We start from the raw sequence: 72089 nt of genomic DNA, 5'->3' as shown, positions 1-72089 counted from the left end.
AGAGAAAGAGCATAAAGATTTGTGGGGCACTGGGAAGCTTGGTTGCCTGCATGTCTCCCAGTCCCCCCTGCCTGGCCCAGGCCTGCCTCCCTGCATGCCAACCTCCCTGCCTGATGTGCCTCTGTACTGGTTCCCTGAAAGAACATTAAAGCCTGAAAAATCCACTGAGGGCGCGGACTCTCCTTTATCTGTCTGCCCAAATCAATAGTGAATCTGCCCTGTGCTTGTTGGCACAACAATGATGGTTATGTTTGAAGATACCTGACTCTGTATGATGTGGTCATCACACTGGAATAATAAGCCATGACTGTGTTACCTTTTATGTCTAAAGATGAAATATTTACAATAATGAATAGTCTTAAACTAAGAAGCTTCAGTGTTAGGCAAACATTGAATCTAAAAAGTAAATGTGATGAAGGGGAAAATAAATCTTTGCAGCTCCCTGTTGGAGGATCTTAGGCCTGGTACAGTTAATAATACAATGCAATTATAATCAACAAGTTTTGCTCACTTAACAAATCTTTCCTTAGCAGACTAACAAAGATACAAGGTCAGGCAGCCGGCCAAGTTAGTCTATCTTTTCAAGGCCACCGGGAGATGTCTGTGCTCCTGCCTTTTCCCATCCCCTTGTTTAGGAACTTTGCAGCAAATTATGTTATCAATGTAAGGATAGTAACATATAAAAGAAATTTTTTGTCTGTAAACAGGTGCTCAGACCTTACGGGGCTACCCAGGTCTGGGCATGAGTAGTAAAGCTTTTCCTGACCTCACCAATCCTGAAGTACTGCTTATTCTTCCTCTGGGTAAAAAGTAGAATTTATTTCTACAACAGTTTTAGTTTTGTACTGGCTCAATACTAATTCAGGATATGCTCATCTTGTGTGTGGGTACATTTTTCAAATGTGTTAATGACCCTTTTGTCCACTTTCCAATTGATATTTTAAAAGGGTTTTTTTCAAATGTTAAATAAGACAACAAACTAGAGAAATATAAATTAAATAAAGAGGCAGGTTTAACTCTACTCATGTTATAGTCACAGCAAGAGGAAGTTCAAGAGTGAAAAACATGTTGGAGCAAAGTACAGACAACAGATCACCTGTATTTGAATTTCAACAACACAGCTGATCACGTGTCATCTTAGGAAAATCACTTGTCTGCTCATTGCTAAGTCTTAGCACTCCCACCTAAAAATGGAAGCAATAATAGAGCCAGTTAATGCTGTGATAAAGATTAAATGAAGGTGTCCAAGAAAAAATACAGTCTCCAACAAACACTGAAAACTAAGTTTTAATTATTGCTATGTCCAGTGTCATTTTTCAAGTCTCAAACTCTCCAAATGGTTGGTACTACACATGCAACCAGGTTTCAAACATAAGGTCTCCAATTGCCTTGGACTCTGCCACTTTTGGCTTCTTGTACTCCACTGCTTCTTCAATCCTTTAAGTGTCTATAAGACTTCTGATCTTTTTTTGATGCCCTATTTCCTTTTGATCCTCCTATTTAGAATTTTAACTCTGTCTTGACCTTCACAGCAGAATTTCAGCTTCACTAAGTTTTACTGTTGGCAAATCCCTAAATATAACTTACATTGCCCTTCACCTCTTTCCACATGGAGAAACCCATCCCATCTGGCCCTGCTCTGACCTCTCCCCACCCCCCAGCCACTTGACAAATCTCGGTCGGTGACATCATACTTGGTAAACGCTTTTAAAAGGCAGTATGAAAATATATATGAAGAGCTTAAATGTTCATCCCCTCTGGCTCAGTAATCTCACTTTTGAAATTGTTCCTAAGAAAATAATACAATGTACAGGGATAAAACCTGGCATACAACATTTTCAGTACAGCCTTATTTATGATAGTGATAAATTAGAAGCTAAATGTGCTACAATAAAGGAGTGTTTAATGAACTTGTGGCACATCTACTCTGTGGAATATTATGCAGTTATTATAAAGAATAATTGAAAAGACATGGCAACTCAGAATAATACTTATAAGTCAAGTGAAAGACCCAAGATAAAACTATATATTCTGTATGATTGCAATTATGTAAATATGTGGATGCACATAGAAAGAAATAAAGGAATATTCAGAAAGGATAGTAACTCCACTAATGGTACTAGGGGTGGATTTCTATTTTTTAACTTTCTATGATATTATTGCATTGCTTTTACAATAAAAAGAAGCCCCTCATAAATGTAAATAAATAGTTACAAGGCCAAACTCAGCTTCCAGAATATCTTGTACTTTAATTCAAATGATTTATATTCTAGGTTTAATTCCTCTAACTCCAGAGGCAAATATTTCTTTTTCCAGCTGAAATAAATGAAGTAATTCCCATTTACTGAAGAAAATTTGACCTTTATGTTAAAGTAATGTTATATAAAGATAATGCTTTTGCTCCTCTGTAAGCATGTGCTTTTGAATTGTTTTCATCCACTTGGGGATAGATTTGAGCTGAATTATCCTCTTTCTTTTCATTGTACTCCTCATTCAGCTGATGATGAAACTCTTGTAAGACTGGAGATTTGGGGGGCACTCAGGAACTAGGCCACGTAAAGTAAATTGACCTGTCCACTAAGAGACTTTGGTCAAACATTTAATCCAAATAAGTTGAATGCGATATAATAATAAAATGCCTATAGACGCTTCTGTGCCAGCTGGGTGAAGCAAATTCATTGACAGTAGAAAGAAGAATTATCTAAAATACCATCAGATATCAAATAACATTGTGTGTATGTGTGTGTTTTAATATAGAGCACCTAGAAAAATAATAATTGTCCATGCTAATGTATAACAACTTAATGTTTTTTAGAAATTTCTCCCATTATCATAAATAGAACATTTCTATGAAAACTTTCTTAAGCCAAAATGGCATAAAGCAAAGAAGCAATTATCATTATTTACGTGAAAAAAAGTTGAAGTTTCTTAGACATAAAAAAAATAACCTATCAAATCATACCAAATGACACATAAACCTAAAATAACACTTAGCTGTCCTAAAAGCTGGAATAAGGTACACACTTCTATAATGTAGTAGCGAAGGGAAGAGTTTTGTGGCATTACTCCTGCTTCTCCAAATGCGCACTACTTCCAGCACAGCCGCTGCAAAACAAATGCTGAGGCTATTTTTGCTTTCTGGCTTTTGTCATAAAACGGAAAATCACCTTCAGATTCCTTTCATTAGCTGTCACAATTACTGTTCTGATGTAGGTCTTTCAAGAAAGCATCAGGAGAACTTTAAAAGGCCAGAGATACTAAAACTTACAATCATAGTGTGTGAATATAAAAAGGGGAGAATATATAATAGCAATCTCCTAAATTAGTTCTCCTCCCCTGGGACCACCCTATCCTTTTCCCAGCTTTTTCAAATCTGCTGAATGTTATCTGGACACAGTCTCTCCTTCCTGATTTCCTGTAGGATTCTACAGGGCCTGCCATCAGCACTGTGCTAAGATTGCTCTGATTAAGGTGAAAACAAGCTCTTAGCTGCCATACATTTGTAGTGTCTCTTCTTCCAGTCTATCATCCATATTTTAGCTTCACAATAATCCTGCCATTCTTCAAATAATTCAGAGACCCTTCATTAGAGAATTTCAATTAATAAACATGGATGGAATGATGGAGACAGAAAATCACCACTTAAACACTATAGTAATAATTACTTCAGGTAAGATCTCTGGGTAAGTGCCAAAATTAGTGAGCAAAAAATTAAGGAATAAAAGAGCATTTGTGTAATGTCAAAGAAAGCCCTCCCAAATATTTAATAATCACAGAGGAAAAGATCATTTCACCATGAATAAACCTGCAATACATACACTTTACCCAAGTGAATGAGGTTAACATCACCAGTAAAAATCATATCGGTATCAAGTGCCATCTGAAATGATGCACTGAGAAGGCCAAATCACGTCTGTAGTATTTTTGCAAAATAACTGTATCCTCAATCTAATTATGAACAAACTTCAGACAAACTCAAATTGAGGGAAATTCTGCAAGATACCTGACCAGTACTTTTCAAACATATACAGATCTGGAAAGCAAAAAAAGTCTGAAAAACTGGTAGGTTAAATAATGCAAAGGAGACATACCAACTAAATTTAATGTGGTATCTTAGATTGAGTCTTGGAACAAAAAAAAATAATGGAAAACTGGCAAAAATCTAAATGGTCTATCATATACATATTTATGTATAGTATTATGACTTTTAAATTTAAGATGTTGACATTAGAGGAAGCTGGACAAACAGAATATATGATGTGGTACAGTTTTACAACTCTTATATGAGTCTAAAAAATATTTTAATTAAAAATAAATGTTTTCTCAGTACCTAGAAAATAAAATTCTTTTTTGCATGACATAGAGTATCTCTCACTATCTCACCTACTTTTATACCTCTATCTCCCACTACTGCTGATAACATATCCAATGTTTCAGCTATGCTAAAATCTTACCTTTTACCATTCTTTATAAACATATACCCACACAAATTCTTGTATACACTAACACACTCAAAATGCATGAGACTGACAGTTTCCCGATTTTTTTATTAATGGACATAGGACTAAAATCCCATGTCCCTGATTCCTAAACTGCCAGTTTACTGAATCAGTAGAATTCCAATCCACTCATTGGGATGCCCAAATCATGACATATGACATGTCATAACTTAGTCAAGGTAGTCAATTTAATTGTACCATCAGCTTAATTGAAACTTTTGATGGAGAGTAATACCCTATAATGGTGTATGTCACACATGAAATTGAAGACTATGAACTTGTTCATCTCAATTCTTAGAAAGCCAAAAATGGGCACACTTAATACACATTTGCAAAGTGCATAGTTCTGCTTTTATCAGTTCCATTACAATCCTACCTAAATTTTAAAGTGAAAATGAATGTCACAGTGAAAAAATTACTGTGCATATGAAACAGCCTGGTCTAACTTTCTAATATATTCACAAACAGGGATTTGATTCTTTTATTAGTAGTTAGGAAAGGTTGCATTAATATTCAGTAGTTAAAATATGCCATTCTAAATTTTTCATAATTTCCCATAGGAAAATAATTTTTTTAAGGATTTCTGATAGGTGCATGACTTTAATAACATGGTGTCTGTGAGGATGGCAAATAAAGCGACTCCTAGATCTAGGCTTTGGCAAACAGTTGAAGGGGCTTTCTTTTATAGACATTAGCCTTGTCCATTAGAGGAAGATAGAGTTGGTTCAGTCCTGTATATAAATATGTTGACAATTCCTTGAGTCCTGTTGAGTTTTGGGGCCACCAAACCCTTCCCTGAAACTTTAAAAGTTAATATCTTTGTAGAGAGAGCAGGGAGTACAAACAGATAGGCCTGGAGGAAACCGAGGGACCTGAAATAAGTACAGTGAAAAGCACTGTATGAAATTCTCTATTTCTTTTTTTTTTAAAGATTTATCTATTTATGCATACAGTAACTGTGGTTCAAGCCAGAGGTTTGGGGCTTGAGAGGATCCACCAGAGAGAGTGCGGAGCAGAACAGGCGGATCCATCGAAACACACTGCCGAGGGGGGCAAAGGGTGAGAGAGGAGAGGTCTGCTGTGCCATGTGGGCTGCTCCTTGGCCAGGGATCCAACTCATGCTGAAGGCTGGTGACAGCTTGATAGCACTGTCTTTAACCCCTGCCCCACCAGGGAGGTCCTAAAATTCTCTATTTCTCAATTTCTCTCTTTCCTTTCTCTCCTGGTTGTGAAGGGAGAGGACAACCAACTATTACTTATTTATTTATTTTTAAAAGAACAGAACTTGAAGTAGCACAAGAGGAAACTTCACACTGGAGTGAGAAAAAGAGCTATTGGGAGCTTCCCTGGTGGCACAAGGGATTAAGAACAGCACTATGAAGCTATCCAGCCTCAGCAGCATGAGTTAGATCCCGGCCAGGCAGGGAGCTACCCACATGGTGCAGCAGACCTCTCCAGTCTCCCCCCCGCTGCTCCCCTCAGCAGTGTATTTCGGTAGATCCGCCTGTTCTGCTCCCCACTGTTTCTGGTGAATCCTCTCACACACACCCCACACACACACACACCTCTGACCTATATCCCCGTTCTTGCATGCATAAATAAATAAACCTTTAAAAAAAAAAAAGAGCTGCTAGAAGTCACAAGAATAGACAAGCAATCACAGCAGGCCAGAGAGATGGCAGTCCCATTCAATGCTTTCTTTATAAGGTTCTGGAGAGCACAGTGAAACAGTGGGCAATTCATGGGCAGAAACAAAGGCAAAATTGCCTACACAAAGAATCCCAGCAACTACACACAAGGCCAGTGATGGACTCCCTCTAGAAATTGTTCACAATCAGGTAAACAACCCTCTTCTTTGAGAATACCTTGAGGATTCCAACCTTTTGAAGTAGGAGCTACTTTTCTGTCATCCAAAGCTCTGAGGTAGATTTGTACATGTAAATGTGAGGAGTCCAGGCAGGCTTACATTCCTGGTGAAAAAAACCTCATAGACAGTGGGGAAGGGATGAGGAGAAAATATGCCACCCCCTCCTAATGCCCCTCTCTGTGGAAGAAGGCAGCAGAGTACTTGTAAAAGTAACTGTCCTGACAGAGGTAAAATGACTTAATAATAAATACTGGGGATACATGAAGATAGATAAAAGAAATAGATAAATGTATAGACAAAAAATGATTAATCTACACTCAGGGAAAAGCTTCTAGGGGGGCATTATTAACACTGTCTATCTCTGGCCACTAGGGTTATGGGTCGGTTTATTTATCTTATTTTTGACTCTAGAGTATTTACTTCCTCCAAGTACCCAGGATAACCAGGGTCACTGGTGGTTCAAGGGTTTAAGACGCAACCTATGAAGCTATCCGCAGCCTCTGCAGCACGAGTTTGATCCCCAGCCGGGGAGCTGACCCACATGGCTCAGCAAACCTCTCCTGACTCACCCACTGCTCCCCTCAGCAGTGTATTTCAGTAGATCTGCCTGTTTTGCTCCCCACTCTGTCTCTGGTGACTCCTTTCACCCCCCACACCTCTGGCCTGAATGCATAAATAAATAAATCTTATAAAAAAAAAAAAACAGTTGAGCACTGGATTGCGAAGCTGCTCACAGCCTTTGCAGCGCGGGTTCGATCCCCGGCTGCTCCCCGGCCACCAGAGGAGGGTCCCACATGGCGCGCAGACCTCTCCTGCCGCCCGCTGCTCCCCTCAGCTGTGTACTTCGTCCTTCTGCCTGCTCTGCTCCCTGCTCTGGCTCTGGTGAATTCTCTCACCCTCCCGCACTTCTGACTGTACCCAGTGCTTATAAATAAATAATAATAATAATAAAAAAAACCAGGGTCACTTATGGCATTCCTCAGCTTTCAGTAGCATCCTTTCTAGGATAAAAATTAAACCAAACAACAAAATATTCCTCCCAGGCCTAGGGTTTTGTAATAGAGAACGAAAGAAGGGACAGAAAAGCTAACAGAGATCCAGACACTTTGCTAAGTGGTTTTGTTACAAAGAATAAACTTTTAATATGTATTTCTATAGGAATACCTATTTCATTTGATAAATTCCCCCCAAGTGTTTCCACATTACCTTCCTTTATTATTTTAATCACTTTTTAATGAGGCTATGAAAATTACAAGTGAATTTCTTTACCATAAGAACTGAATTATACCTGACATTTGTGGAATCTAAATAAGGAAGAAAATATTAACCCTAATATTTATTTTAGAGATGTTTGTTAACTGCAGCTGAAATTGAAAATGTCACTTGTCCAAATTGCCTTTACTTACCACAACCTGTAAAAAAATATGTATTAAATTCCATGATCTATTGCAGAAATGGTAAGATAAAGCATTGCATTGCAGTAAAATTATACAGAAATCCGATTTCTCACCAGTAGCATGTATCATTAAGTATTCTAAACAAAAAGTTCAACTCTCTCTCAGAGGCACTGGCTCATGAGTCCTCGCAACTTGGCAATGGGGAGTAAACACTCCCTCTTCACTATTAATTCAAATTTTGTGGCAAATATGCAAACTGTTTGGCTTCCATCTGCTACAGGGAGCTTGATAGTTCTGAAATATATGACTTATTTACTTGAAATTCACCTGAAAGGAAGTTGCATATTTCAAGTGGATGCTGATAAACCTACAACTTTAAACGCATTCTTTCCTTTCTTGGAAGGGTCACTCCAAAGAAGGTTAAGGTCTCTGTTGCTCCAACTGTACTGTCAAGGGCCTCATCATTAGAGGCTTTGCCAGTCTAAAGCTTTGACCCTGCAAGTTTCCAAATATGTATTACTAAAGCAAGAACCAAGAAAAAATAGTAAATGGTGAATGAATGAATGAATAATGAACATAAAGGCTAATACATAAAAAGAATTTGGATTAAAATATTATTCTGGTCTCTTTAGCAGACAAGACTCAGGAACCCCAACATGCTAAATATTCAGTAGTGTTCTCAGAGACTCTGCTAGCAAATCCATGGTGATAAGTCACCGTGAGTCCCTGTTAAAATACTTATTATAAAGGATGAAACACAGCAGGTTCTTTTATTAAATAGATACAGTAATATAAGTTTATATAGCTGCAAAAGATAAGTCCCCAAACTCTTTGTACATACTATGTAAAGTGTCTAGAATGCAGAGCAGGAGGCAAAGCCATGTCATGCACAGGTTTTTTCCCCAGATCTAATTTAAAAAACTTCAGTGCAAGCTCACTCCAAGGAGAAATTGTATTAAGCACAGACTCATTTATTTTCTGCTGATGAACACAGCCATGTGAACAGCTGGTAAAGTCCTCTCTCTCTCTCTCTCTCTCTCCCCCCAAAAGGGTACCGGAAATGTAGTTGTTGTGAGTTTCAGCTCCAAATTTCAAAATCACCTATTTGCTAATGGAATTATAGCTTTGTTACAGTTGCACTAAGTTAAATATACAGGTGACTCGGTTCTATCTTTTTTTAATTGTCTTACTTAGCAGTAATGGCAAGGAAGTGTGCTCCACCTACCAAGAAAAATGTTTCATCAGCTGAGGGATCAGAGGGAGGGAGGGAGTGAGGAGCACAAGGGACTGAGGTGATGGTGCACTGGTGCATTGGTGAAGGAAATTCTATGGGGACTATACCTGAGGGGGTGAGGGGAAAGCAAATATTGTTCAAAAGTGAACAATGATGTAAAAAAATAAAAAAAAAATTTTAAAGTTTCATCCATCCATTTGGGAAATGATAGCAAGAGGAGATGATACGAGTATTTCTGGGAAATTGTCAAAAATCCTTAACAAAAACAATTTTCACAATGAGTATGTTAAGTGTGCACCTTTAAATGTGGTTGACTAAAGGTTAGCAACTAAGTCTTCAGCTGCCATCTGCTGAAGATCAAGAGAGAAGCTCCTCTGCAGTCCCCTGACAAGACCCTGCGATGTGACCACTTTCAGGGAAAGTCCTATTGAGTCTCCATTTAATTCAATCTCCAAACCGTAAAGAGAATCACATAGGGTATAGCATCTTCTAGAACTCTCCACTCTAGCTCTGAAATTAGTTTTAATCATTTTTGAACATTCTGAAGACAGCAAAAGGAGAGCATTTAACCAAGCACTGGCCTCTTCAAAGCAGAGGACTTCATGTGACAACAGAGGTTCGCCTTCTCCTACAGGCAGTGTCACATATACTGGCGGCACATCTGTCCAAATTCATTGTGATCTCTCTGATAGTGATATTGTTTTGGAGTTGATGGGTTTAGAAAGCGGGGTCTTTGGGTTCGCTCTGGGAAAGGCTTCACCAGAGCTCCCCTTTCAGCAGCACGTGGCGAGTTTCCCAAGTTAGTTTCTCCACGAGGCAGAGATGTTAGTTATATTTAAAGAACAGGTTTATTAGGGAAAAGGGACGGAAGAATAAAGGACACTTGCATAGATACAAGCGGTGAAAAAGAGCTGCCCCAAAAGGACAGGTTTCTTAAGAGAGAGACCTGCATGGTCACAGGCAGGCAGCCTTGAGGAGAGCGGCCTCTGCTGAGGGAAGTCAGGGAAAAGAAGCCCTGGCATGATACAGGTCACGGGCAGGCAGAAAGGCTGCTGTCCTGAAGAGGGACAGAGAGTTGGTGAAAAGAACTTTACATAGGGCCTCCCTGGTGGTGCAAGGAGTTAAGACGCAACCTATGAAGCTCTCCAAATCCACTGCAGCACGAGTTCGTTGACCCCCGCCAGCCAGGGAACAACCCATATGGCACAGCAGACCTCTCCTGACTCACCCACTGCTCCCCTTAGCAGTGTATTTCAGTCAATCTGCCTGTTCTGCTCCCCACTCTGTCTCTGGTGAATCCTCTCACCCCCCGCATCTCTGGCCTGTACCCCAGTTCTTATATGCATAAATAAATCAATCTGAAAAACAAAAAAAAAAGAACCTGCATACTCACAGGTGGGCAGAAGGACTGCTGCCCCATGCCAGTGCAGAGACTGCACTGATACAGTGTTCCTCTCCAAGGGAGGTCTCACTCCTTTGTGGAGTGGCCTGTTTGCTGCTGATTTTGGATAACTATGCAGAATCTGAAAAGGACCAGAGATTCCATGATGGACCCAATCTCTATATCTTTACCCTCAGGTCTGTGCTCCCTACATTTCTTACAGCAGTCTGATACCTGCTTGGGTCTTATGCCATGTGATAAGGCACTGGTGCCTAAGGATCTTGATTTCTGTAGCTGGGTTAATAGTCATGTTAATCCACTCTACCCCTACCTCTTTGTGTAAATCAGGTTTTAGTCTTATGATGCCTCCTTTAGGTTTTCTATTCTTTCTTCCATCAATAGGGCTCCCCTCTCTTCAAGCTAAGATAATCAACTCTTAGATATATATATGATGTATATTAATGTGTGTGCATGTACATAACTGTGTATGTGTCTCAAGTATCCAGGAAATCATTTTGAATAGAAGCAGAAAATAAATATTAACTCTCATTTACCCCATCTTATTTTGTTCACTGCAAGATTTATTTTAAAAGTTTTATTTATTTATTTATTTATACAAGAACTGGGGTACAGGCCAGAGGTGCGGGAGGGTGAAAGGATTCACCAGAGACAGTGTTCACAGCAAGATTTCTTTAGGCCTTGGACTCTTGGGCCAGAGCACAAGATTCTTACCTTTAAATCCTTTCTGTAAATTATTTTTCAAACATAAAATATTGCCTCAAGCAAATAATATCAAGTGCTCACATTCATAATACAAAAGAAATATTGAAAGGCGAAATGTCAGCATTTTACTTAGAGGTATAATAGAAAGGCAGCAAGGGGATGAGGCATGAAATAATGTAAAATATGAAATTCTAGGAGTACTTCCATTAATATTAATAATTAGCATTCTTCATTTAACCAGGTATGATTAGTGCATGATTTAGTTAATGTATAGCTTTATAGTTGCAGAATCACTATAAAAATGTAGATTTTTTAAATTTAATATTTTCATTAAAATCTGAATTATCCAAAGATGCTGAAAATGAGTCCATATTGAAGGACCTTGTTTTAATGAGTTGAGAAGGGCATTTCCAAAACATTGCTTAGGGAAGCTCTCAAAGAATTTAAAAATGCTAAAAATATAAAACTTAAAGAAAGAAAGAAAAGCAAATGAACTTTCTATTCTGTCTAAACCAGGTTAATTTTTAGCCCAATTTGTAACTTTAACACGCACACCTAGCGCCACCTAGAGAAACATGAAGATTTGTGCCAGGCCAAGTAGGCAGTTTCTGCAACAATTAAAGTGGATCAAATATCACAAAGGAATGAGTCAGCATTTTAGTGGAAAACTGTGGACTTGGTTCAGTAAATAAAGCGCAGTGCTCTAATGAACCTCAGTGCGAACTACTAAAGACTTCCTAAAAATGGCAAAAGTGGCTTGTTACCTAGTCTCCTTCTAAGTTTTATCCTAGCCTATTATAAGAGATAAAAAATAGTGAAACTAGCACGACAATCCTAGCTGATAGGGAGAGAGTCAGAAGCCCTTACTTTTATGATGCCAGCTTGCTTGTCCTTTTCCTCTCTAATTTGTTAATGTACAATTAACAAGTATTTAAAAGTATTTGAGGGACATTTGATTTCTGCCAGGCACTTTAAAATAAAATACCTGTCTTCCAGAAGCATCCAACCTAATTAGAAAAATAAAATCTTATATATAAAATGATGTCATTTTTGGAGTTGATGGGTTTGGAGTGTGGGGTCCTTGGGTTCACTCTGGAAAAGGTTTCACCAGAGCTCCCTTTTCAGTGGCACAGGGCGAGTTTCCCAGGCAAGTTTCTCCATGAGACAGAGATGCTAGGTATAAAGAGCAGGTTAATTAGGAAAGGGGACGGAAGAACAAAGGACAATTGCAAAGACACAAGCGGGCAGGAAGAGCTGCCCGGAAAGAGACAGGTTTCCTAAGAGAAGCCTGCATGGTTGCAGGCAGGTGGCCTTGAGGAGAGCTGCCTCTGCTGAGGGAGGTCAGTGAAAAGCCTCAGCATGGTACAAGTCACACGCAGGCAGGAAGCTGCTGCCCTGCAGAGGGACAGAGAGTTGGAGAAAAGAAGCACCTGCATAGTCACAGGTGGGCAGAAGGACTGCTGCCTGTGCCAGTGCAGAGACTGCACTGATATAGACTTTGTCTCTTTGGGAGGGGCTCACTCCTTCCTGGTTTTTTTGCTGACTTTGAGTAGACTATGTAGAATTTGAAAGGGACCAGGGATTCTACAATGGGCTCAATCCCTATGTCTTTACATTTGGGTCTGTGCTCCTGAAATTCCTACAGGCATTGGTGCCTAAGGTTCTTGGTTTCTATAGCTGGGTCAATGGCTATGCTAATCCCTTCTACCCCCACCTCCTTGTGTGAGTCACATTTTAGTCTTGTGATGCCTCCTTTAGATTTTCTATTCTTTTTTTTTTTTAAAGATTTATTTATTTATGCATACAAGAGCTGGGGTATAGGACAGAGGTGTGGGGTGTGAGAGGATTCACCAGAGACAGAGTGGGGAACAGAACAGCAGATTGACTGAAATACAGTGCTGAGGGAAGCAGCAGGAGAGTCAGGAGAGATCGGCTGCGCTATGTGGGTTGCTCCCTGGCTGGCCAGGGTATCGAACTGGCGCTGCAGTGGCTGCAGACAGCCTTGTAGATTGTGTTTTAACCCCTTGCGCCACCAGGGAGGCCCTAGATTTTCTGTTCTTATCCTCCATCATAAAATATATAAATTACAGGAAACAACATAGGAAACATGAAGTACAGCCAAATTTTATGGCACAGGTGAGATCTATAGCTGTACAGTAGGGCCAAGATCCTTGGAAAGATCAGAGAAAGCTGCACAGAGAAGTATATATGAGCTCGACTTTGAAAAAAGTTTGATTTGGGAATAAAAAGATGGGACAGGGTCATTATAAAACATATCATATCATAAAATGTATCGTGTGAGACTATCTAGGGGAAAATCAGGAAGGGGATCACCCAGCTCCATTGTGCCAGTCAAGCTACCCTTTGGCTGAATTAATTTACTTCTTTTGTATGGCCCGATTTATTACAGATAAACAAAAGTTTGAATATCCTCTTCAAAAAAAAAAAAATGAAAGAAAAAAGATGGGACAGAAGGGAAAAGTGGAAAAGCACAATTTGGGCTGAAGAATAGCACATAGTTCAGAAAGAAAGCAGACAGTTTAGAAAAGAACCATTAGGCAAGATCATAAACAATCTTCAACAGCAAAGTAATAAAAAAAAGTCCTTTCCTGGTAAAATAGCACTTGTGTAGCATTTGCAACAGGCCAGGTACAATCCACAAGTTTTCTATAGATTAACTGATGTCATCCTTAGAACACTCAGAGTTTGGTACAGTAGCTAATATCTCAATTTTACATAAAAGAAATTAAAGTACAGAGATGTTACAAAATTGAGCCTAGCTCACAATGCCAGTAAACTTGAACTAGGACCATTCATAATTATACTAGCCTCATCATAGTAAGGTATTTGGGGCTTAATTCTTTCCAAAATGCTAAAAAGTGGAACAGCTATTCTTGTTTTGTGAAGGAAACAATAAAAATAAAAGTTTCAATGAAAACATTATGCAAAAGGAGAGGACAATACAGTTTTTACTTCCCAAACACAAACACTTAAAAGTGTATAAATATTTTATTTTGTTTTACTTCAGTGTATTTTAAAACCTCATGGAAATAAAGAATAAAAGGGGGCTTAGGCTGGAAAGAAGCACAGCTTGCCCCCACCATCCCTGATGCATCCCTACCCTAGAGGCAACCTCTTTTTTGCATTAACAAACAGAAGAAGTATCTATTAAATTCAGATATATTTTGCCTGCTTCTAATGCTTGACAATTACAATATTGCCTTTAAGACTTTTTTTTGTTACCTTAATCATTTTAAATAATATAATAGTCCTCTCGTATTTAATCAATTTTAGCTGGCTCATTCTTCCCTTTGCAAAATGAGACTATCACTGCCCCATCCTTCTTTTCAACTTGCCCCCCTTGACCTTCTGCAACTGCATTTTCACTTTTATAGTACCAAGGTTGTTAATATTTACATCTATGCTGCAACCTTAATCCAATCTTCTATTATTTGTATTTAGGTTGACTTTACGAGCTAAAAGCCAATAAACAGCATTTACATTAATATGACTCTAAATATTTTTAACTACAAGGTCAAATGGGATTATATTTCCTCTTTTAAAAGCCTTATGTCACAACCACTGGGACATGGAAAAGGGAAAAATGTTAGCATCAAAGTGAAATGGGTTCTTCAACACACTAACAACTGTGTTTGTACTCACTGCACATTTTATTTTCCTTCAAAATTGAATCTTTGTGATCTTACATGGATTTTATTGGGGGGAGGGAGATTTTTAATTTTTTAAGCTTTCTGTACTCTTGTTTTAAGCTGGAATATTTGTTTTCTTGGCCTGCATTTTAGCTCTTATCCTAGATTATCACTGTTCATTTGGATTAGGTTCACTGTACCCTCTTGCCCACTTGGAAAGGATCCAGCCTCTTTTTGAATCCTTCCTTTGCTTTTCTAGAGTACATCATCATGGAATTTCCTAAGAAAGGTTATGCTAGAGATAAACTTTCTGATCCCATCAATCCTGAAAATGTCTTTATCTTGCTGTATCACTCAGTTTCCCAACAAGAAAAGTGAAACCACTGTAAGCATGTAAACAGAGGAAATTTAATGGACAAAATCAGTGACATAAATAATGGAAGAACTGAGAAAACAAGCAAGGGAGGGAGGCAAACCAGACAGTAAATGGACATTCACAACCATCCTTAGGTTGGAAAGACAAGCAACAGGTGATGTCAGCAGATCCCTGACCTTGATCAGGTAAGCCAGAAGAATCTGTTACAGGGCAGGGAGAGGGGCACCCCAGACCCCACAAACCTGCCTGCTCTAAATAGTTTCTGCCATCTGCCGCATCAACACAAAACATATGAGACTTTAATGGGAAGGAACTTTAATACAATTAGGAAACAATACAGGAAAGGCAAAGAATATAGTTTCTAAATCAAGCACCCAAAGTTACCCATCCCCTTGGATTGGCCCAGAACAAAGCCCCAAAGCCTGTCACAAGTCTAAAGCATCTTCCAGTGAGGACCCACAGAAAAGGATCAGAAACAAGCAGACAAGTATGGAAGAAAGAGAGCAAAATCAAAAGCAAGACAAAAACCGCCATTGTCACTTCCCCACAGATCTCTCACCCACATCTATTTCAACCAGTCCATGACCAAAAAGCAAGTGCAGTTTCTTCATGTATCTCTCAGCTCTACGCGCCTCCTCCAGGTCTCCTTCCGCCTCTCCATCCTGCTTCCTTCCTTCTTCAGTCTCCTCTCCAGCTTCTTTTTCTCCCTGCTCAGCTCCACCCTCCTTTTGGGTGGAACAGGAACCTGGAACCTCCCCCTTTTCTGGGGACCACCCTGTTAACAAAACTAGAGTCATAGAGAAGACACAGCAAAAATCAGCTTCCACTGGGTGTATAGGGACTGGTTTCTAAGATCCTCCTGTACTTTCACTGCTTAAACCCAATCAGAAATCAGTAAATCAGGAGCCTGGGAAACACAGCTTCCAGGGCTAGTCTCCAGCAATTCAGGGAAAATGAAAGACAAGGAATCCATCTCAGCACAAAATCTTGCCCTTATTCATACTTGATTTATATTCTTCCCTGGTATCAAATTCAAGGTCCTCAGCTCTCTTCCTTCAGAGCTTTGAAGGCATTGCTCCACTGGATTGGACATCTAGTAGCCAATATTTTTGGTAAGAAATGTGATGCATCTCTTATTTTTCTTGCATATTAGGTGTTTGTCTTTTCTCCCACCTATCAAACCACCAGAGAAAGTGGAAGCCCTAGATACCTGTTCCAAGTAAGACTTCATTCCCATTAACATTCCTTCTCCTCATCACTCCTCAGCCTATCCAAACTGTCTTAATATCTTGTCCCCAAAACAGGAAAAACAAGCCCCTGAGGCCACAATATACACAATAAAATAAACGTAAAATGACCAACAATTAATGTCAGCCCATAGTAGAACTCAATAAGCTGTGCCTACTTTTTATTAAGATTGATTTATTTATGCGTACAAGAGCTGGGGTGTAGGCCAGAGGTGTGGAGGGTGGGGGTGAGAGGATTCATTAGCCACAAAGTGGGGAATAGAACAAGTGGATTGACTGAAGTACCTGCTGAGAGGAGCAGCAGGTGAGACAGAAGAGGTCTGCTGTGCCAGCTCCCTGGCCAGGGGCTGCTGATAGCTTCATAGTGCTGAGACTTCACCCCTAGTGCCACCATGGAGGCCCAGCTGTAGCTATTATTAAACTATTTTTAAATTATAAACCTACTATATGCATTATTGCTTAAACAGTATGCTTTTAATAGCTAACAAACTAATTCTCCATTATTCATTTTTTTATGTTCATGTGGGCCCACACTTTTGGGTTTCTGATAATATTTCCCTCCACTGAAATGGCTGGCTGACAGTGTTTTATTAGAAGCATACCCATCATTCTTGTCACTTACCACCAGTAAATCTAAATAATCCAAGTCTTAAAATATGAATTTTTTTTACTTGAAAGGATTTTCATTATTTTTTTGAAAACTATCGTTGTGTATTGATGCTTGAAACTGACATATAAAATGATATAAAATAAGTGCTTTCTACCCATAAGCATTTATGTACCAAAAAGACAAGCAAGGCAAAATGTAAAACACAGAAGATAAAAATGAAAATAGTGTTGGGTCTACTATTTGACAAAATAGTTTGAAATGTGGCAGGTGAACTTCATCAGGAATTTAAACAAATTCACCCAAATACAACACACACACACACACACACACACACACACATTTATTAATAAATATGTAATGTGCATTTATAGAATAATGAGCTCAGAACCATCTCTTTTAAACCAGTAAGTAAGGGTCCTCCATGGTGGTACAAAGGGTTAAGATGCAGCACTATGAAACAATCCGCAGCACGAGTTCCATCTCCAGCCAGGGAGGTAACCCACAGGGCCCAGCAGACATCTCCTGTCTCTCCTGTCTCGCCTGCTGCTCCCCTTAGAAGTATATTTCAGTACATCTGCCTGTTCTGTTCCCCACGCTCTCTCAGGTGAATCCACTCACCCCATCCCCACATCTCTGGCTTGCACCCTTGTATGCATAAATAAATAAATATTAAAAAAATAAAAAATAAACCAGTAAATTAGACATTGGAAATGCTAAAATTAAATAGTAATTCAACATGCAAACAGAGGTGGGGGGAAGAGAGTGAGACATTAACAAAAGCAGATTACAAACAAAGTAAAAAGGTACCCAAGACCACATAGGATTTTTTTTTTTAATGAAGACGTAAGAGATTTATTTTTTTTAAGATTTATTTATTTATTTATACAAGCACTGGGGTATAGTCAGAAGCGCGGGAGGGTGAGAGAATTCACCAGAGCCAGAGCAGGGAACAGAACAGGCAGACTGACGAAGTACACTGCTGAGGGGAGCAGCGGGCACGGCAAGAGAGGTCTGTCGCGCCATGTAGGACCCTCGCCGGTGGCCAGGGATCAAACCAGTGCTGCAGAGGCTGCGGGCATCTTTGCAGCCCAGCGCTCAACTGCTGCACCACCAGGCAGGCCCCTCATAGGATATTTAATGTATGAAGGTTCACTTCAAGAAAGATCATTGATGCTCAAAATAAACAAAACAAAGAGAATGGTATTAAAAATCATAAAATGAGACTCTCAGTATTTAACTCAATGCCAATAATAAGATAGTTATTAATTATTGTACATCTACATAGTACTTTGTGCATACTATATCTGTTAATCCTCATAGGAACATGAGACACATATTATAATCTTCCTCTTCTAGAAGATTTGTTAGTCTACTCCAGCTGCAAAACAAAATACCACACTGGGTAGCTTAATGACAGATATTTATTCCCCACAGTTCTGGAGTAGAGATTTAAGATCAAGGAACCTTGGTTAATCCTGATGGGACCGGCCCATTAGGCTTGGTGCCTGGTGAGATTTTTCTTCCTGGCTGATTGACAGCTGCCTTTTTACTCTGTTCTCAGATGAGAGTGTGAGAGTGAGAGGGTGTGACAGTGTGTCACAGGGTGAATATGACATTATGGAATGTATGAGAGGGTAAAGAATGTGGAGAGTGGGAAAGCGTGAATGTGAGGATGCGTTAGTGTGAGGATGTGTGAGAGTACATGAGAGAATGAATGTGAAAGAGTGTGAGAATGAGTGTGGAGTGTGTGACTGTGAGAGCAGGTGAGAGAGAAAGTGCATGAGTGTGAAAGTGAGAGAATGTGAGTATGGGAGACAGCATGTGAGTCTGAGAAAGTGAGTGTGAGTGTGTATGAGACTGAGTGTGTACAAGTGGGATAGTGTGAGTGTGTGAGAGAAAGTGAATGTGAAAGAGTGTGGGAGTGTGAAAGTGTGAGAGTGTCTGGGGTTTCTTCCTTTTCATATAAGGGCTTTAGTCTTACCAGATTCCATTCTCATGATCTCATTTAATTATAATCCTTCCTTGGAGGTAGCATCTCCAAATACAATTGAACTGGATGCTGGAACTTCAACATAGGAATTTGGGAGAATACAAATCAGTCTATTTTAATTGAGAAACTTGAGATTAACACTCTCTACCTCTCCAACCTGCCATGGGTACTAGAAGGCAGATCTCTAGGATCATTGTCCCAGTTCCCTGCTCCCTCTGCTTAGAGTTGGGGGTCAGACAACTGGGAGGCATCAGCAGGTGAACAGAAGATGAGACGTTGGCGTACTTACCCCCCTGGTTCTCATCCTGCAATGCCATGATCACGACTACTCTTGAGTGATCCTCCTCCTACACCTGCAATTTTTGCCAGGATCCACAAACCTTCTTCCCCTGTCCCTCCAGGCTCAGATAACAGCATCCCCATGCTGCTAATTCCAGGGTGCTTTTCCATCCCCAAACGTGTGTATCCGAGCACACACACATTTGTAAGTGATGCCTTCATTAGACTCTCGCCAATTGTCTCTTTTTAAAGTACCATCTGTTTCCTTCTGGATGTTAATACAATAATAAGTGGTACCCAGGAGACAGACTCTCAAAATAGGATTCTGAAAGTGCTCACATATGAAAGCACAGATAACTTCTTTTTCAGACATGTGGTGGCATCACAATTACTGCAATCATTACTGGCAGTGGCAGGGGACAGTGCATGGGCCCCAAGAAAAGAATTGGGAGACAGTCATAGTATTAAGCTTCTAAGACAAAAATTTTGCACTTATTCATTAAGGCAACAGAGGTCATTACAAATATCCTGGGGGCCAAATGGTTATTTCTAACTCTCCTATATGGAGGACAATGAAATTTTTATTTTGTTTTTTAAATGATTTATTTATGCATACAAGAACTGGGGTACAAGCCAGAGGTGCAGGGAGTGAGAGAATTCACCAGAGGCAGAGTGGGGAAAAAGAACAGGAGGATTGACTGAAATACACTGCTGAGGGAAGCAGTGGGTGAGACAGGAGAGGTTTGCTGCACCATGTGAGTCACCTCCCTGGCTGGGGATCAAACTAGTGCTGCAATGGCTGCAGATAGCTTCATAGTGCTGCGCCTTAACCCCTTGTGCCACCAGGGAGTCCCCAAGGACACTGAAACTTCATCCAAACTCAAGTAATGGGTATAAAATCAAAATGCCACTAGACAAGAATCTCTTATCATCTGTGACCACAGAACAGATGTAGTTGAGGATCAAGTGCAGAACCTGATTGAAGGGTTATGAAGATGCAGCATCAATTACTGGAAAATTTTGCCAAGTCTCTTATCCTAAGGGAGGGGCATAAGAGACAGTGGTGTGCTGTTTGGGCAGATACACACTAATGAGACTGAGAAAATTAAACCTCTAATTGCCCCTTGCTCTTTTTTGACTGGAATCAGTCTCTGCTCCATTAAAAAAAAAAAAAAAAGAACTTTTTTCAATAAATACTCCTTGAGTATTTGACTTACATGAGATGCAAAATCTCATCACCATGCCATCCATCCCTCATTGGTTCCAGGCCTGAAAGGAAAGTTACATTGCAGCATAGCTCAGAGAGAAGTACAAAGCCAAATCCTAGTGAGACATCTTATGTCATAGCAAAGCAGTCACAGGATCTAAGGGTGTCCCAGTAGGGCCCTTATGAACTCCCTGTTTTCCACATTCTCTCGCCTGTACCACCTCTCCTGATGGAAAATCTGGTGGGGCCATTTATTTTAACTGAATTACTAAAAACAACAACAAAATATATTCTTTGCTCTGATTTTTCTCCTCTATCTAGCAGCTTAATGATACAAAGTCAGTCAATAACCCTTAATAAAAATTGTGGTGACTCTAGTGTCAGCCTAAGTAAAGAGGTAAATTGAGGCAAGTTCAACTTAATAGAATTTGAATTTATTCAGAAGTAAAGAGAAATTATAATTTAGAAACTAGGCAAGATTATTGAGGGTTTGGGGTAACCTGTTTTTATGGGTAAGGAATACAGGGAAGGGCGTGTCTAGCCAGAGTTTAAGTAGTACATTCATTGACTTGAGGATCAAGAGAGCTTTCTCGTCAGATGTTCATTGGTCAGGAGATGTCTCAGTCTTCTGTAAATCAAGCATTTATAGAAGTTATTCTCTCCATTGAGTTTCTCTTAAATTCCTTTCTGAGGGCTCATGCATAGAAGTCTCCATTTCATTTCTCCTGGCTCCATTTTAGATTGAAGTCCTTTCACAATAGCATTGGGATTTGCGGTTCATGTGGTTTTTTTTTGTTTGTTTGTTTGTTTTTGTATTATTTGACCTATGCTCCAAGCATGCAGAGGCAGAGGTTACAATTTAAGATTTCATATGGAGTTTTAGTAATCTTCTTTCCCCACTTCTGTATCTCTACCTATGTCCTATCTTTAAATTAATGGTATAATTTTCCACTCAATTTCACTCAATTTAGAAAAAAGGGATTATCTTGAGTGCCTGCCTTTATTTTATCGGCTATTTTAAATAAGTCAAGTCCTGTAAATTTCTCCTCACTGATATATCTATCAAAAATCTCTCACTGTCCCTCTACTGTATTGTAATTCCAGGTTTTACCACCCTGTGCTTGCACAATTGCAACTGTAACCAGGAGTCTTATTTCCCAGTCAGGGAACCAAAATGATGTCCAGTGAAACTGAGAGGTACCCAAGGAATCCAAACTGTTAAGAAGGGAGAAACTCATTTTTGCCCATTCTAAGGGTCCAGCCATCTGGCACAGAAAGGAATCACTCTACTATGCTCAAAATTCTTTAATCAGTGAAAGGTTCAAAAGGAAGAGAGAGAGAAAGAGAAGGATGAAAAGAAGGCGGAAGAGGAGACTGCTCAAACCCCAAACAAAACTCCTGCTCAAATTCACCCATCCTCTCATGGGCAAACACCCAGTGAAATAGGCCAGGAGCAGAGCTACAAAGTGGAGAGGGACCACAAATTCACAATGCACCATCCAACCTGGATAATCCACCATAAGGCCAAGCAAGATGACTGCTACCATCATCCTTGAAGAGCCCACCTGCAAAAGCCACCCAGCATGTCTCCCCATCCTCTTTGTTCCAACTCAATATTTATCTCCCTTGCTCCTTTCTCCCTCCCCAGCAGTCCCAATCAGGAAATCCGTTCATGGCATACTGGGAGCTGCAATTCAAGGTGTTTGAGATGTTGGTGTTATGGAAGTGGGGGCAGGGGAAAATGGTATCCTCTCCCACGGCTGTGGTGATGTTCCTCCCCATTGTAACGCAATAAATTTCTAATTTACTTCCCAATCAGTGAAACCTCTCCCCACCCCACACCCAGACTGTCTTCCCAGTGATATGATCAGGTTACTCTGCTGGCTCAAAACATGTAACTGTGGAAACAATAATATTTGTGAAAAGAGAATATGAAATCAGAAAATGTTTCTTCAAAAAAAAAGAGAGAAATGTTCCATTAGGAAGAGAGCAAGTTTAAATTTTTAAACAAATTAAAATTTTAAAAGTTAAATTTTTTCTTTATTCAAGTACTGTGTTCTAAATTACTTCTCTTTGTGAATAAGGGAAGATCTGGGGGAAAAAATATCACTAAGGGAGCTAAACAAAGACCCTATTTGGTAGCTAATCAAACTGGGTGAAGATCTGAAGTAAGATTAAATTGATCAAGCTGGATCTCTTCACTACCTTAAGTGACAGATTTCTCCAGTGTTTTCCTCCTATTTTCAGAGTACAGAATTAAGAACTGCCTTGCTAACTATTTTATTACCCACATAACAAATGCAAACCTATATATTTGACAAGATTTAAGTGGTTAGGGGAGTGTTATAACTCACAATAACAAACAGCTTAAGGTATAGATCATGAACTTGTGGTTAAACATCTTATCTAAAAATAGAATCCCTATAAAGTTTTACCCATCTTTTATTTTTCTTCTCAGCATTTATCATCAGCAAACATTTTGTCCATATTTTTGTTTCCATCAGAGAGTATATGTCTGAAGGGCAGGGATTTTGTTTTGCAAAAACAATGGCACCATTTGTGGTTTACTCTTTTGTATATATCCCTAGTGCAGCTCATGATATAAACTGAGGCTTCATTGCTTGTATGAGTAACAGCGAAAAGTTAAAAAGAAATTTTTAAAATTTACTCCCTTATGTAGCTGAGGAATAGCTTTCCCATCTACAAATTACAATCAAATGAAACATCTCGTCTTCTGAACAATCAGGAGAAAACGGTAGAGTCTGTGTCAGAACTTTACACAAGCGTGAAAATGTGCCCTGGTCACAGAGCCCTGAAGCTGGTTGGCTCCAGTCTGAAACAGTCAGACTGGAACACTATATCACAGTAAGTTCTTCAGAAGGCACACAAATGCGACAAGAGGAAAGGAACAGAGCCACAGATTAATTCTTAGCTCTCACATCATTCTCTTTCAATTTTTAAATAATATTCATAAAGACTACAAGTGAAACTGTCGCGGTAAACACCGAGATGAGCGCCTTCTTTGCTCCACAGTTATGATGGCCGAAAGGCCTTCTCTGCCCACATCAAAAATGGACATTGACTGTTGACTCCCCCAACAATCTTCCACTGGCCACGCCCTACAAATAGGAACCACCCCCTTCCTCCCTAATGTGCCCGCCTCTTCCGTCAAAAACCTGCTCCTGATTGGCTAGTCTTAGAGTTTGCAGCGGATGTTACCTCACGCTGGCTGCGCGCGCACTGATAGTAAGGGGTGCGTTGAGGATCAGGGCGTTGTGCGCATCTGCGTCTCGCCGGCTGGGAAGGGACGCTGCGCGGTTGAGGTGACCGAGATCTGAGTTAGGGCTTTTCCCGGCCGACACGCGCCGGAATTCCACTTTTTACTGATTCTTCGCCCCGCGGGGCAGCTGAGTGTGTCTCAGGAGGGCTGGAGGCGGTGGCGCTCCTGGCTGCGTCACAACCTGGCGCAGCGTCAGGGTCGTCGTCCTGCGGGTGACCGGGTGGCTGGGGGCGGCGGCCGGTAGGACAGGGTATGTAGGCAGCGGCCCACTCGCAATGCTGTTGTCCCTCGGCGGCAGGGTGCTTGAGTCATCCGCAGGGCCATCCAGCCACCGCCCAGGCTGATAAGGGGGTGTTGTTGGAAGTGTGCTTTCACTTTCGGAGACTTGAGGCTTTCTACCTCGTTCTCATCCGAGTCTAGTGAGATGGGTGGACTTTCTCGGGGTACTCGGCGCTTGAGCTCATCGGTGCTTACAGAAGCAATATTTTGCGCATTTCCTAAGAAAGGCACCTAAGCCTCAGAGATCAGAATTCGTAGCCTGTGGAGAAGGAAGATTCCTGTTCTGTTATACGACATAGAGGTCACTGCCTGAACTGGGCCGCTTTCCCAGAGGGTGGCCTGAGGAAGATACCCTGCAACTATAGGCTGAGATGATGTAATAGTGTGAAAGTGCTGCCCGTTGGTATTTTTCCAAAGGCCATCTGCCCAGTGTTGTACACCCTCGCAGATCTGGTGGCAAGGCTGAAAGTACATTCGGTGTTTTTTTAAAGCAAGAATTTTCATCTTTTTTTTTTGGGGGGGGGTGCTAGATAAAATATTAATATTGTGTCTCATTCCTAGAATTTGAATCATTAGCACCAAATTGAGATCCAAGAATCTGCATTTTATATTGCATCCCAGATGATTTCAATACCTTGAATAATTGTCTTATTTTGAGGGGAAGTATTGTTTGGCATGTTTAGCATAAATTGGTGATTTGGTTTCCCTTGCTATTTTATAGGTTTATAATACAGTATGACCTCGAAGAGTTGTGTCTTCCTTGAATGATATTTTCCTCTGCTCAAAAGCTATAGTCTTGTTTTAAATTTTCCCATTGAATGCTAGTGTAAATCTGAACTCAGAGCCACATTTATAAAAGCTGTCACCCATCCTGTAATTTTCTTTTCTTTCTTTTTTTTTAAACATACTTTATTTTTTTTTAAGAGATATTTATTTATACAAGCGGTGGGTACAGTCAGAAGTGCGGGAGGGTGAGAGAATTCACCAGAGCCAGAGCGGGGAGCAGAGCAGGCAGAAGGACCGAAGTACACTGCTGAGGGGAGCAGAGGGCGGCAGGAGAGGTCTGCGCGCCATGCTGGACCTCCTCCGGTGGCCGGGGAGCAGCCTGGTATCGAACCGGCACCGCAGAGGCTGCGGGCAGCTTCACAACCCAGCGCTCAACCACTGCGCCCACCACGGAGGCCCCATCCTGTAATTTTCTTAAGAAATAAACTATCTGCATTAGTCATATAATTTATAGTCACATTTCCTGTTGTTCAAACTGGGATTTAAACACTATTGGGGGGCCTCCCCGGTGGCGCAGCGGTTGAGCGCTGGGTTGCCAAGCTGCCCGCAGCCTCTGCGGCGCCGGTTCGATACCCGGCTGCTCCCCGGCCACCGAAGGAGGGTCCCACGTGGCGTGCAGACCTCTCCTGCCTCCCGCTGCTCCCCTCAGCAGTGTACTTCGGTCCTTCTGCCTGCTCTGCTCCCCGCTCTGGCTCTGGTGAATTCTCTCGCCCTCCTGCGCTTCTGACAGTACCCAGTGCTTGTATAAATAAATAAATAAATCTTTAAAAAAAATAAAATAAACACTATTGGGTAGTCTATTGAAAACTGGGTTCCGTAGGATGGATTTCTTGAACTATAAGGGGTAAACAGAATTCGTCATTGACATTTTAAAAGCCCACATTTCTACTCAAAAGTGATTGATTCCTTCCTGGTTTTGGATTCTTTGTGTCCTTCCCACGGGTGACTAATGGATTTTTTTGCATATCTGTTTTTAGCATTTAAGATCTGCTTGGTAAACCTGGTGCACCACCATGCTGGCCGCAAGACTTGTGTGTCTCCGGACACTACCTTCCAGGGTTTTCCACCCAACTTTCACCAAGGCCTCCCCTGCTGTGAAGAATTCCATCACAAGGAATCAGTGGCTCTTAACACCTAGCAGGGTAAAAATAATCTCAATGTTTTTATTTGTCTCTCTGTATACCCTGGGACTTTATTTGATAGTATGAAGTTCCTGTACTAACATTAGTGGTTTGCTGCAATAGTTAGCCCTGATAATATGCCAAATCAGATTTTTCATCCATTACTTTTGTATCATTCTGTTCCATTCTTAACATAAAAGAAAAAAAAGAGCTCTATAACTTTTCCTTTACTTATAGCTCTTGGAGTCTCCCTTTTAGAGAATTTAGGCTAACTTGTGAGGGATTGAGAGGAAAATGATACAACAAAAGAATTGTGGACCCTATGATCAAAAGTTTAAGCAGCCAGGAATATGACCATTTGGCCAATAGCTTACTAATGAGCTACTGAACATACCCATTTCACTCTTGTTTGGTGAATGGTAAAACAAAATGTCAGGTTAGAGAGAAATCCATTTCCTTTCAAAATAGATTTCTCTAACACTCAAATTAGAAGAGATACATATTTTGGAGAGGAGAGGTAGATAAGAAAATACACAAAAGCTGAAGGAGACAACTTTTTTTTCCTCTTAAGTGAACTGTTGTGCTGAAAAAGGGCTAAAATAAAAATAGTAGATATCCTTCCCTTTCACTTTGTGTTAGAAAAGATAACTCTTGCCCATTTTCCTGGCTGAAAAAAATGTAGTACATACTGAATTTTTTTCTTAAGTTAATGTTTAAAATATTGTAATGATTTGGTGTGTGTGTTTTTGTTTTCATATATATCAGGAATATGCCACCAAGACCAGAATTGGGATCCGGCGTGGGAAAACTGGTCAGGAACTTAAAGAGGCAGCATTGGAACCATCAATGGAAAAGATATTTAAAAGTAGGTGATAATCTTTAAATTTTAAACTGGAATACACTGGTAAGTTTTAAGAGGTCCTTGAACAACTTCCTGAAAACTTACGCAAATTTGTGTATCTGCATTTGGTGGGGAGAGAGGGTGTTATCATTCTCAGGGACCTGATGACACAGAAAATATTGGTATCTTACACTGGGTTCAGTGGTTCCCAATCATTTTTCTTCCAGAGAAAATTTAACTTTAACCATTTCCTTTTTAGGATTTAGTTAACATGTTATGATTTATAAAAGGTGTAATATGTTATGGAAGTTCATTTGAATTTACATAGAGTTTTCATTCAGGCATATATATTACTTAACATGTTTCAGGTCAAGAGTAAGTCACCCAAATAAATGTAAATAAAGGCCTAGCTCCTCCATGGGCCTCCCCGGTGGCGCAGTGGTTGAGCACTGGGTTGCGAAGCTGCCCGCGGCCTCTGCGGCGCCGGTTCGATCCCCGGCTGCTCCCCGTCCACTGGAGGAGGGTCCCACATGGCGCACAGACCTCTCCTGCCGCCCGCTGCTCCCCTCAGCAGTGTACTTCGGTCCTTCTGCCTGCTCTACTCCCCGCTCTGGCTCTGGTGAATTCTCTCGCACTCCCGTGCTTCTGACTGTACCCAGTGCATGTATAAACAAAACAAACAAACAAATAAATAAATAAAACATGCCTCTATTTTAAAAAAAAGAAAAAGAGAAGGGTCTTCTTAACTGACTGGCAATATAAGGCCTCTCAGAATGAAGTCATTTTGGTTAACAGTTTGGATTTCAGCTTTGAAGTTAACAATTTTGTTAATCTATCCAAAGCCCATTGTTCCTTAACAATCTTGCAAAATGTCAACACACAACAATGGGAAAGATCACCAGTCAGCTTCCATCAGGCATATATCTATATATATATATAGAGAGAGAGAGAGAGATATATGGGGGGGCACTTTTTTTTTTTTTAAGATTTATTTATTTATTTATACAAGCACTGGGATACAGTCAGAAGAGCAGGAGGGTGAGAGAAGTCACCAGAGCCAGAGGAGAGAGCAGAGCAGGCAGAATGATGAAATACTCTACTGAGGGGAGCAGCGGGCGGCAGGAGAGGTCTGCGCGCCATGTAGGACCCTCTCCCAGTGGCCGGGATTGAACCGGGCCTTTAGAGACTGCGGGCAGCTTCGCAACCCAGCGCTCAACCGCTGCGCCACTGGGGAGGCCCCAGGCATATATTTTTAATAAGTTGACCCCAGAAAACAAATTATATGAATCATAGCAACATTCTTAGTTTACAGATTTAGACTAAAGGGAGTAAGATATTGTTTATGAATATTTCCTTCAAATTAGAACTGGTAAGTTAATTGTTTCTTTGATAGTACTCTAAAATAAGAGCACCCTCTCCCTGGATTCCAGTCCAGAAACACCTTGGGTTTTTTTGGTTGGTTGGTTGGTTGGTTGGTTGGTTGGTTGGTTGGTTGGTTGGTTTTTTACTTCCTTTTTTCTTAACTTTGTAAAGAATCATCTTTGTAGATAGCATATTGGACGGTGTAGTATGACTTAACATTTCCTTCTCATCTTTACTCTCTAAAAATGTCATGAGAACACACCTCTTATTGATAAAATAATGTATCAGGAAGTATCCCCACATCTGTAGGTACACTGCCCCTCAGATTTTGTTGGAGCAAGATTAATCAAATCTGGGGGTTTTTTGTATTGGTTTTATACCTTTATTTTTAGTGGTGTTCTTTTTTACTAAGATTTGTACATATCTCCGTGTACAAGTTGTAGCTCTTAAGAAGAAATACTGCATATGGTTTGACTTCCCTTTTATAAATATTGGGATTTTAATTTAGTCAAGGCATGTCAGTATACATTTATTTTGTGTTCCACAGTTGATCAGATGGGAAGATGGTTCATTGCTGGAGGGGCTGCCGTTGGTCTTGGAGCATTGTGCTACTATGGTTTGGGAATGTCTAATGAGATTGGAGCTATTGAAAAGGCTGTGTAAGTAAATTGTTCCCAGACATTTCCAGTGTTGAAACAAAGATTTCAATTTTCTTCTCATCCTTATCTTTTGCCACTTTTGGAATGTTTTATGTCTTCCAACTATATAGAAATATACATGAATAAGAGTAGACTCTTATTTGCCTGGCATGTATTTATTCAAACCTAAGTAAAATTCTTTTACCAAGGTAGCATGTGTTTAAATAAGGAGAAAATGTATGTACATATGTGTCAAGTGCTTATTTGTTTTATATTACTTAAATTTTTTCTTAACAGATAGCTTATATACATAAGCTATTTGTTTGCAAGAAAGCCTCTTAACATTATATAATGAAAAAAACACTTAACAGAAAGCACAAAAATAATGTTGCAGTTTTTGCATAGATTTATGCCAAAGACTGTCATTAATAAGGAATCTTCAAATATGAATATTGCAGAAATTTCTTGAAGCCATCTCATCAGAACATCTGTCTCGGAATATTACTTTGGAAGGAATTGGTATATGATTGAAGTAAGCTTAGAATTTTTCAAAATAACCCCAATTAAAAGAACTATATTTAAACTGAAACAATTTTAGTTGAACTTCCCTTTTCAAAAACAATAAAGGAAATGAGGCATTTGAAAAATGTTCTGAGTAGTTACAGTATCCTTCTGCCTCCTCAAACTAGAGGCTATTTTCTTTTCCTCAGCCTTGGAAACAAGGTGAAGAACAGTCTGTAAGTAATGTTAGGCAGGGGATACATAAAATAAAGTCAAAGCAGCTGAACACATGGACACCAAACTACAGGAACATCTAATTTATCAGGTTTCAGACAGCCTCTGTTTTTACTAAATAATGAAGTATATGCAAAACCATATTAAGAAATTGGGGAACCTGGCCAAAGAATCCAAATTCTATTCATTACTGAAATAAAAGTGAAGTTACTCTTCCTAAGTAGCAATAATTGTAAAATGTATGTAATTATTTCCACGATAAATGAGTAAGATTTAGGGCAGTAAAACAATACCTTCCAAGATCTCCTAACTAACAAACGATTAATCAGAAATTCACATACAAGGTACTATAAATTAACCATGTTGTTTTTTTTTAACAGAATTTGGCCTCAGTATGTAAAGGATAGAATTCATTCTACCTACATGTACTTAGCAGGAAGTATTGGTGTAACAGCTTTGTCTGCGCTGGCAGTGAGCAGAACTCCTGTTCTCATGAACCTCATGATGAGAGGTTCTTGGGTGGTAAGTCAGTTTATTTTTGTTTTCCTTTTCCAATAAATATCCAAAGATTAAATGTGAAATATTGGGAGAGGGTATAAAATGGAAAGAATGCTGTACTACATTGAACAAATTTTTGTTTAGATAATGTATGAATGACGAGTGCAGCTGAGACAAAATAGGAAGCACATTCTGAGGTTATGTCAGCTGTTATTCTTCATTGAATATGTATTTTAATAACACCAAAGGGGTTAGAAACCAAACTACAGAAACATCTAATTTATCAGGTTTCAGGCAGCCTCTGTTTTTACTAAAAAATGAAGTTGGGCCTCCCTGGTGGCGCAAGGGTTTGGGACACAACCTATGACTCTATCTGCAGCCACTGCAGCACGAGTTTGATCCTCAGCCAGGGAGCAACCCACATGGCACAGCAGATCTCTCCTGACTTGCCCACTGCTCCCCTTAGCAGTGTATTTCTGTTGATCTGCCTGTTCTGTTCCCCATTCTGTCGCTGGTGATTCCTCTCACTCACCACACTTCTGACCTGTACTCCAGTTCTTGTATGCATAAATAAATAAATCTTTTTTAAAAAATGAAGTAAATGCAAAACCATATTAAAAGATTAGTGGAAAATACCTGTCACAAAAACATTAGCATTCTGTTTAAGCATATTTATAACTATTACTAATAATTAGTTATCAATATTATTAATATATATAGTAATAGCTATTAATGATTAGTGACTATTATTAACTTGTTGGTAATGCTATTATTAATAACTTCTATAGACCTTTATAGGATTTTGTCTTATGAGTATTTCTTGAATATTTGTTATTTTGTTGGATACTAAAAACTACTTCAGTAATACCTATATTTTTACTATCTGGTTGAAGAAATAGTTAAGTGATGAAGGATGTAATAGTGTGACTCTGTATTCTGGGAAATTATTCTCTAATATCTTATCTTCAGGTAAGAGATCATTACATAATTTTTTTTTAAAAAGAAAGTGCAAAATCAGTTAACAGACCTTTTATTTTGGACTAGTAGGGAAGTTCCATGAAGGAAACATTTCATTGGAACCCATTAAGGGGGCTAGCATTTTTAATTTTAGGAAAGGACAGGTAATCCTTATTTGCAGTACAGCTTGAACAAGGGAGAGGGGTGTCATTAAAAGTGATGTTACAATCCTTTTAGTATAAAATTTGAGCATTTGGCATCTGGAATATGAAGAGGACATATTTACAAAGGAATTGCTTAATTGCCAAGCTGAGGAGTGTACCTGCGCAGTCAGAGGCCATTACAGGTACAAGAACAACAATAATATGATTTGTATTTGAATTTTAAAAATAAATATGGACAAGGTAAGAGGCAAGTGTACCAATTGTGCTTTTATGAGATAATAAGAACTAGGGCATTTTATAAGATGCTCTACCATCATTTTATAAGATGATAAAAATTAGTGTGGGACAGGAAACGAAGAGAGGGGAATTTATATAATAGAGATTTCCCATAGTAAGCTGATTGTTCTGTTATGTAACCCAAATCTATCTAATTTCCAAGTCTGTAATATTTCCACTGTATTATACTTCCTAAAAGGAGTACCATTTACAGAAGCGTAGCCACTTTAGTATTTTTATGATCTTCACAGAATAGTTTCATGAATCTTCTAGCCTAAAGCTTCATGAAGACACAGAATAAGGGGGTCTTCTTAACTTACCAAGAATGTCAGTTTTGATCACAGGGAATTTAAAACAGTGCTTTTAATAAAGCAAGATGGCTATATGAGCAAGAGTGAAATATACAAGTGATTTTAGCCCCTAAAGTGAGACTTAAAAGAACTTTTGTTCTTGGGCCATATTCTGAATCCTCTTCCTGTAGGCATGCAATCACTCTTCCCTGCTGTTTTAAAGCTTGTAAGTAAAATAGTTTGGAATGCCAGGCAGGTACTACATCAGGTGCTACAGAGGCAAAGATGTAGCATTTAAAGAGTAATAGACATACTCACACACAGTGTCAAACATTTTATGCCAAGTGTTTTTGCAATGAGAGAAGTATCTTGACACTGCTCATGGCTACCGGGGTACCTTGAGCCTGATTTTGTGCAAGGATTGCAAGTTTTCTACTTTTGCTTAAAGTTTTCTGAAGATACATTATTATCATTCTCCAATTACACAGATTTCTTCCTTGTTAAACACAAGAAATATATGTGTTACAACAGTGGAAATCTAAGATAAAAAGGTTGAGAACCAAGTCAGCCATAAAATTAGGATAGAAATGTAGAATCTTTTTCTCATTCTCTTCTGTACTGTGATATTTTCCTTCTATTTATCAGGTTTTCATTTAACAAAGAGAGAGTTCAAAGTAATGTGCTATATATATATGTATGTATGTATGTATGTATATATATATGCATGTATGCATATAGGTACGCATGTGTTCTAATTATTATGACCTTTTTTAATGCTGTTTGCTATAATTTAAAATAATTATTCGGTAACTCTTAAAGAGTTTTTGGTAATCTTCTGTCCAACCAGGGTAAAATTTTTATAAGTTGAGTCAAAGTTCAACTCACACACTTGAAGTTGTCTTTAAAACTTTATGGCAATAAGGGGCACTTTGGATAACTTGGTCAAAACAAAGTGTAAGGCCTTTAATGTGCTAGAAAAATGCAGGATTTGGATGATTACCCTTCATCTTTTTAATATGGTTTATTGGATGGACTGAGTTTGGACCATGTATTACTGCAAAAGGATCAGTTACTCTTCATTATATGTATTTTTCAGGCTATTGGTGCGACCTTTGCAGCCATGATTGGAGCTGGAATGCTGGTACAGTCAATATCATATCACCAGAACCCAGGTCCAAAGCATCTTGCTTGGTTACTACATTCTGGTATGTTCTAATTTTTTTTTTTTTTTTAAGATTTATTTATTTTGCATAAATAACGGGTACAGGCCAGAGGCGTGGGGGGTTAAGAGGATTCATCAGAGACAGAGTGGAGAGTAGAACAGGCGGATCCACTGAAATACACTGCTGAGGGGAGCAGTGGGTGGGTCAGGAGAGGTCCTCTGCTCCGTGTGGGTCAGCTTCCTGGCTGGGTATCGAACTGAGGCTGCAGTGGCTGTGGATAGCTTCATAAGTTGCATCTTAACCCCTTGCGCCACCAGGGAGGCCCTAATTTTATTTTATTTTTTTAATTATTTATATATATTTAAATCATTTAATATGTGCTAATTTTAATTTTCTATTAACCTCAGTACTACTGTTTTGCATCATTCATCACAAGTAAATGAATTGTACATAATTAATTAATCTACATGTTGAGGAAACACATTTTTTGTATATTTGTTGATGGTTATATTATTGCCAGACCTCAGATCTGAAAAGTTATTGGTTCTGAAACTAAGACCAGGGGCATCCCCACTATCACACTTATCTTCTGTCATAGTCTAGGGTGTGCAGAAATTTCTATTAATGTATTTTGTGTATTACTTGAAGGATTTTAGATCTGATACACATCACTTGAGAGTTATTTTTGTTGGGAATCTTTAAAAATATTAAAAATTGAGAGTAAAGAAGAGGAGGTAGAGATAAGACATGTGAAATAATTGTAGAGGTTTTTGCAATAGAGCATTTACAGCCAGAAAGATCTTTGAAAGTTTACATTTGTGTCTGAGATGGTTAGATGGGTCAGAATTTTGATAGTTACTAGTACAAAGTTACCATGATTAGAGGAAAAGCTGTCAAACCCTGATATTAAATGACAATTTTTAGTATTCTTTTGATACATGTTATGATACCTTCTTTTAAAAAAAACTTGTTTTAAAGTTTAGACAAAGTGTTTTCCATATCACGTATTCCAGGATGCTCTGTCTCTGGGCCAAATAATCACCCAGAGACAAAATATACTTCTTAGGTACATGCTTTGTACAACATATAAAAGAATTTCACTGAAACTGCAGGTGACAACCTCTGAATCGCCTTTAACATGAGTTAATAAATACAATGTTGTTTTTATTTTTTTTTTTTTGGTCACATAGTATGACAAATTTTGGTGTGAAATATTCTTCATGTGCTATCGGAAGTTTTTTTTTGTTTTTTTATTTTAAGTATACATCCTTTCATTGACACACCAAAATCCTTACCACCTGAATTTTATTATTGACATTTATGTTTCCAGTTTTCAGGATTGTTGTATGGCCATTGAGTAGAGTTCTGCACCTATTTCCCATTTTAAATACTGAATTCCTTGAGAAAACAAGTTCAATCTTTTTGTCTCTGATAAATTGTAGATACTTAAGTCACTTGCTAAATTGAATTAAAATAGCTGTATAGCTTTAATTTAAGTAAGGCTAACTAAACCTTTCTGCCTGGTTGCTTAGAAAATCTCTCTTAATTTGATGTTGTTAGAGCATACAAATTACTTGAGTCATGGTATTTTATGTGTGTTGTGAGTCCCTATAACCACCCATTTATTCAATGGCTTGTTAGGAGTTAAGGGAAAGAGATAAAGGCAGTCTGGAGAATTCACACAGGTATTTAGAACGTACTCCTTCCTATGAGGGGACACACCTAGAGAGCAAAAAATAGTAACATGCAATGTTGCTGCCCAGAGAAATCCGCTAGAGACTTGGTGCCCAAGGTTTTCATTGAGGTACTGTAATTGAAGTACTTGAGTCATGTAGTAGTCCTGGCAACTACCAAAATCCATGCTCCTAGAAGAAAGCAGATAATCAGCATGATTCACATTGTTTTCACAAATAGCCTAACCCTGTCGGTTAGAGAATAGTTTCAAGTATCACATTCTCAGATACCAGTGAAGCACTAACCTTGCAAGCAGGACTTTGTAAAAAAATAATCCATCCCAGCACAGTAGAAATGTCAATGTTTTCTTTATATTTTGATGTTGTTAAAATTTTGCTTTATTCATAAATGTCTTAGGAAACTGTGCAAGCCTTGCCGTATCCATTTCAGAAATAAGAAAGCTGAGACTGGATGAGGTCACATACCGGGAAGTCACTAAGTCAGGACAGATACCCTGACCTTATTTCTTCAAGTCCAGTAGTACTCTGCTCCTTCATTCACCTGCATGATTGAGATGACACTTTCAGGGGGCTTGGATGACCCAAAGGCAAACACTCACTATGTCTAAGGGACATCAGAACTGACTTCTGACACAGTATTAACATCCCAGTACATTTTGTTTTCACTTTTCATCCTGCACTACATAGACAAAACTGGTCTCAGTCATTGTGTTTTTTCACCCAGCTATATTCAGATATAAGTGACACATACTGTTGTGTAAGTTTAAGGTAAATAATGTTGATTTGATATATACTGCAAAATGATTACCACTGTAGAATTAGCTAATCACCCTACCATGTAGTTCCATATTTTTTTTGTGGTAAGTACATTTAAGATCTGCCCTCTTAGTAGCATTCAAATATATGATATAGTATGATTAGCTGTAATTGCTATACTGTATACATTAGATCCCCATACTTATTAATCTTAAATCTGGTAGGTTTGTGCCTTGAGACCAATATTTCCCATATACCCCATCCTCTGGTAACCACTATTCTACTCTCTGTTTCTTAGATTCCACATATGTGGTATCATGTAGAATTTGTATCTCTATTCCATTTAGCATAATGTCCTTAAGATTCATTGACGTTATTTGAAACAGGATTTACCTTCTTATGACCTAATAATACTGCATTTTTTTCATGAGCATATATAGAAATCTATATATAAAATCTTTATCCACTCACCCCCTTCAGACAATTTGTTTCCCTATCTTGCTGTTGTAAGTAACTTTGCAGTCAACACGGGAGTACAGGTATTGCTATGAAAGCCTAAATTCCTTGGCTATCAACCCAGAAGTGAAATTGTTGGATCATACAGTACTTTTTTTTTCTAATATTTTGAGAAACCTTTGCACTATTTCCATAGTGATTGTACCAGTTTGCAGAATATTGATTTTCATTCACATAATAATGTTAACTTCATTAGTTCTATTTGTTCTTGAGTAACAGACATCTTTTACCACTTTTACTATTTAAGGTTTTATCTGAAAAATCTCTGAATAATCTTAAAAGTCTTGCTAAAAATTTTATAGTCAATTGCAAAATTGATGGAATCTGAATAGAAATGTCTTACAGAGGGGTTTTTATCCCGTTTCCTAGAGCAAGAAAACACTTCTCAATTATTCATCAGTATGTGATACAGTATACCTTAACACTTGATCTGGATATGATACAAAAGATGCACTCTGGTATTGAATTTCAGCATGATGATAGCTTTGGCCTATTCCATGAATTAAACTCTGAGCATTTAATGTTTTAGAAAGGGACAAATTATTCTGTTTATCACTGAAATAATACTTTATCTGAGATTTATCTTTTATGTTCTATTTGTTGATCTTTCACTATAATTTTATGTAGATGTTTATAAATATCTAATAAGTAAAACTACTATTTACAAAATAGGGTAACAGTTCCCTATTACATGAGGTAGCAGCAGTGTCTATCCTCAAAGCCTACATTTAAGGATCACATCATATGTTCATTCTCTTGTTGAAGTTTGTACCCTTTTGTTACTTGTAGATTTGTTCAATTTAAGGCTTTTTTTTTTTAAAAGATTTATTTATGCATACAAGGGCTGGGGTTCAGACCAGAGATGCGGGAGGTGAGAGGATTCACCAGAGACACTGGGGAACAGAACAGGCAGATTGACTGAATTACACTGCTGAGGGGAGCAGCGGGCAAGTCAGGAGTGGTCTGCTTCGCCATTTGGGTTTTTTCCTGGCTGTCCGGGGATCAAACTCATGCTGCAGAGGTTGCGGACCGCTTCATAGTATGGTGCTTATCCCCTTGCGCCACCAGGAAGGCCCCTCAATTTAAGGCTTTTATCTTAATTCTTGGCATATGTGAATATTGTTATAAAAACTAATGATATGCTCAGATCCAATTAATGAATTATGTGGAATTTGAGGAAGTTACTAAAAGTCTAGATTGTTTATACTTGTGAGTTTTGATTATTTGACTTGGGAAAGTATTGCTGTTGTGCTTTAGAATTTAGATAGCCACAAGTTTTGGTTATGACATTTTGGGGGTAGTTTTTAAATAAGGGGAAGACTTTTTGCAGACATTTAACAATACGTTATAATGCTTTAAATCTTGTTAGAAGTGGCATTTTCCTATTATTACTTAATGATGGAAATACTTGCACTTGTTTTCCAGGTGTAATGGGTGCAGTGGTGGCTCCTCTGACAATAATAGGAGGGCCTCTTCTCATCAGAGCTGCATGGTACACAGCTGGCATTGTGGGAGGCCTCTCCACTGTGGCAATGTGTGCACCTAGTGAGAAGTTTCTGAACATGGGCGCCCCCTTGGGTGTGGGCCTGGGTCTCGTCTTTGTGTCCTCACTGGGTAAGCTGCTATGCTTTGACACTTGGTTCTCGGTTCTTGGTTGATGATACTCTAAAATCATCTGAAGTTTCCAGGTGTCCTAGTGGAAAGATTTATTAAGAGTCATTCTTAAAAGTTCTTTAAAAGATATGTGCTAAGAGGGTAGGTGAAATGAGTAATGGAGTAAAGTATACAGTGATGGATAGAAACTAGACTTTCAGTGGTGATCATGAAGTAGTGTTTACAGGTTTGGAAGTACAGTGTTGTATAATTGCAACTTATAGTAATATAAACCAGTATTACCTCAGTAAAAATTTAGTTACAAAAATATATATGCTAATTTTACTGGATTTTCTATTTGGTATCATGGTCAACTATTATTATTGGTTTTACCAAGTATGTCTAAAATGGGAAAACATTGTTATGGAGAACAAGAAAATTGTCTCCACACGAGCCTTCCTGTCATATGAGCAGGTAACCCATGTGACCAATGAGTATCGTGGGCTTTTGAACTTCTATATGTAAAATTAATACACATATATTCAGACAGTTTCTTACCTGTGTAGCATACCAAAGATAACAAATTTAAGTAATGTTAATTATAAATTTAATTACAGGAAAGTCCTTATTCAAAAATTCTATCCCCTTTGATTTCAGGATCCATGTTTCTCCCACCTACCTCTATTGCTGGTGCCACTCTGTACTCAGTGTCAATTTATGGAGGATTAGCTCTTTTCAGCATGTTCCTTCTGTATGATACCCAGAAAGTAATCAAGCGTGCAGAAGTAGTACCATTTTATGGGGCTCAAAAATATGATCCCATCAATTCGTAAGTATTCTGTAATGTCTTTATTAAAAAAGGGTATTTGTGTTTTGGACATTTTGGCCTATTGTTATATGACTCTATTAGTTTCCTCATATTTCCATAATAAATTGATGAAAATTATAAATTATGGGTGAGTTAAAACAACAAATTACTAAATTTCTGGGGGCCAGAAGTCTGAAATCAAGGGGTCAACAAGGGTTGGTACCTTCTGAGAATTCTAAGGAAGAATCCTGTTCCTTGTCTCTCTCCTGACTTCTTGTTACAGCCAGCAATCCTTAGCATTCTTTGGCTTGTAGATAAATCCCTCCAGTCTCTCTGTCTTTACATGACATTCTCCAGATGTGTCGTCTCCCTCTCTTTTCTTAAAAGGATACAAGTCATATTGGATTAGAGCTCAGTAATCCAGTTTGACCTTATCTTAACTGACATCTTAATTACATCTGCAAAACCCCTCTTTTCCCCATATAAAGTCATGCTCATGTTACCAGGTTAAGAACTACAATGTGTCTTTTGAATGCAGTGGCTTTGTTGAATCTCACTTCTATTTCTGTTGCTATTTGACTCATTCTCTTTAGTAAGCTATGTAGCCACCAAATTTTGATCATACTTCAAATAAGTGGAATATTCAGGTATTTTACAAGTGTTATAATTCATAGTATTTTGCCTGTATGTATTAACTAACCTTATAGTGCTTTTATTAGGCGATTAAATTTTTTAGTTATTCACTTAACAGACTCAAAAATGAAGAAAAGATTGGTATTAGCCAAGTATTCATTGAAAGTATACATAACTGACATGAAATTTTTAATGAAAAAGCCTATTTTGTTGAAAATTGAAAAAAATTCATAATGAAAATTTCATTTTGGAGACACTCTTAACTGATACTACGTGATATATAGTAATACTTTCTTTTCTTGGCCTCTCTAGCAAAATAGGTAGTTTTATTTAAATAACTGCCTTGAGTTTCATCATGTCTGTCACACTTTTTAAAGTATTTTTCTTTGAAACTTAATGTAATAATTTAAAGCTGATGTAAATCTTAAAAATTTCAGCAGTTCTCGGGCGGGGCGGGGGCAGACATTAGGGAGTATATTATAATTAAAAATGCCAGACTTGCCTCTAACACCTTTTTATAAAGGTGTTTCTTTGGGTTTTGATTATTTCATTGTCTATCACCTAGAGGTTATTTTTGCAAGATGCTATTCATAGTAGAGTGTCAGAGGATAGAATAATGATTTTTTTTTTTTAATACTTTCCTTTAACATTTAAAGATTAATCTGCCAGGACAAAGTTTTGATTGTTTTCTAGTCTAGGACTTCCTCAGATGCATCTCGTTTTTAATTTCCATTTCATATTCCTAGGACAAATAATCAGTATTTTTTTCTTATAAATTAATTAGTTTTTATTGTTATTAGAATTCTATCATACTTAATCAGTAATGGGCATAATTTTCTTTTCTAGGATGATGGGAATCTACATGGATACATTAAATATATTTATGCGAGTTGCCACTATGCTAGCAACTAGTGGAAGCGGCAGAAAGAAGTGAAGTGACTCAACTTCTGGCTTCTTAGATACATCAGATATCTTGCTTGTTAACAGGAGCAGATATTCATTAGTTTGTACAAGCAGCTTTTTTGAAATTTAGGAAATAAGGACTTGTCAGCATGTTTCAAATGTTCCAGTAATGTAATGCTTCAGGTCTGCTTTTTCTTCTGGAGAATAAATTTCAGTAGTTCTCTCTCAAATAAGCACACATATTTCCAATTCTCGTGTTTGAATAATTCTAAATGTTCTAATGAATGTGAAAGCTAAGGTTTGTGTTATGAAAATTTAAGTGTCTTATCTATTTTTAAATTTATTTGGCTAAGTGAAAATTAGCAAACCTGCATAATTTTTTTATTGCAGCATATTACCAATGTCATAAGTGACATAGAGGTTTAAAAGGACCCAAGAGAAAGGGTCACCTGCAGTCTTTCTTTGAATACTTAGCACTTCTGTAAGTGGTGGTGAGCCAGTGAAGGGGGTCTATTTGAAACAAACAATGTCACTGTCACTGTTTTTATATTCATCTGCTGAACTTAAAAGTATTGAGCATTAAGTCAAAACATAGGTGATTCATTCTCCTGCCATTTTGACAGTGTTAGGACAATATAAAATGTTAATCATATGGAGAAGTCCAGATTAATACATACGTGTGTGTGTGTGTGTGTATATATATATATATATATATGATTGCTGATAATATGTGTGTGTGTGAGAGTTTTGCTTTTGAATCTTAATGAACAAATTATCCTTAAAATGCTTCTCAGGATAAATAGTCAAAGCATGAAAATTATTGCATTGTCCAGTACAGAAACCATATATTCATAATTGCTGAGTTTTTTGCATATTTATTGAAATTTTTAATAGAAAACATGCTTGCCTTTCTCACCTCTTCAGACTTTGAAGCTTTTTTTCAGAAAAGCCTCTTTGGCTTACACTTGAGATTATGAAAGCAGTTTTTCTCCTAAGACTTTATTTTTTATTTTATTTCTCAGACTAAGCACTGAAAAGGAAGGCAAAACTAGTTTTTCTTCATTATAGCAATCAAAAAATATAACTAGGAAAAACCTTCATTAAAATTTTCCTGACAGTATTTACTTTTTCCTGTATAGACTAGCATTTAACTCTATGACATTTATAGGTTTCTTGATAAAGAAGAGTTATTTTTGGATATTCTTAATAAAGGGAATAAGTGTATGATTATTTAGATGATTGGTATTTTTGACATATATTTATTACAGTAATCCAGAAATAGCTATTCTAAACATCTCAAGTTGTACAGGATGCTTCTTCCTGAAATAATAAAGGTTCCGGTCAGATGATGATTGTTCTGTAAACTTCCTAACTGAACTATATGCTTGTTATTTGAAGGGGTGATTTGTTTAAGAAAGAAACCTAGTATCTGCTGCCAATATAATGTACATAATATAATGGGGCTATGGATCATAGTGTGATTATGAGCATGCTGTTTACAGCTAGACTGCTTTTATTTAAAGCCCAATTCTTTTTCCAATCACTTCTTACTGGGCATTGGGCACATTCCTTAACCCAGCTGTGCCCATTTTTTCATCTATAAAATGAAGATAATAACATAAACTCTCTCAGTGGATTAAGGTGAAATGTACAGGTACATAGTAAGCTCTATGCAAGTTATAGCAGCTGTTGCTGGTTCATTTGGGTTATTTTGGGGTTTTTTTCCTAAGAGAAAAGTATGTGCCAAAATCATCATATTTTAGTACCCAAAGTTTATAGCCTCGTGTTTGGATGGCATCATGCACATAAAACAAAATGGTATAATTTGAGCAATATCAGGGGAAGCTACCAACAATTGTAGCACTCAACTCTTTCTGACTTAAGACTTTTCAATTTAAAAGATGAGTCGGGCCTCCCTGGTGGCCTAGGGGTTAAGTCTCAGCACTATCATATCTATTGCCTGAGTTCAATCCCTAGTAAGGGAGCTAACTCACATAATGGTGCAGCATTGCCCTCTTCTCCTCTTAGCAGTGTATTTCAGTAAATTTGCCTGTTCTGCTCTCTACTCTGTCTCTGGTGAATCTTTTCACCCCTCCATCCCCACACCTCTGGCCTACACCCCAGTTCTATGCAAAAATAGATGAGTTAATACATAGGATGTGCGTACTTGTTTAAAAAATTAATAGCTATGATGAAAGCAAAAGAATCACTAATTCCTTGGTTCCTATTAACACTGGAGTTTTTTTCTCCCTCACCTCACAACAGAGTAAGACCTAGAAATTAAAAGGCTTTAGGTTAAAAAAAAAAATTCTCATTTTCTGATACATCATTCAAACTGTTAAAGGACAACTGAAACAAATGGTTAAAGACACACAAAGGCCCTTTTGGTTTGCTTAGAATGGTATCTAATGAACATCTTAATCAGGAAATATGAGTGTAGCAGGTATGATGCTAGCAGGGCACAGGGGAGATGATGATGAATAAGATAATTGCCTTCTAAAGCATAGCAACCCCATGTAAACACAACCATAGTTCATTGTGATAAGTCTCAGAAGTGAGCAAAGTTGAAATGTGAGATCAAGAGTAAATAATAGTCACAGCACATAAAAGATAGCGAAGGTATTCTCCCAGTAGAAGCATGATAAAGAGTAGGCATATGGGAAAAGATGGCTAAAAATGAGAGTATCCCTTGAAGCCTGATTTCCTGCCTACAAGAGGTGATGTGTTCTGTGCCTAGGGGCCCTAGCCCTTAATATTGTCTATGTTAAAGTGATAGAACATGGGAAGAAAGGTAGCATGTTTCCCTTAATTGCCAAATAAGTTTATACATGTTGAAGTTCCTGAAACTGAATGATAACCAAGATTTGTAACCTTCCAATAGGATGAGAGATTCATTATTCTTTGATCCTTTGTCAAAGATTAGTTGTCCATAAATACGTGGGTTTATTTCTGGGTTTTCAATTCGATTCTACTGGTCTTGTATGTCTGTTTTTGTTACAGTACCATACTGTTTTATTAATTATGGCTTCATAGTATAGTTTGAAATCAGGGCACGTGATACCTTCGTTCTTTTTAGTCAGGAGAGCTTTGGCCATTCAAAGTTTTTTGTGGTTCTATATGAATTTCATCAATATTTGTTCTATTTCTTTGAAGAATGTCATTGAAATTTTTATCAGAGTAACATCGATCTGTAAATTGCTTTCAGTAGGATGGCCATTGATTGCAGTCCATGCAATTCCACTCCTAGGAATCTACCCAAAGGACACAAAAACATTAATTCAAAAAGATACCTACACCCCTACATTTATTGCAGCACTGTTCACAATAGGTAAGATATGGAAACAACCCAGATGCCCAAAATTAGATGAGTGGATCAAGATGTGGTATATATACACAATGGAATACTATTAGCAATCAAAAAAGATAAACTAATGCCATTCATAGCAACATGATGGAGCTTGAAGGGATCATGCTCAGTGAAAAGCTAGAAGGAAAAAAAAATGTCAAATGGTTTCACTCATAGGCGGAATATAAGGGAACTAAATAAGGGGTCAGGAGATAATAAAACTTAGGCAACCATAAAGAAGACACATTTTGTGGGGAAGGGAAAGGAAAAGGAATCAAAATGGGAGAGAAGAGCACAAGGGACTATGGTGATGGTTCACAGGTGAACTGGTGGTGGGGATTTTATGGGGAATACACAATGATGTAAAGGATACAAATAAAAAACATGTTTCAGATATGCTGATCACAGTAAATTTTTGCATATCGCGTGCTAAGTCCTTTACGTCAAATAGTGTCCTTTTGAGCTCGGTACTGCTATTGCCATTTTGTAGAGGAGTAAGCATGCTCACAAGTCTGATCTTTGCACAAGGTCATATAACTGGGAAGAACAGTTGAAACACCTGACCATGTATTACACGAGGAGTTTGTGAATGTTAAAGCATTTGAAATCTTGTTTTGAGAATCATGAAAGCACTATACAAATTAAATAGGCATGTTGCGATTCTGCTAAAAATACACAGAACTTTAGTGTTTTTCTAAAGGGATTGACCTCAGTGTCTGGAGAATAAATGGTAATCATGGTTTACCTCCCTTGTCTTGTTTTTTACATAGATAATCAAATGCCCTTTATCTGTATTGCCCAGTCCACTTAGAGCTACAAAACCATTTTTTTTTGAGGCCCATGTAATCAGGAAGATGGAATCCTGCCTTAATGTAGTTTTAGGCAGAACACAAAATGAAAGCCAGTTCAGGAAAAGATAAAATGTATGACTTGGGGACTTCCTGTCTTTTGTGAAGCAGTTCAGGAAAACAAACTTCCCCACTGTTAACATTTAAAAAACAGCAAAAGGAGCATTTTGTTCCAGAAGCATAGATGAAATCACAGAAGTCTGATGGCCAAGGTGGGGTTATATGCACCATTCTGGCCAGTAATCTCACAACATCGCTGACTGGTTAAGCATGAGGGCAGACCCACTCAGCACAGTCTCTTCCCCTCAGCCTAGGCATTCCATTTTGCCATAAGCATAGCTACTGGTTAAGTCTCGGTGTTGTCACCAAGATGGCCTGAGTTCCAACCCTGCCTAGGGAGCTAACCCAATTGGTGCAGCAGGACCCTCATTTTGCACACTGCTCCCCTCAGGAGCTTATTTCAGTTAATCCGACTGCTCTACTCCCCACTAGGTCTCTGGTGACTCTCACCAACACCCTCCCCGCACCTTTGTTCTACACCCCTGTTCTACACAAAAAATAAAATCCTTTTTAAAAAACATTTTAAAAAAAAACTTCAACTGAGATATTAATGGGTGGCAGGGCCATTGCAAACTTGGGAGACACAGAAACCTTGAGGGTCCCCCCTGGTTATGCCCAGAAATGCAAAATTGGCACTTTCTGACAGGATCAAATTGACATTCTCACAATTTGGAACACCAGTTTAGAAACAATTTTTAAATATTTGAAACACTTTCCACAGAGTACATAGTAGAGGCTGCCTAGTGAACTATGGGTGTGGTGTCAGCTGGTTGTGGTTCAGGCCAGCCTGCCTTGTGTCGGTCACATGGACCTGTGCGCCCCATAATGGAAGAGTGTAAAATATCCTAATTTTATTTGTTCATTTGTTCAATTCTAAAATGCAGTATTTTTCACACTTCATTTCTGAAATGTGTTCAATTTCACAATTTTTTCTTTTTGCAAAACTGACATCTTAAAAAATCAGTGGCATTTTAGAATTGAAGAAATACAGTATTTTCCAGTGGTTCATTTCCATAATTTTCTAACAGTTTGTCATGTAAGAACACGTATCTGAAGGATTATGTTTTGATAATTGGCTGAGACAACTTTTACTCATGATTCAGGACAAATAACATAATCCCACCCAGTTATGTAGGTCATACAGGTTGAATAGACAGATTTCCCAGCAATGAAGAATGATTCCCAAACAGGGATATCAATGGAAGTTGAAAGAAACTTTTTTGGTTTGGTCTAATCTGTTCATAAGAAAGGTAAAGGATTTAATAAGTTTGTTCAGTTTGGTACTCCTTGAAGGAATTGACGCTAAGCATCAACTGTAGGGAGAAACAAGGATGAATGAGACCCTGTCTGCCTGGCCAGAAATATATCAGTCTAGAAGATAACACCCTCTGAGCAGGGGCAGTGGAGAAAGCCTAGAGTGATCTAATGGTGAGAGAAGACCGCTAGCCCTGCTGTCCTTTGAACAGGGAATGCCAGAAACAAAAGTCCTTACTATTGGTAGGGGATTTAATGCCACAACACACAGCATTAATCTTCATAAGTCACTCTCTTTTTTTTTTAATAAATTTTATTTTTATATTCCCCATACAATTGCAACCCCCTTATTTTGACCCCAACCCCTCCCTTCCCGCCTCCTACCCCCCATAGAGTGTCTCTGGTTCATAGTTTTTTGTTGATTTTGATTTTCACTTTCTTATAGTTATTCATTTTCCTGGTCCCTTATTTAAGTTTTCTAGATTCCTGCTATGAGTGAGACCATCCAGTATTTTTCTTTTTCTTTCTGGCTTATTTTGCTGAGCATGATCCCTTCCAGCACCATCCATGTTGCTCTTAAGAGATCAAGTCAGTAGATGTTTATTAAGCAGTGTGTGAGGTGCTGTGTATTTAAAAACATAATAGCAATATATCACTCGAGGTAATAACACAGCCATTACTTTATAATTAACAGAAATGACAAAAAATCCAGACTAATTCTATAGAGCCGAGAAAGGAGACAGTGTAGGAAGGAACTAGGTGTCCTCTATACACACCAGCACAAAGGGTGGCTAGAAGAGGCTCCCTCTTCAGTGGGAAGGAGGGTGGCTGGGGCTGCCCCTGTGTTCACCATCGCTGGAAGCATCCTGACCTACTTTGCAGAGAACCCAACCTTCTCTGCCGGCCACTAAATTTATTTGTGCCTCTGCTTGTGTGCTCACAATCAATATAGCCCCCCTCCCATACTGGGGGGAAAGACAAGAGTATAATCATCAGTCTCATGTAAGTAGAAAGTCACTTGAAAAGAAGTTGGAGAAATAACAAGATATTCACTTTAATTTTGGGGAACGGAAAAAATGAGTACTTGGTAGCAAAATGGAGTATTTGATATCTTTTTAAATAGAGCTGCTTCTGAGTAATTTTAAGCATACTGAGGAGAAAACACATCAAAACACTTTAAAAAGAAACTTGTGGTTTTAGAAACTTAGTGGGAAGACTGGGGAAAGCAGAACGTCTCACTGCCCTGTGGTCTCTGGCACATAGCTTCTCCAGGTGAAACTGGACCCAGAGCCTATCAAGGCCCACGAACCCTGACGTGCTGTATCAGCAGTGACATCAGGGGTAAAGTTTACCCGGGCTGTGGGGCTCTGGCGGTACCTCACACCTCTGCCCTGACCTGGTGGTGCTAGATGTGGGGTGAGAATATGAAAAAAGTGACACCTCTCTTCTGGGAAACCTGCTGTCAAGCCTGCAAGGCACAGAACAGACGCTGACAAGCGGGATCCATCCCAACCCTGCCTGTGGTGATCCAGTTCTGAGAGCTGGCAAAGGCTGGAAACCTTGGCCTTCCCTTTCCTCCAGACCGCAATACTCTTACTTGCTCGATTCGTCCTCTCACCTTCTCCATCCAGATGTGAATGGGGGGGCCTCCCTGCAGTGTGTGAGGTGCTGTGTATTTAAAAAAATAATAGTAATATATTACTGAGGTAATTACAAAGCCATTACTTTATAATTAACAGAAATGACAAAAATATCCAGACGAATTGCTATAGATCCAAGAAAAGAGACAGTGAAGGGGTTAAGCATCAGCACTGTGAAACAATCCACAGCTACTGCAGCACGGGTTCGATCCCCAGGCAGAGAGGTGACCCACGTGGTGCAGCAGACCCCTCAGAAGTGTGTTTCAGTCAATCTGCCTGCTCTGCTCCCCGCTCTGTCTCTGGTGAATTCTCTCACCCCCTCCCACCTCTGGCCTACACCCCGGCTCTTGTATGCATAAATAAAAATAAATCTTTAAGAAAAAAAAGAAAAGATGTGAATGGATCTGGTGTCGATCATTTAGTCCCTAATGTCAGTGTGGTTTTTCTCCTTTGCCTCAAATTGTGCCAAGAAAGAGAGTCATTGTATTAAATAAACATCAGACAGCCTTGACCACAACTGGGAGGTAGGTAACTTTTAGACAGTTTGCTGTGAAAAAGGGATAGAAAGCTATGCACCCCACTTCTGACAATTGACCTAATATAACAAAAATTCTAATTTCATAAATACCACACATTAGCTTTACACTCTCATCAAAAGAATCTGTTCCTCTCTAGTTTCAACTGATGTTTTACTAAGGAACAGAAAAATTAAGCTACAGAAATTGAACAACTTGTATGGGATCACATAACATGTGGTTCTAAATTCTGTGTTTTCAGTAAGTGTGAGGGAAGGAGACAGAAATAGAAAATGAGGGCCTCCCCGGTGGCACAAGGGGTTAAGCACCGCTCTATGAAGCAATCCACAGCCTCTGCAGCATGAGTTCGATCCCCAGCCCTCCAGGGAGCAACACATATGGCACGGCAGACCTCTCCTGACTCGCCCGCTGCTCCCCTCAGCAGTGTATCTCAGTCAGTCTGCCTGTTCCCCACTCTGTCTCTGGTGAATCCTCTCACCCCCCCCATCTCTGGCCTGTACCCCAGCTCTTGTATGCATAAATAAATCTTGAAAAAAAAAAAGAAATAGAAAATGAAGTGTCCTGAGTCCCCCACCCCAGACTAAAACCATCGGGTGGGTGTGAGGCCATAGTGGCAAAAAGCCTGGGACTCCAGAGAGAGAAAGAGTAGAAGGAAGATTGCCATGAGGCTATTCCTACTAGGGACTCAGAGGTGGTACACAGCTGATCCAGCTCCAACGTGAAGTGGCCGAAGAACAAAAATGCACCTTCTAATCTCCTCAGGCCTTTGTGTTCTGGAGGAAGGTGACATTCTGGCCCCTCGCCTATGCAGGCACACGGGCAGAGTGGCCACCATGGCGAGGCAGGGGAGCCCACAGCCACGGCCCCACCAGGGGGAGGGAGACGTGAATCACAGCATCAGTGAAAAACAAGGGGCCAGTCAGGGTAGGAGTGGAGGGGACAGACCCCAGATTCAGCAGCCTGGACCCCAACAGCAGGAACATGCAGAGATAGCAGAGCCAGTGGGTTGGGGGGTTATGAGGAAGTTTAAATTAGCTATTAAAAAAATAGAGGAATTTGTACAATTTAGGAGTGGCACGTAAAGTAAACATCAACATTGAAAGTTATTTTCAACATGAGCTCTCACGAACCAGCATCAGGAAAGAGCCCCAGCTTTGGAGACAGACAGACGTAAGTCAAGTGAGAAGTTCCCATAACATTTTGGTGAAGGGAGGGAAAATTTCACCTCCCCTTGTGGCAAGATGGACATCAAATGCCTGCCTCTCTGGAGGGCAGGGAGAATTAAATGAGAAGACAATTGAAGGATCATAAGCTTATCTGGCCCATCGCTATGTTACATACAAGCTGTTGTGCAATTTGCTGTATAAATGAGGGCGGCAATGTCATTTCAGGATCCATAAAGAGTAGAGAGAGTGCTGGGCAGGAGTGAAGGACAAGACTCAGGCCAAAAATGTTCTCAGCGCCAGGGATGGGGTTGCTTCTGGCAATTGCCTAATGGATGTTAGAAATCACAAATTGGACTTGAAAATTTTTTCTTCCGTGTCAATTCCCGTGCATGTTAGGTGTGTCTCAGGAGATTTTGTTTCTCAGCTAGATTGCCAAGTTTTCAAAACCATCATTGGAAATTATTCAAATTTGATTCTTTTTATAATCAAACTGCATATATTTCAAACCAACAGGTATTCCTGTTAAAATGCTTCTAATTCTCACCTCTCTCAGCTCAACATGAGACTTCAAATATTCCAGAGAGCCAGAGGTGTTTCTTCCTTTTTTAAAGAAGTTAATGGTTATCTTTGAAATGTTAAAAAAGCAGGTGAAAATCTGTGAACAGTGATATCCTCTGGGCATAGGGGTTTGGGATGGAACTTCCACTTTATACCCTGTGTTATTTAAATCGATGCAGCCATGGATTGCTTTAATAAGTTTTTCGTAATTCGACACCTGAATCTATTCTTCCCATTAAACATACGGACCCAGGAACACCTGCCAAACTGTGAACTCTATGTGTGAGTGTGTCAGAACAGGGCCCCTGAGATAGCCGCACTTCCTGCTCTCAGCTGTGCTGTGCCCTCAAGACTCTGTTCTGCAGGGAGAAAAAAACTGTGTCGCGAACTTAACATCTATTTCTGACTCCATGGCTGAGAGGCAAAAACCAGAAACCTTGGCTTGAAGGAGGACATGTTTGAGGAGCCGTCTAAACAAGGCGGATTCTGACACGGCTGTAAAGGAGGTGGGGGCTACAACTAGACAGACATGGGTATTTTAGAGAGTGATGAAATGGAAGGGCCCTTCAGGAATAGGATCAGCCTGAGCAAAGACATGGGCGAGGGGAGACATCCTGCAAGGTAACCCTGGGGAAGTGTCTGGCTTGCCAGACCAACCCAAGTCCAGAATGGGAGTTTCTGATTTCTGCAGCAGTGCTGAGAAATTAGAGATCCAGGTTGAGATTTGGCTTAGTCCTTGTCACCTCTGCCAGGTGGGTTGTTCTTTCCCCCTCTTGTCATGGTTTGCCTGAAGCAAAAATGAACCGTTCCATTGCAATGGGTACTTGTTAACAACAGGTAACAGGTGAGTGTCAGTCAAAGGTTTGCTGTTGCCAGGGAACTCGGTGATGGTACCCCAAGTGACCCCAGAGAAAAATAAAATAGTGGTGCTGTCCTTAATATGGACCATGGATATAATCCTAATCTCAGGAAGCATCTTTAGGAAACTTTGCTGAGTTCATAGACGTGTAACATACCCTCTAGTAGCGAGGGTTTGGAGACCTGCAAACGTAATCTCAAGATAAGTCTCACCTTCTTCCTGACCATCCATCCAACATTGGCCAAACCCAAGTCTCTCCTGGGCACCACGAGTTATTTCTGAGAGACTCCCCGCTCTTCCGGGGCACACCTTCTGCTGTGACCTGTTAAACTCTCCAGTGGTCCTGGCTAACGCTCTGTCCTGGCCACTGCCCACACAGCACAGCCATGAGCATTCAGAACTGTCCAAAAAGAGAGCCAGGCTGGGACTGGGCAGGTGACTGAGGTGGCCTTATATCTGGTCTTTAAGCCCGATAACCTCCACCAGTTTCTTTATGAGGATTGGTTTCAAATTTTTGTAAAGGCATTTAAAAAGTTTTGTAAATGCTGAGTATCAAAAAATGACACTCAGGGCCTCCCTGGTGGCTCAGTGGGTTGAGCACAGTGCTGTGAAGCTGTCCACAGCGTGGGTTTGATTCCCGGCCAGCCAGGGAGATTCCCACATGGCACGGCAGACCTCTCCTGTGGCGCCCACTGCTCCCCTCAGCAGTGCTTTCAGTCCGTTTGCCTGTTCTGCTCCCCTCTCTGTCTCTGGTGAATCCTCTCACCCTCCTGCGCCTCTGGCCTATACCCCAGCTATTGTATAAATAAAAACAAATAAATAAAAACCATTCATAGGCCACTGATTCGCTCATCATGCTGTCTAAGCACGCAGTCTTCTTTGGTCCCTAATCTCTAGCAAGAAAGGCAGGCCAGTGAGGTGCACCATCTGCTGCTCTCAGGCAGCAGAGAATACCTGGATTGGCTGCCAGGGACCAAGAAAATCCTGGAGATTAGAACAAGATGCTGGCATCTTCCCACATGCCCTTTGAGGCTGGAACCAGAGTCAGTTCTTTCATTAGAAGAGCACACTTATTAAGGCAAAAAGCAAAGGTAAACACCAACAGTAGCTCCCTGAAGCCAGGCACAGTGTCTTCTATGTCCGTGGCACATGACCCACTCACAGAATGTATCCAGTGCATAGTGATCCTGACCTCCTGCACTCATCAGCAGAGTCTTCCCCATGGTTACCATGTACGGTGCCCCCTCGTCCATGTCTTTGCTCAGACTGAGCCTGTTCCTGTCTTAAACACCCATTTAGGTCTAGCTGTAGCCCTACCTCCTTAACAGTTGTACAAGAATCCCCCCTTGTTGCAAACGACTGTTCATACACATCCTTCTTCAGGCTGGTGAGAGGCAGTGCTGTGCCCATTTAACAGATGGAGGCAGACCCAAAGATATTCAGTGGCAAGTTCAAGGTCACTGCTGATATATGGCAGGCCAAGGGCTCAAAACCAGGTTGTCAAACCCTATCTTTCCTCATTTCACCCATGGGTTGAGGCTCTTCCCTGAGTCTTTATAAAGGATTTTATAATCCTTCTCGCTGTCACATCAAAAGAATAAGCAGTACGATCTGTATTTGGTGTAATTATTACTGACACTAAAAGTTAACGTTCAACCTGGGAAATGGCTCTTCCCTGGCAGGAGCTTCCTGCTGTGACCACTGAGGCCAGCGCTGGGAGCTCCCGGGCTGGGCATTTACAGCTCTCCATGTTACAGTTTACTGAATGCTCTCAACTTCTTGAAAAGCTGGTTTTTTCCTCTTGGGAGGGGCTGACTCTACCCTTTATAAAAAATCCCAAGGTTATTGGTGCCCTGCCCATCGGGAAACGCCTCTCTATAAGCACTCTATAAATGTCCACGGTGGCCACAAGGGAGGACTCGTGCAAACAGCTTCGTCCCAGGACGTGAGTTTCCAGTCCAGTCATCATGAGGCTTCTAGTCCTTTCGAGCCTGCTCTGCATCTTGCTTCTCTGCTTCTCCATATTCTCCACCGAAGGTAGGGCTAGCCCCAGGGAGCCAGTCTCTGAGACGGGATTTCAGAATTTGGGAAGGGTAGAATCAGGAGATGATGCCGGGCAGGCCCATACAGGCAGCCCTAAGCCCTGGAAAGAAGGGTTCTGACTCCTGTAGCTGTGTAGACCTGAGCTGTCTCTGTGTAGACTTAAGCTCTTTCGGTGGCAGTGCCAAGGGTAGCTTGGGGGTGTGAAACCCCACAAGCCCCAGCTCCCCCTACACACTCACACAAGGGAGAGTGATGTTCTTACCCTGCAAACATACAACGTCCCAGCTAGTTTGCTTCATGTCCCTAAGTCCCAGCCAGATAGGCATTCTGGAACCACACCATGGTGCTTGTGTCATGCTTGGAACACAGTAAATGTGTGTTGGGTGAATGAATAAATTAATCAGTAGACTATCTGAGCCTGAAGGTCCCCAAAGCTCATGCCTAGCAAACACTGTGGCATGGGATGAGAGTGTGCATGGGGGGTGCAGAGGAATGAGAGGGAAGGATGTTTGTGTGTGTTTAGAAGTGAGGGAGATAGTCCTTGAAACTCACTTGTCTTTCTTGATTCAGATAGTTGTGTACTTTGAGCTTTCTCTCTTGCCTAACCCCCAAGAAACTGCCTACTTTTATTTTTGGTTTTAGCAGTTATGGTTATTTTACTGTTTATTGAAGTTGGGAATATATCAATAGATATAGGGGTGAAAACCCCATTATTTAATAGCTATGTTCAACATTTTGTTTCATTCTTTTCAGTATTATATCCAAGCACTTTTAATTAATAATTGATAATTTTTCATAATCTCTATATGTTCAATGTGGTATCTTTTCAAATTAATTGTTGTATTATTATAATTACCAAAAGTACTTATGACACAAGTTATTCTGTCATGCAATGATATCTGAGCAATGGAATTACAGGAAGTATTTATTTTCTAAAGTTTCTGCAATGAACATTGCTGCACACATAATATGGAAAAGATTTACTAAAATTCCTCATAAAAAGAGTCCATAGCAATGCAGTTGACCAGATCTCTATTTCAAATATGTTCCAGTTCACCAATGTCAGAAGTTGAATATCTTCCCCCATAAAGTTTCCTATCCATTTAGGAGTATGTCTGGAGATTCCCCAGAGTGGTGTTATCTAACTCACATTTTCAGTTTAACTTGCTGTTGAGTGAATTTTCTATGATGAATTTACATGCTTAAACATTTAGATGGTTCACAACTTTGCAATATTTTAAGTGTGTGGTAAAAAGCACATGTGTACGAAAAACATTTCTTATGCTTAGGATAAACTTGTGAGGCTAGACTGCCAAGGGGAGATTTATTATGTCAAGACACAGTCAATTCCAAGTCATGGTGCTGAACTGTTTCTCAGGCAAGAAAATAAAGACGGCGTATTCCGGGGACAGTCTCTCCCCACATTGACTTCATTTCTGAAAAATGTACCACTCTTTCTCTGGGCCCTCCTGTAGCCTGGTGCTTCCTGATTTTCCTTGAATAAATATTTCTGAACCCTGGGCCTTGGGAGTGAGAGCTCACTCAAGACTTTCCTGCACACCTCCAGGCCCTGGTGTCCCTGGTTAGGATAAGGGAGGATCCGTGTCTCTCTATCTGCCTCCAGGGAGAAAGCATCCTAGGCTTCCTGCCAAGTCCTTGAAAGGCAGGCCCTGCTGCTCCCAAGTTCCTGGCGCTGCCCTGCCTGCTCAGAAAGGTAAGCACTGCACCCTGCCCAAAAGGTAAGGAGAAAGCCTGGGGAGATATTGCTCAGGTCCTGCCTGTGCCTGACATCAGGCACTGCTATGGAGGGGGCCACAAATGTGATCTCAGCCTTTCAGCTTTTTGTCGGGGAAACAGACCACTCCCCAAAACTGAATACATTCTGTCAAAGAAAAGAACAGGATGCAATTGGAAAATGGCCTAGGGAATACCCCTATCCAGGTGGGAGGCATCAGAGGAGATCTGAAGAAAGGCAAGAGCTGGAAGGGGAAGGTATTTGAGAGAAGCAGCAGCTGTGGATGCCAGAAGTGGGAAAGAAGGAGTCATGGAAATTAGTGTCAATGTCCAGAGGTCCTTATGGGAGCTATGAACCAAGGCAAGGCCAGCCTTATGAACTGGCACATGAGGTGGTGTGGGGGGTGGGGGAACCAGCAGGTGGATGGGGCACACACGTCCAGAGATTTCCAGAGGCATGGGCAGTCAGCCCCAGTCCCATGGACCAGGTTGACATCACAGAGTCATGCCAGGGTGATGCCTGGCTCACTTGCCCTGCTCACTAGGCTATCTAACAGGCCTGGGGGCAAGTCCCAGCACTGGATTCCCAGCTAGGCTAATATATCGGAGCTGACTCCTGAGGTGTGAGGTTCTGATGCTGGACTTTTTGTCAGCCTTTGGTAGGAGGAATCCTAGACCCTCAAGTGAAAGCAACAGAACCCAGAGCCAGCCAGGTTTGACACAAACACAGGGGTCCTGCTCCCTCCCCCGCGACCCTCATCCCAGCTTTCTGCTGGGGTCTGAGAAGGTCCCAAACCTGCTAACTCTTCTGGGACTGTGGCTGAGGAGCCCATGACCAGAGTCAGAGCCTTCAAACCTTCCCCAGCTCCCAAAAGTTCTGTGCACAGAGGGAGAGCTTGGGTGTGAATAAAAGGGAGGGCTGTGGGAGTCTGTGTGCCTCAGCTTCAGGCCACTTCTCTACAAAAGCTGACAGCCCCTCCTTCCAGCTGGCATCACACCCAGCTAGGGCAGGGTAAAAATAACTAGTTCTCACACACTGAACCTGAGTGTGAGGCACCCGCCCCAGCAAGGTGGAGGGTGAGCATGCTGTGCTGACTGACTGGCAGCTCTGTGCCCCCAGGCCCTGCCTCAGTGAAGTGTTGCCATGAAGTAAATATGGCAAAATCTAAGAAGGAAGGAAGTGGAGTCTCTATCTACTGAGGAGAGGGAGCACGCTCAAGCCCTCCCCATTCCCCCAACCCCTCCCTGGGATGAACTTGCTCAGAGGCAGCAAAGAAAAGAGATGTTAAGAAAGTGTACACACACACATGCACACACACACAATTCATAGGAAACACAACCAGGTGAGCTCCTTGTGCACAGTACAAGGGCAGCCATTTTTACTTCAGGAGAGCAATCTAAGTGCATGGTTCCTGTGTAGAATTTGGATTTCTTTCAGTGCATATATATTTTTTAATTCAATTATAGGAATTGGCAAACTTAGACCACGCAGAATGAAATAAACATGTTATTAGGTCTTTACCATCTCATTTAAATCTTTGAACCACCTAGGGAAGCACTGTTACCCTTTTACAGATTGGGAAACTGAGGCTCAGAAAGACTCTGAGGCAGTGCCAGGATCCCAGATCTGTCCACGTTCTCTCCATAATAACAAATTGCCTAGTCCATAGAGAGCGAGTTTTCTGCAGCGTGCGCAGGAAGTCATACAGGTGCCCAAGGGGGATGGCAGATTTCCCAGAAGGAAGGCACCTCTTGATTGGAATCTCAGCTCGCCCCTGCCAGCTCTTTGGCCCTGAGCAAGTCAATGCTAAGTTTCAGGGTCCTCAACTGTGGAGGCTATGATATGCTGTACCTCACTGGGCTACGGCGAGGAGTCAGTGAGGGTCGTGACTGTCTCTGGGGAGGATGTCTGAAGGCAGCTGAAGCAGGAGGCATTTTCCATTCTGAAAACAAAGCCCAAACTTTCTTGCCCAGGCTTGATAGTTCCACCCACCATATACTGGGGATCTCTCAGCGCTGTGTAATCAGCAGCGGGGCAGCTGGGTGTGCCAGGCTCCAGGAATTCGGCCTCTGTACTCAGGTTCACTGACACAGACAACTGTTGGGACACCTGTCTGGTGAAAGAGAAAATAACCTAGGGTCGCCCTGAGGATGTCCTGAGCCACTTCAACACACCAGAAGATACCGATACTAACTACACCTCAATCTGGAGGGTCTTTTCCCTGAATGTCATTTTATGTGTACATGCCATGCACAGGGGTGACAGGAGGGCAGGCTCAGTACTCTGGATCAATTCAACAAAATCATCTTCAAAAGTCAATGTGCTGAGTATGCTGAGTAGCCAATTTGCTGAGTTTACTACACTTACCAATTTATTTTCTCTAAGGCATTTGAGAAATTTGTAGCACTCTATAGAGCAGTATTGTAGTAGTAATTTTTCTAAAGACATGTTCAATTTGCTGACTTTGTTAGCTTCTGAGGGGGATCAGCATTGGCCCCCAGTCTGGGGAGAACAGGGCTGGGGTCAGATTACAGTTGTTGAGGACCCCTCCAGCTGGGAAGATAGGGAACCCTGGGCTCTGCCAGACTACCTCCCTTCCATGTGTCCTTAGGCTGTGAGTGAGAAAACTTCTGGGAAAGATCAGGGAGGTTTTGGGGAAAGTCCCTGGAGCCATAGAGTGTGCCTGCCCATCAGGCTTGGGGCCGGAAAACTCCTTGCCTCTGACCCTGCTTTGAAGTCAAGCAAAATGACTTGACCCACTGTAGGAGACAGGAGGTAAAGAGAGCATAGAGAGATTGCCCAACCCCAAGGCCAGCATGAGGTTGTTTCCATCTTCAGGAAGGGGTCCAGATTGTAGGGACAGAGGTTACCCATTGAGGACCACAAGTGTGATGACTTGCGAGTTTGGGAAACTGAGTGGTACCGGGGTGGGCAGAAGGCTCCAGTACAATGGACCCTGGAAGGGAGGAAGTGGAGAGGGCACCCACCCCATCCTGCCCAGTCAACTAAACAATGGGACTCAAGTCAACTATTATACTCCTTGTGATAATACCTGTTAGCCAAAGCTACATCATAAACACTCCAACTTGGTGTCCCAAGACAATAAGTATTTATTATTTTCCATGAACTTACATGTCAGCTAGACAGTTCTAGTCTTGGCTGGACTCATTTTTTTTTAATTTTATTTTTATATTCCCCATACAATTGCAACCTCCATATTTTGACCCCAATCCCTCCTTACTCCGCCACCACCCCCCGCATAGTGTGTCTCTGGTTCATAGTTGTTTGTTGATTTTGATTTTTTCTTTCTTATAGTTATTCTTTTCCTGGTCCCTTATTTAGGTTTTCTAGATTCCTGCTATGAGTGAGACCATCTGGTATTTTTCTTTTTCTTTCTGGTTTATTTCGCTGAGCTGATCCCTTTTGGCTGGATTCATTTACTCTTGAAGTTGATTAGCAGCTCTGCTGAGCTAGGCTGGGCTTTCTCACCTTTGAGGGATTAGTTGTCTGTAAGTCTAAGATAGTCTGATTTGAGCTCTTTTCCACATGGTCTCTCAGCCACCAGCAGGCTAGCCCAGGCTTGTTCACATGTAAGCTTCCATCTTTTTGTGAATGGAAGCACATAGGCCTCTTGAGGCCTCAGGAATGGCTGGCAATCATCTCTACTGCATTCTGTTTACAAAGCAAGTGGTGAGACCAGCCCAGATTCAAGGAGCAGATTAAAGGATAAACTCCACATCTTGATGGAGAAAATGCAAAGTCACCTTGCAAAGGAGGGTGGAGAACTTCAACTATATTTGCAAGCATCCACAGTTTTCTATATTGTAGGAACCAAAGAAGAGAGTCTTGGGTTCTGAGCGTGGGAACAGGAAATAAATGGGGAGCAGTGGAAAGGAAGTCATGGGCCTCCATCATAAATACTGGTGGAAAATGTTCAGAATATGATCTTAATAGAAAAAAGTAGATGAAACTGTGCATTACTGTGATTATCACCATGGGAAGATGAAAGGCTTTTCAATTAGGAGGGGAAAAAAAAAAAACAAATAAAACCTCACCAATTCAAGTACTTGTGTACAATTAAGACATGAAACTATAGCTCAATTATAACAACATTTTTGTACAGCTGGTGATAATGTAGCAATTACTACACATCTATAATTTATTTAGTCTTGACAGTAATCCTAAGAGTTGGGTACTGTTACTAGACTTGTTTTTTTACAGATGAGGGGCCAAAGCACAGACAGGTTAAGTAACTTGCTGAAGGTCACACAGGTACTTGCTATACTTTTTTTGTAATTACTATTACATCATAATCATTTTTCTTTGCCTTGGTACACATCTTCATAATCGCAGATTTTTATTACTATGAATCCTTCCTATCATCATGACATACCAATTTTTCTACCATAGGATATTCAGATTTTTTTCCAGAATTGGTTTTTCTGCTATTGAAAACACATGAAGAATAGCTTAATATATGCAGCATTTTCTTTCTTGAGGGTTAGTCCTCTCAGAAATGAGACTGGTTTGTCAAAAGATGCAAACAAAGCTTGGAGACACACATGGCCTAAGCCGTGGAGGCTGGGAGAAACAGCCCCAGGGGCCTGACGGGCTGCAGGAGCTGTGGGCCGACCTACCCACCGAGGCATCAGAAACAGGCCTGTCATCCCCTCAGCTCATGTGGACTCTGCTCTTAACACAACCAGTTTAGGAGATAAGCTGCCTGCTCCCCATCTTCTTCCAGTAAATTAGATTTCTCTCCGATGGGAATGAAATAGTCATATTTGCCGTGGAACCCTTTGGGTCTTCATGGGTCTCTAGGAAGCCTCCAGGAAGGAGGATAAGATTAGACTCTTGCTTTTGGTTTGAAAATGAATCTTCCTAATTATAGATTTTTATCACCAGGGAACATTTCTACCATCATGGGGAAACATTACCAATTATATCGTAGTTATTGAAAATAATTGTGCTTTTCCCTTCCCCTCACCCCTAATTCTCTCTGCCTCTCTGCCTCTTGCCTGGTGTCTGGTCCTGTTCCCCTTATCTACCCATTGCTCCTTCCTAGGACGCCGGATGAAGATGTGCAAACCTTGCAAGGTGAAGCCAGGCTCTCTCTTTTGGGTGGTGCCAGGGGCACTCCCACAGGTGTAACGTTCATAAAACAAGGCTCCAGACAGCTGAGACCATTATGCCCAGTGGCTAAGGCACCCCGAATCTTTGAGATCCCCCAGGATGCTTCCCTCCAGTATGGGACAAGTGGCAAAGATCCCAAGAACATTGACCCAAGGAAACCTCTGCCCATGATCCATGAACCTCCTCTCTCAAAGACACAGCATTTCTCACCTGCCAACATGGATTTGCCTGTTCACTCTGCCTTTCAGAAAAACCTGAACCAGAATCTTCGGAAAACCACAATGTGGTTTTCCAGTGTGATCTTGGAGAAATAACTTAGCCCCTCTTAATTCATCTTGGCTTCAGAGACGTAAAATACAGCAAGAAAAAATGTCCAGGGAAGTCCCTTGAATCACTGGCACCAATGGACTTCACTCACCCCTTTTTAACTCTCATGGCAGTGAGCTGTGTTGTTGGAGGGATTCCTCTCAGGCAACAAGGGCCATAGGAAAGTTCTGGAACTCCTAATCTTAGTCCCAGTCATGCCACCAATCTTCAGATTTCTCTTTAGCTGGGTCTAGATCACCTGGCATCAGTCCCCACATGGCCCCTGTAATACTGAGAGCCAAGATTCCACCATGACCTGTGACAACTATAAATCCAGAGACTTCTGAGCCTACTAGGTGCAGAGTATCAGGCACCCAAGAGCAGCTGGCAAGCAAGGATTGCTGAGGTGCAGCTGACCCAAGGCATGCCTGGCCTCTCGACTATCCTGCATCCGAAAGCCCCTGAAAGGACCCCTTTCTAACTTCCTGATGTTAATCGCTGCAAAAAAACATTTGAATAAACAAACAGTAAATGCACAAATAAAATGAATGAGCATCCACATCTGAGTTAAGTCTGTGACAGGCGTGAGCCACTGCTCTCTGCTAATGAAGCCTGTGTCCTGAAGCCTCTCATCCAGCCATCCTTTCACTATGCACCATTCCCAGCCCTGCCCAGATTTTCTGCGGGAGCCGGGCAAGTAGTTCCCTCTTCCACAAAACAGAGATTATAGGATGTATGGAGAGTTGACATGAGGCTCCAGCACATGAAAGGATGTCAAGTGCTCACCTGGCACTTTGAGGGGCTTGGTTCACAGGAGTGTTTGCTCACAGGGAGCACAGAGTTGCAGAGCTGTGGCTCAGAGGGGACAGATGGCCCTGGGTCTAAGAGCCTTAGTTCTCAATAGAACTCCCTTCTAATCCGATTCTCCCAGCAAGGTAAGAAGGCCCCTTCCTGCATCCTCTGCAGTTCTGTCTGAGAATGCCAGGCACATCAGATGAGAGGCTGGCAGGTGGAGATTCCTTGCATGGGGCTGTGGGCAGGGCTGTTCCGGGACAAGCCACAAGTCCTCCTTACCTTTTTGCAGGCAACACCTTACATATCCCTTTCAGAAGCTTCATTCATGGGCTCGCTCACTCACTCCTGCATTCCTGGGGTAGGTAATGATACCCAAGCTGTGTAGGATTCTAAGAATCAGAGAGGAGCAAACATATCCTTGTGTCTGAGAGATGATCTTACTTCACAAAATCGTGAGCATTGAGATAAGAACAGAGCTGGGAGCACAGAGCAAAGACCAGAGACAGGGGTAATATGAGGGATTGACACTTGACCTGAGCTAGGGGAGAGTCCTAAGTGGAAAAGGGGTGTGTGTGTGTGTGTGTGTGCATGTACGTGCATGCACACGGGTTGGGGTGAGGTGGGATTCAACAAGGACCAGACAGGAAGATTCGAGTGTGTGAGATTTCAGCAACTGGACAGTTAACGTAAGGGGAAGCAAAAGATTCATGGTGGCATGGTGGGATCTATAATGTCATCAGGAGTTGGAAGTTCATCCTGAAGACGATGACAACCCAGAGATATTTGCAAGCAGAAGAGTGCAGGTAGAGAGAGGCCCTCTAGGAGGAGAGGGACTGCGCTGAAACCAAGGCATAGTGGTTGAGGCACTGTGAGGAGTGGCTAAAGGAGTTTCTAAACTGCTGACCTGGGAGCCTGGTGGGCTGTAGGTGACCAGTCAGCCGTGAACGTACTTGTTCTGTGTCAGACCTCACCAGGAATTCCCTTGGCAAGGTGAGCCCCTCACCTACCAGCAATGAGAGAGCTGGCCACTCCAAATTCTTGCTCCTCTTCTCCCTCCTCTTCACCACTCCCCAGGAAGGTAAACACTCATACAAAACTAAACACATGTGCTCGAGATCAACCAGAAGGAACAATTCAAAAGCCATGTGTCTGGTCACTGAACCAAGGCCCTCCTTATGCTCAGATGGCACAAACTCTAGAAATTCTGATGCTTTGAGGGGCACAGAGTAAAGACCAGGCAGCCGATGTCTTCAAATGAAAGGAAGACATGGCCTGACTCTTGGGAAAGGGAGTGTTGTCTCTGAGGGACACAAAGGCAAGGCCCACACTGTGAGCTACTAACCTATAAGAGATGTGCTGTTAAGAGGCCAGAGTAACACAGAATGAGCAGTGACCCAAAAGGACCTTCCAAGGAACCCAAGCCCCCAGAGCAGCTCAGGTCAAAAATGGGAGGCACAAGAGGGAGCTGAGGACCTGTCCCAGCTGCCCTTCCTTAGAGGAAAGGAAACCCAACACCTGCTCCCAAGCAAACAGAGAGGCCCACTAGAGCCAGAGGCCCAGAATGAGTGAGAAAATGAGGAATACCTGGCTCTAAAATAGAAGCCAGCGCCTCCCTGGTGGCGCAGGCGGTTGAGCACTGCACTGTGAAGCTGTCTGCAGTCTCTGCAGCACAGGTTTAATCCCAGCCAGCTGGCGAGAATCCCACATGGCAAAGCAGACCTTTCTTGTCTCACCCGCTGCTCCCCCCAGCAGTGTATTTCGTCAGTCTGCCTGTTCTGTTCCCCACTCTGTCTCTGGTGAATCCTCTCACCTTCCCATGCATCTGACCTGTACCCCAGCACTTGTATAAATAAATAAATAAATAAATAAATAAATAAATAAATAAATAAATAAACAAACAAATAAACAAATAAATAAATAAAGTAGAAGCCAACTAGTTACCACAGATCTGCTTCTACCCAACTAAACGGATGTTGGCTTCTCCCTCCTCCAGCCCCCACCCCCATTCAGGGGTTCCTCCTGGACCAGTTTCATCACAGCTACCAGGGAGCTTCTGCCAGGTACCACCTACTTCATAGCCCAGTGTGTCCACCCACTCTGCTGATTCATCTCCGAGCTTATCTATGGACACTGTCCATAGTAAATCATTTTTTGGAGCCTGCAGAGGCCATGTCCTTGTGGGTTAATGTTTATACAGGACCCCCCACACATGACTACCCTGAATGATGCCACAGTCATTTTCACTACCTTGGAGGCATCATAAAACTTCTATGATATGGGTGTGTCTGGGGCACTAGTCTCGTCTCACGAGTGGTGTCTCAACCTTGCCTGGTAACAGACTCCAGAGGCAACTGGCAGACTTACTATCAATAGCTCCATCTCTGGGAAAGGTCTCTGGCATTCATTTGCTTTTTAATTTGTCAGACTGCACTGTCCTGAGGGATTGCAAAGTGTGGACCAGAGGTGGGAGGTGTGAAGTTACAAGACTTCAGAACTGAAAATGTCCTTTTCCACATCAAAATATAGACATTTTGCTTGTTCCACTCAATGTTTAAACATGCTGTGGCTAGGGAATACTTATTCATAGTCTCCAACACTCCCTTTTGCCTTTCACTCATTATTTCAGACACATTTCCATTTCCTGCCTTGTTCAGCAGGCATTTTAATACACCCCTTGGCTAGTTCAGTCTGTCAATTTATAGGTAAACAGATGAAGAAGAAGCATATTAAAAACATGCAGAGGGTCAGTTGTTGACTAGGACTAAAAATCAATACTTATGAGATTGTCCAGTGCCTATTTATTTTTTTATTCAGTTAGTCATTGAGTACCAACTTCGTGACAGGCTCTGTGCTGATACTGAAGCAACCTTTGCATGAAACACAGTCTCTTGCCTAAATGGGTCACACACCCCTGAGGGAGACAGGAAAACAGGGAGATTTCATGACAAAGCCCAGAATGACCAAGCTTGGGCCTGAAGTAACCACCCTGTGACTCCTGTGGGTAGAAGGGGGAAGTCTGCTTCTCCAACCAAATTCCATTGTCAGAGCAAGAGAATGAAGGTATAGTCCAGGGACATTTACCAGCAACCAAGTAGGGTCCTGGACTTACCCTTCTAGTTGTCAGTATCCAGAGACCACATAGCAGTACCTTGCCTTGCATAATGTCCCCAGGGATGGTGAACTCACGCCTCCTGGGGCTGTCCATGCCTGTGCTAGGCAGCTCTGTTAGCAAGCCTATCCCAAGACAGGGTTGGAATCTTCCTCAAGCCCTTCACCCTTCCTTGAAAGGTGTGAGTGGGTATGCTGCTTCTCCAAAGCCATGCACTGGAGATGCTGCCTCCCACCTTAGTGGAGACTTAAAGGCTTCCCTGCTGCCCATTACACTTGTAGGCTCCCAACAGTGACTGGACCCTAGGGGAGAGCTGACCTAGCCTGGGGGCAGGGCAGGAGGGGTTGAGATCCCAGAGCCAGGCAAGGGGCTGATAGCCCTCCCAGTCCATGCCTCTCCCCCTACAATCCTTCTGTCTTTTCCACTCACCCAAGCTTCAGCGACACTATCCCTGGAACTTTATTGCATTTCTAAAAAGACACTCTTCCCCTAGTCCAATCACCATCTTATCTCCCCTATTGTTATAGTTTCTGCTCCAGGGGGATTCCTTCAGTCAGAGGCTGGGCTGCTCCTTTTGGTTTCCCGGGGGGCCCCCCCACCCCCTTTTTTTTTTTTTTTAAATCTGGAGTGCTCTGCCTGAGAGAGGCAACTCCCAGAAAGTCTGAGAGGAAGTGCATAACGAAAGAAAACTCAAGCAGAGCCCAGACTCATCACAGAAGCCCCCCAAAAGCCCTCCTTTTCCAGTACCCTACTGAGGGCAAAGTGGGAGAAGACTCTTCCCTGCCCCTGCTTATTCCCGTCTGCGGGTCCAGAGGCTGCTTGGGCCCTGCTAGACTTGGGTGAGGGGAGCGGTATCTCAGAACCCGGTGCTCAAATCACGCCCTCCCGCCCACGCCTCCCTTCTCCCCCTCACCCCCCACCCCTCACCCCCCACCCCCGGGGCTGGCTGCAAGGAGCCGGCGCCTCAGCTCTGCGCCCACTAATTGGCCCGGCGGGAGCGCTCCAGCTGCGCAGAGCCGAGCAGTGCCATCCGCTTAGCGTCCTCACTTCACCCAGCGCTCCCGCGCCGCGCCCCTCTTGCTGCCGCCGCCGAGCACCTTGCGGTCCTGCACTCCTGGCGGGCCGGGGCATGCCCCCTGCTCCCGCGCCCGGCTTCGGCTGCGGCCAGCGCCCCTGCCCGCCCGCGGAGACATGAGGGGCCGCCCTCCGGCCGCCCTGGCCCTGGGGCTCCTACGCCTCTGCCTGGGTGAGTGACCTCTGGGACTCTCGGAGGGGCGAGGGGTGGGCACCGGCACTACCCGGGTGGGCACAGATATAGGTCTCCTCATGCACTTCCAGAGTGCGGCTTGGGCTGGGGTGCGGGAAGTGATTCTTCAGGCTGCCTGACTCCGCAGGGTAGAGGGGCGCTCCCCGGAGCACTCCCCCAGAAACTGGTACTCCAGACACTGGGACTTGGGGCCCCGGGATCTTTCCTCTCCCCTTGCCCCTGTCCCTAGCCTGCCGCTCTTGCTTTTTCAGTATTGTGGCCGTTATGGGGCTGCCTTGATGGCTGTGTGGGGGTGTGACCCCCCCATGTGACCTTGGCCTTGGCACTACCCCTGTGTGGGTATGATGCCCATTGATTGGGGTTAAGGTGGAGGCTGCCTGCGTTCTAAGCGCCCCAGGTGTTGCATATTCCTGAGGAGCTTGAGTTCAGCTGGAGCCCACAAGAAGTGATGGGAAAAAAATCTCTCCATGGTTCCACGAGAGAGTCCTCAGTGTGCTGAGGCTGCGGGGAGGAAGCTGCCTGCCCAGGCCTGGGGCCCAAAGTGTGACCATGCTGGTGGGAAGCTGTCCCTCCGCGGTCTGAGTGTCTGCCAGTTCTCTTGTCTGACTGCTTTCTCTTCCTAGTCCAAGCCAACTTCGCCCCCCATTTTTTCGACAACGGGGTGGGCAGCACCAATGGAAACATGGCCCTGTTCAGCCTCCCAGAAGACACACCTGTAGGTGAGTGGCCCTGAGACAGGTCCTCCATAGATCTCCCATGAGGCTCTGGTGTTCCATTGGACACGGAGACCTCTTCTGAGTCTTTTCAAGCCTTCTATGAGCTGAGGCTGCTTGCTGGCACTCCCTGGAAGCCCTGTTTGTGCTTTGAATCCCTGGGGTGATTGCAGGAAAGGAGGTCATGGCTGCCTTGGAGACCTAAGCCAGGTCAGTCCTAGAGATGCTTATGGGCCCAGAGACAGGGCCAGCCCCAGGGGGCATGCTGGTTACCTCTGGGCTTAGCCACATCATTGTCCCTTACCCACTGTGTGACCTTGAACAGCTGTACTTAACTCCCAGAGCCTCAGACCTCTTGGCTTTAAATCTGCCTGAGATCATTCAGCCCCATGGGGTGTGGGGGGTGATGGGGATTGAGGAGAAAGGCTCTTGCTTTCTCTCCTCTCCCTCACCCTGACTGGGCAAAAGGACATGATATATAAAAGAGGTACCTACTCAGAAATCCCAAAAGAACTGACCCAGGCATGCAGAACAGTGTTAGTGTTGCACCTGAGGGTGATCCTCCTGCCTTATGGCTACTTCCATTGCCCCATATGCTATCTCCTGGGGGCCCCCAATATTGGATCCTGGAACAAGAGTCATTAGCGGTAGAGACCCTGGAGTTGCAGTTTGGAAGCACCTGTATAGCTGGATTATAGATTATAGTCTGGGAAGTGGCTGATGCTTTAAAGGGCAGGAGTGAAGACTAAAAATGAAGAGTGGGAAGTAGCCTACAGGGGCTAAACTGCAGCCATAGCTCAGCTCAGGCAAGTACCCTTGGCACTAAATTGAACATCTACCTTATAAACAGTTGACTTCTTCATCCTAAGCAGCTGCCACTTTTAAGGAAAGTCAGGGCCCAGATTCTAGTTCTCACCCTGTGTCTCCTTCCAGGCTCTCATGTATACACCTTGAATGGGACAGACCCTGAAGGAGACCCTGTCTCTTACCACATCAGCTTTGACCCCAACACTAGAAATTTCTTTTCTGTTGACCCCAATTTTGGAAACATCACCCTGATTGAAGAGCTGGACAGAGAGGTATGCAGAAATGTGTAGAGTGCTGCCCACATGCACACAGGTGACCTCTGTGGACTGGGAGGGGCCCTAGAGAAGGTTCTTGAAGAGGTCCTAGAAGCTCTAGAATAGTCAGGCAGTGGATCAGGGCAGGAACAGGTGGTCCAGAGAGTGAGTCTGAGTTGGCAAAACTCTCCTCTGCACCCTTGAACTTACTGGCTACCTTTGGAGACCCCATACCGGGCTGGTAGCCCTAGGTGGGTGTATTACCTATGGGGTTGCTGGTTGGTGGGAGATGCCAGTTACAGAAAGGAGAGTGTGGGTTTCAGAGACTGCTATCAGGACAAAGCAATGGAGCTGTCAATGAACTTGCCCCTCCTTGGCACCCCTGAGACCTGATGACCTAGACACCCTTCTTCATTGAGGGCCATGCATGAAATAGTCAGAGGTAACAGATAAGGAGAAAAAGGAAGGGGAAGAAAATCCTTCTTCCTGAAACAATCAGACATGCTAGGTTAGCATTTCTCCTCATTCTAGCAGGGGAGGATTTTTCCATTGGCACCTCAACAATCCCTGTGGGTTTATAAGAAACCCTGATGTGTCAAGCCCCAAAGCAAGGTCTCAGCATGGCCAGAGGCAATGTTTGACCAGAACTGGCACAGTCACCATCAGCCCACACTGCCCCAGGCTTTCTCTGATGGACTTAGTGGGTCAGGGAGAACTCCTCCCAGCCTGGGGCCCACGTGGTACATCAGACTCCTGCACACTCACTTAGTCCTTGTACTTTGCAGAGGGAGGATGAGATTGAAGCTATCATCAGCATTTCTGATGGCGTGAATCTGGTGAGTACATACCCCAGCTAAGCCTCTGGTAGCGCACAATTTGGGCTAAGCACATTTCCTCCCAAAGCCTCTGAGGGGCTCCTGGCAAACCTAAGCCAAGGCCCGGCAAGGTCTCAAAATGCCTGCCTAGGGAGTATAGCAAGGCCTGTGGGGAAGGAGAGGGCATGGAGAGGGCAGTCAACTGCACTTCTAACAGATCGAACCCACAGTCCACAGTGTCTGCTCAAGCCTGCTTTCCTACCTGCCTCCTTTGACCACATTTTTGGGTCTGTCCAATCACCCACTGAATATTTAGGTACCCGGACTCCTTCAGCTTCTCCTCCTTCCACACACTTCCCCAGCTCTCATCACTGCTTCCTGGCAAAGATGCAGGGTCTCCCCTGCCTCCAGGCTTTTGATACCAACCCAGATCTCAATCCACCTCTGAAGTTTAGCCAGGGCCATCACTGTGGAAATAGATCTAACCAGCACCCAGCATAGAAAGTGCTAACCCTGACATAAAATCCAAGGTTCAGCCTGGCATGAAGGGCCTCCCCACTGGGCACCATCTGCCTCACCTACTGTTCTCCCATGTTCACCATCTAGCCTTAAATCCACATACATTCTGAATTCCCAGTGTACTTGATGCCTCTTTGCCATTGCACATTTTGTCCCTTCTTCCTGGCACACCTTTCCACCTCTTTCTTTCTAACCTGACAAACTGCAGTAGAGCTTAATTCTCACTCCTCTGCAAAGCCTCGTGATCCGTCACAGGCTGGTTTAGATACCTCTTCTCAGAGTCTCTGGACACCGGCTTCTGTGTGCATTCACAGTCCTAGGGAATGCAATTACCTAAGCCCCAGGCCCTGGTGAGCATTGTATCCCTGGAGTTGGTCTGTTCAGGGGCCTTGCTCCAGTGCCAGACATGTCACTGCTGTTAACACCGTGAGTGATAATACTACCAATCCTATACAGGCTGATGTCTGCTCCACCACCTCAACCTACAAAACACACACCACCAGACTGTGTCTTGTCTCCAGGATGCAACACAATGCTTGGCACCAAGTAGTTGCCTGATAATGTTTGTTGCACAAATGAGTAAAAAGAGGGAGGTAGGGAAGGAAGGAGGGAGGGTGGGTCAGAGACATACACCTAAGGGGCACTAGAGCCACACTGCCCCTTTATTGCCCAGAAGGGCTCACTATCTCAATTCCTGTGCTCCTTGCCCCTTCTCAGGTGGCAGAAAAGGTTGTGATCCTGGTGACTGATGCCAATGATGAGGCACCCAGGTTCGTCCAGGAGCCCTACAGTGTCCAGGTTCCAGAGGTGAGCGCGGGGCCACTAGGCAGGGCCAATATGCTCCCACTACAGGACCCTGGCCTGCCCTCAGGGGCTGCCCTGTGTCCTGGATGAGAAGACTGGGCATCACACCTCTCCACGGCTCACTAGCCTCTGGGGAACCCCCCTCTGAGTTCTCTTCCCACCTCTGTCACCAGCCCCTCACATGTTCATTTTTCTTCCAGAGAAATGTTAATTTGCCATTTTCCATTATAGTCATATGTATGTATGTTGAGGAAATGTGAAAATATATAGAGAAGTAGCAAAAAATAAAATTTCAATGATCACTCCAGGGTCCCTCTGACTTGAAACATTATTAAATGTAAGTGATTTCTTTCTCATCATTTTGTGATTCGAGGTTTTTATTATCTGTTTTAATTTCATAGTTATGACAAAGCAGATGCCTTCTGTATCCTATTTTTCACTTCACTTATAATAGAGGCATCTTCCTCCATGATTGTAAAGTTTGGGTCGCTGTCATTTAGATGACTTCCTTTAAGTGAAATCCCACCATTTACTGAGCTGCTCCCTTATGCTGGGATATGTAAGATGGTTTAAATGTTTGCTGTCTTAAGAAACATCAAATTCTGAACATAAAAATGCCTTTTCTCTAATTAGAATTATTCCTTAAGATACAGTCCAAAATTTGAAATTACAAGGCCAAACCGGTGGGGCTTATCTAGAACAGTACTTCTGGGATAGTCTCAAATCATTAAATATGTGTTAATTCAATAGGAGAAAGATTCTGTCTCTAAATTAGAGGCATATGATCCCTGGTCATGCGGACCATGTTTATATTTATTAACCTTCTCTCACTTGTGAATTGTCATTTCATGTTTAAATCTTTATCTAATTGGAGTGCTAGTTTTTCTCACTCTGCCTTTGAGGCCATCTTGAGCAAGATGTCTGTCTGCTCCTCTCTCTCAAGATGAGGAAAGCGCTTCTCTTGCCTGCATCCACCCTGGTTCTGGCCGGTCTCCTCTCTCACTGACCTGCTCCCTATTGGGTGGTGGGTTAATTGCTACTTTTCACCTCTTCGCCCCACTTTCCCATGCCTTCCCTACCCCCAGTTCCCTGAGTTTTCTGCTGCTCTGGGACTAACCTTCCTCCCCCATGGCTGTGACCCCTCAGGACACACCTGCCGGGAGCAGTATCTTTAAAGTCCAAGCAGTGGACAAGGACACAGGTTCTGGAGGGAGTGTCACCTACTTCCTGCAGGTAAGGTGGAACACACACCTTGTCTCCAGAGGCCTGGGCAAGAGGGGACACCTGGACAGCTCCCATCTGCATCACCAAGGCTGTTAGGTCCATATCTGTACAATTTCCCAAAACTATCAGAGATGCCACCTTATATCCCTGCAAAGTCTCAGTACACAGGGTTGAATGGACAGGTGGGGCTGTGAGAGGGGCTCAAGCTGAGGCCATCCCCGCCCCGGCTGGTCCATCCTGGCTCCCTCTGGGTTGAACTGCCTGCTCTCCCTCACCAGGATTTCAGCTCCCCACCCACTAGCCCCTTACCCAGGAGATCTGGGAGCTTTGCACATAGGGTGAAAGCAACCTCTCTGGGCCTAGAAAGATCAATAGGAAAAAGGACAGAAGGGGCAACACCCCAAAAGGAGATCTGTGGCACCCCCATGACAATAACCCCCTAAACCCTTTTGGAACACCCCATGCTGTCAGGGGACTAGACTGCTCCTTGTACCGCCCCTCTCCTGGCTCCTCAGGAACCAGCTGCTCTCCTTCACTTGGCTGCTGTTTCTGTAGAATTTCCTCTTCACTCCACAATTAGTCCCTAGTCCCACCATCACCCCTGGGTGCTGCCTAGCACTGGCCTGTGTCACTTCCTTGGTGGGGCTTGAAAGTCCCAAAGTTTTTCCCTGTCACTTTGGCTTTTAAGACAGTCCCTCTAGGTTAGGGCACTCTACTGACATGCAGACAAGTCTCCTGATGGATCCTGCAGAGCTTAGCCCAAAGCTGCACCCCGTGGCTTTCCAGATGAAAGAGCTAAGGCCCTGCCAGGAGAATTTGACTGAGGGAAGAACAGGGGAAGCCCAGAGTCCTATGAAGGGGAGCCCTGATCTTAGAAATGCTGAATGCTCTAAATTGGAATTGCAGCCTTAGGCTGGAGTTGCTGTGGCAGAGGACAGTGGAGATCCCTTCATAAGCAGAGTAGGCATTGATGGGGCTCCACTGGGACCTCTCCCGAGGCCCAGCCTGCCCCTCATTCTCACAGAACCCGCACTCCACCAAATTTGCCATGGACCGCCACAGTGGTGTGCTGCGCCTCCGAGCTGGGACCACCCTGGACTACGAGAAGGCCCGGGCCCATTTCATCACAGTGGTTGCCAAGGTAACAAGAGGAAAGAAGGGGGAGCCTCTTTCCTCAGCATTTGTCAGGGGAAGCTGTCCTTAGGTTGGAACAGACTTAGTTTTCAGGATGGAATGTGGAGAGGAAGGTGATTCGGAAAGCTGAAGCTTTTGGGGGGAGCTGCTTGAATGTCTGTTGAGTGGGCCCTGCCCAGATATATTCTCCAGGGAGGCTGGTGTCTGTTGCTGGGGAGGGCATATTCCCTCCTGGAAATATAATGGGAAAGTTCCCTTTAATAAGACCTGGAGACTCTGCCCCTCACATCCTATACAACCTGGCCTCCAGCACCTCTAGCTCTCTGCCAGTTGTGCTCTGTCCTCCTCATCCTCTCTGTGAAACCAGTTACCCCCTCTGTGATTCCACTTCCTCATCTGCACACACCTGCGACTAACTAACTTCCTCTTATTTCTAAAATGCCTGGTGTGGAAACTGGAACATAGCAGAGGCTCAGACAAAATGGCTGTTCCTTGTCCCAAGGACAGGAACCGCCAACTGTCCCTCCAGGCCAGTGCTTTTCTTTCCCAGAAAGGTCCTTGCTGGTCACATGTTGGCTACAGGCCTTCCCACTGCAGCCTGGACAAGATACCCAAGATAGTCCATCCCCTGTTACTCCAGGGCTGGACTCAGGGGCACATACTGATATTCTACTCACCCAGTCATGCTCTTAGTAGGTCCTCAGGAGGTGTTTGAGGTTTGGTTCCTGGCTGGAAAGGGAGATTAGCTCTGACCCCTGTCCTCTGCCAGGGGTCACACGCAACTTCCCTGGAAAGAGAACTAACCCTGTTTCCAAGGGAACACTTCTTAGTGCCTCCTGCATAGCAGGCACTGCCTGAAGACCTTCATGCATCATCTCATTTAATTTTTCCAAACCCCTCTGAGGGGAGAACTATCTGCAGGTGATCTAGAACCAAACAGAACTCAAGGCAGCTGGCACTGTGCCTACTAAGTAACAGGAGCCAGATTCCATCAGAGTCTGGTGTCTACTCAACTTCAGATCCCCAACACTCGTCCCTCTCCCATTCTTCCCCAGGATGGTGGAGGGAAGCTGCGAGGGGCTGATGTGGTGTTCTCAGCCATCACCACAGTCACAGTCAACGTGGAAGACATGCAGGACATGGCTCCTGTCTTCGTGGGCACACCTTACTATGGCTATGTATATGAGGACAGCCTTCCGGTGGGTGGCTGCACTCCTCAGCCCAATGTCCCCTCCAGATGCCTCCTGCCCTGCCCTTGACATTGCCCAGGATCCCCCTGCTGGGCTGACCAGGCTGGGCCCTGAGTCACCTGCTCACAGGCTCGTTGTCCTCTGGAAGTTTAAGGGGCCAGGAACAGGTGCTCATGTGTGTGGAGCTCCCACTGGCTGCCCAGACTGTGCCATTCCCTTTT

At 42.2% G+C, this 72089-nt stretch overlaps 3 protein-coding genes across 3 annotated transcripts in view; all 3 read left to right on the top strand.

The window, feature by feature from the left end:
• Positions 1-25818: 25818 nt before the first annotated feature.
• Positions 25819-39784, top strand: GHITM (growth hormone inducible transmembrane protein; the record flags this gene model as incomplete). The annotated part of the gene is made up of 8 exons (XM_084245885.1): positions 25819-25947; positions 26692-26791; positions 28677-28788; positions 29883-30024; positions 32784-32892; positions 37242-37430; positions 38067-38238; positions 39697-39784. The coding sequence occupies 8 exons, from the start codon at positions 25819-25821 to the stop codon at positions 39782-39784; spliced, it is 1041 nt and encodes a 346-aa protein (XP_084102011.1).
• A 12203-nt stretch (positions 39785-51987) lies between these two features.
• GPR15LG (G protein-coupled receptor 15 ligand) lies at positions 51988-58949 on the top strand (the record flags this gene model as incomplete). The annotated part of the gene is made up of 2 exons (XM_084245437.1): positions 51988-52057; positions 58864-58949. The coding sequence occupies 2 exons, from the start codon at positions 51988-51990 to the stop codon at positions 58947-58949; spliced, it is 156 nt and encodes a 51-aa protein (XP_084101563.1).
• Positions 58950-64332: 5383 nt separating this feature from the next.
• Positions 64333-72089, top strand: part of CDHR1 (cadherin related family member 1) — a gene marked incomplete at its 5' end in the record, with an annotated part of 19751 nt that continues 11994 nt past the window's right edge. Inside the window, 8 exons of the mRNA XM_084244604.1 lie at positions 64333-64387; positions 65032-65127; positions 66055-66200; positions 66968-67018; positions 68234-68323; positions 69467-69553; positions 70569-70685; positions 71734-71877. Coding sequence (XP_084100730.1) covers positions 64333-64387; positions 65032-65127; positions 66055-66200; positions 66968-67018; positions 68234-68323; positions 69467-69553; positions 70569-70685; positions 71734-71877 — 786 coding nt within the window. The remainder of the gene's footprint in view (positions 64388-65031; positions 65128-66054; positions 66201-66967; positions 67019-68233; positions 68324-69466; positions 69554-70568; positions 70686-71733; positions 71878-72089) is intronic.

Source organism: Talpa europaea (genome assembly GCF_964194135.1).
Source record: "Talpa europaea genome assembly, chromosome: 10".
Lineage (NCBI taxonomy): Eukaryota > Metazoa > Chordata > Mammalia > Eulipotyphla > Talpidae > Talpa > Talpa europaea.
This window is presented reverse-complemented; position numbering and strand designations above follow the sequence as displayed.